The following is a 70,880-nucleotide window of genomic DNA, read 5'->3' on the forward strand; positions in this document are numbered from 1 at the left end:
TTCAGGAAATGTTCCTGGACTTCTTTTGATTTTGACATGGTTGCAAGGAATGTGTTGTGTTCTTCTATAGTTGGCATGTCCTGTAGATCAGCGGTCGCCAACCGGTGGTCCTCGGACCACTGGTGAACTGTGAGCTCTGAAAGGTTGGTGATCGCTGTTGTAGATTACAAACATTAAATTCCTCAGATGACAGGAAGGTAGAATTCATCACCAGGTGGCAGTGTTGGCCAGCTTTAAAATTTCTCAAATTCAGTGATGTAAGAAATTTGATTACTAATATTAGATTTGTTTTGCTATCACTCATCTTTCCAGTCACTACTTATTGAGCTCCTGCTCAATCAATATACAGCCTCTTGGATCCCCACACGGTATTTTTTGGAAGCCCTGTTTAATCTCTCCTGGCCTCAGAGAAAGCAATGTCCCTCCAGGCACTCAGCACATGTCTGTGCTCTGACCCCTTTCCTGTCATAGACCGCAAGGTCCCAAAGGTTGGAGATGGCTCTGTAGATTACAAACATTAAATTCCTCAGATGATAGGAAGGCAGAATTCACCACCAGGTGGCAGTGTGCCCATGGTTCCTGTCTCAAAGCCATGCCCATATCATAAACTCTCCCTCATGAGTTGACTGAGCTGAGAGGCTGGGAAGCCCATGGTTCCTGAGGCCACAGGCAGCAATGGTGACAGTGGGGTCAGGAAAAAGGGGCCCAACAGCTCAGACCTGCCCAACAGCTGCTCCCAAGTTCCCTTCCTTCCCCTCATAGCCTCTTATGGAGGAACCAAGCAACCGGGTGATCACTGCCAAGCAAGCATCTGAGCAAGGATATTCATTGGACTGAGACCTCGAAGAGGTGGGGGCAGACTGCTGGTGGGCACTGGGACATTGGCTCAGAGTGTGTGGACTGTATAGGCTTCTACCAGATGATGAACCCATTGGATGGACCATGAGGGCAAGTGGCCTTTTTGGCACGTATTGGAAATCCACATGCTTTTCAAGATGATTCTGTCGACTTGCTTCTCTGAGTAGGGCTGAACTTGGCCATCCCATTCCATTTGCCCTTTGGTGTATAGGCGTCCTCCTCTCACCTCCCCACTGTGACTCCTCATTCAAACTCAAGTTAAAGGACACTCCAGGTCCTAGCTCATCTTTCCTAGAGAGCACCTTTCCTAGCTGCCCACCCCTTGATTTTTCTCATTTTATGCAAGTCAAAATACAAAGCTTTCAAGCCAGAACTGTGACAGTCTTGGGAGCATGGGACCAGAATTCCGCCAAACCATTGATTCTTAGTTGCATTGAAGTGAAGGATGAAGTCAGTTCTAGTTGGTCCAGCTTTAAAAGAAAATTACAGAGAGTATTCCTGACTGCATCACTTGGGTGTGAGCTTGGGCCCAAAAGTCTTGTTGATCTGCGGGACTGCACCCATCCAGGTGGGGTGGGGCAGTCTACTGAATTGGAAACAAAGAAAGGCAAGGAATGGGGGAGGGGGTCGGGCTTGAGCTCTCCAAAGCTGAAGTGAAACATTCCTCAAACACACCCATGGAGCCCCCACACTGGCATTAGCTGTGACCTAGGGAAACAGAAGGAACTTGGGTATTTAGTTTGACATACCCTTATTGGTATGAATGCACCACTTGGAGTTTTAGAGCTAAAGGATTCAGAATTTGGCTCGCATTTGTTCATGTTGTTCATTATACAGATGAGAAAACCGAGGCTTGGAGATATTGAGGGACTTACTCTGTGGTGGGCTGGGTCAGAATCGAGAGTCTAGTCCAGGTCACCTGGCTCACTGTTCAGCACTCTGTCCACTCAGCTTTCTCAGGTTATAAAGTCAGGGTTTGATCCACGTGTGATAGTGGCCAGTTACATCAGGCTTAGGATAACTTGTGTCTGTGTGATCATCACTAATAATGTCAGCTCTGGCCTCAAGTAGAGCAGGAATAGGAGGTGCTGTCTCCCCAGAAGGGTGTCTACTTAGGAGACCAGGAAGAGGGGATGTGGGCTGGGAGTCCTGGTTCCCCTTGGCCTGTGCACCTGGCAGTTAGGAGACTGGGTTCTTCCAGGTGTCAGTGATTAGCAGTCACAGGAGACGCTGCTGTCTCTCTGACCATTCTCTTGACCACTATTGGCTAAGGGCATTTCATGGAGGCCACAAGCGAATTCAAAAGTGGAAGCAATTTAAGAGTTTACAGGATTTGGTTTGATGGAATTTAATTAGCGTGTTGCTAGAGCTAACAGGGAATGGACCCTGCCATGAGGTCTGGCTGCTCCACAGTCTCACTGCCCTCAGATGGGGGTCCCCCAGCTCCAGGGACCCTCTGAGAAAACCCAGCTGGCAGTCTGGCACCACCTGCTGTTGGTCCTGCTTTTCACCTCCTGTGTCCTGTGCTTGCTCTTTGGTGGTGAACCTGCTCATCCTGGAGTTGCTATGCATTGTGGGGTAAGCCCCACAAAGATGGAGTGTGCAACTTACAAGACAGAGACAAAGGTTTTGCTGCAGCTCACCCCCCCCCCACCCCCCCCTATTCCAATGAAGCAGATTACATAGCCTCCCACATGTCATTGCTACCACTGAGATCATGGAACATCAGGAAATGGGAACTGGAAGGGAAGGTGAGCCCTTCACTCTCAAGGAACCACTCCCATACTCCCAGCCAATTGGGTTCTCTTCTTCCTCCAAATCCTTTCAAGGTTCTACCTGTGGATTTTTTGTTTTGGATTTGCTTTGAATCTCTCTTATTTGAGCTGGTATGTGTCTCTCTGTTCCTCCCCACACTCCTCCCCCAATCATCGTCTTGAGTTCAAGGGCAGTGTTGGGTTCATTCTTGTTGAGCTGACAGCCCCCTGCGGGCTGCACACACAGAATGGGCTCCACAGGTACTATTTGTGTGTCCTTGAAAAGAAGAGATGGAGGAATGAGGAAAAGTAAAAATACAGGGAAGAAGAAGCAGAGTGCTTTATAGGTGCATTGAAGGCACCAGACTACAGTGAACAGATTTGGAGACTTGATGTTAGGTCTTGCTGACTGGGGGCAGGTGGGTCTCCCAGGGGATCTGTTAAAGCAGACTGGCATCCAAGTGCTGCAACTCTCTAAGTAATATTGGTTGTAGGTCCTATGAAGACAAATGGCAAAAGCTGTTACAACCAAAAGTTTTGGCCCTGGCTGGCCTGGCTCCACGGTTAAAGCATCAGCCCATGCACCAAAGGTTTGTGGACTCGATTAGTGGTCAAGGGCTTGTACCTGGGTCTCAGGTTTGATCCCAGCCCCAGTCAGGATTGGTCCAGGAGACAGCCAATTGATGTGTCTCTCTCACATTGATGTTTCTCCCTCCCCTCCTCCCACTCTCTCTAAAAATCAATGGCAAAGATATCCTCAGTGAGGAGTAACAAAAAACAAATGAACAAAATAAACCAGAAGCTGTGGAGGCAGAAAGCTAAGGCCCTACCACTTGCTAGCTGTGTGGCCTTGAGCATCTATCCTCTCTGTGCTTTTTTTCTTATATGTAAAGTGATGATCAAAGCATCTATCTTTAAGGATTGTAAGGGTCAGCAATTGTGGCTGTACCACCCTCTCCAGTTTAAATCTCAGGTCTGAGACATAAGGTTCCTTCAGGTCTGAGATATAAGGTTCCTACAGAAACCCTCCCCAGTCCTTCCTGACTCTACAGCTTTCAGGACTGGAGGGCCCTGCTCACATTAAGATTGAGGGGGGCTTCCTGGGGAGGAAATGTGATCAGTGTGGCTTGGGTAACCTCTGTTCTCCCAGAACTATCCAGACCCCACAGGACACAGCTGTGTGGACATGGCTAGGGCAGAGGTGGGTGGCTCCAGCTTGTTCTAGCTCAGGGAGATCTGCTTTCAGGACACAGCAGGGACAGCCTTGGCCTCAGAGGCTGTGATGCTCATGAGGAAATCGGGTAACTCAGGCCGTGGGAAGTGAAATTCTGTGCCACCTGATGGGTTCTGAGGTGTTTTATGTACATATAGTGGCTTCTTTTTTTTCCTTTTTTTTCTTTTTTAAGTTCATCAATTTTTATTTTTATATATATTTTATTGATTTTTTTTTTTACAGAGAAGAAGGCAGGATAGAGAGTTAGAAACATCAATGAGAGAGAAACATTGATCAATTGCCTCCTACACAGTCCCCACTGGGAATGTGCCTGCAACCAAGGTACGTGCCCTTGGCCGGAATCAAACCTGGGACCCTTGAGTCCACAGGCGATGCTCTAGCCACTGAGCCAAACCGGTTTCGGCTATAGTGGCTTCTTTATCCAACCTGAAGGAAATGGGAACTGTGCACTTCTTTACTTAAAGAAGAGTCAATTCTATGTACACTCTTCATTGTTTTCTCTCTAAGGTCTCTTCCTCTGGAAGGCTAGACCCCCCTCCCTTACAGCATGGCAGCTGGGCCCCAAGACAGCAGGGGTGCAGCCGTGGCCTCACAGGGCCAAACCTGGGGCTGTCAGAGCAGCATTCCCACCTCGTTCTGTCAGAACAATCCAACAGGCCAGGCTCAAGGCAGGGAGGGAACAAGTGCACTCCTCCTCTTGATGGAGTGCACTTCTCACACACTTACCCCAGGGGATGCAGCATTGGTGGCTATCTTTGGGACCCCCTGCACAGTCTTGGCCTTTCTTTCATTAAAAATGAGGGTTCAGGCCAAGTGGTGATTTGATATCGAATGGGGGAATAGAGGGTGCTGGGTGTTGATGCTGCTACTCCATCAGTCCATGCGTTCTTTAGTAAGTCAATTGATTCATTTGGTCTCAGTCTCCTCATTCGTTCCAGTAGAGGTTTATGATGGGCAGGAGTTGACAGCACTAAATGCCTTGAAACATGCAAAAAAAAAAAAAAATGCAGATCAAGTGTGCACAGATCAGGGCACATGTCTAGTGCTAGCTATTATCACTGGTTTTCCAGCCTTAAAATCCTGTCTTCTGCGGCAGGAAGCAGGTATTCGACGTGGCCGGGGGCTAAAGGACAGAAGAATCGCAGGGGCATTCCCTCTGCAAATCTCACAGCTAAGAGTGCAGAATCTTGCCCAAACCCAAAAAACTCAACCAACCAGTTTTCAAAACCCCCCTTTCTCATGTGCTTGTCTTCTTTATTATGTTTACTTCTTGGGTGTTGAAACATTTAGGAAGCCGGTTGAGACAAGTTTCTATGAGTTCCCTTCTATCCTTTCTGGGTTGACAAGAAAAACACCACCTCTACTATTAAGCCCCCAGGTGCTGATTCCAGGTGTGACCTGAGAGAGAAGATACCCAATTAGATGGGCTCCTGGTGGCGAACTGATTCAAACAAACAAAAACAGAGCCTAGCAGCCATTCCCACCAAGGGGCCTCTCATGCAAATGGCACTTCAGAGAAAAGCCTGAAATAAGCTACTGCCTCCTGCCTTCAACTGAACTGTGTTCCTGCCATCTGGTCCAGCCCTTTATAAAGGAATTAGAGGCCCGGTGCATGAAATTTGGCACGGGGTGGGGATGTGTGTTCCTCAGCCCAGCCTACACCCTCTCCAACCTGGGACCCCTAAAGGGATGTTTGACTACCGGGATTGGGCCTAAACGGACAGTCGGACATCCCTCTCACAATCCAGGACTGCTGGCTCCCAACTGCTCACCTGCCTGCCTTCCTGATTGCCCCCAACCATTTCTGCCTGCCAGCCTGATCACCCCTTAACCATACCCCTGCCAGTCTGATTGATGCCTAACTGCTCCCCTGCCAGGCTGTTTGCCCCTAACTGCCCTCTTCTGTAGGTGTGGTCACCCCTAACTGCCCTCCCCTGCAAGCTTGATCGCCCTTAATTACCCTCCCTTGCAGGCCTGGTTCCTCCCAACTGCCCTTCCCTGCTGGCCTGATTGCCCCCAACTGCCCTTCCCTGCTGGCAATCTTGTGGTGGCCATCTTGTGTCCACAAGGGGGCAGCCATCTTGTGTGTTGGAGTGACGGTCAATTTGCATATTACTCTTTTATTAGATAGGATTCCTGGAATCCTATTTCAACCAATAGGACTGAGACTTTCCCTTTCCAATGGGATCTGCAGGGGTATAACTCCCTCCACATCTTCACTGACCAATCAGAGAGGCACCATTCTGACCAATCAGGACAGTGCCTCTGGAACCAATCAAACTGAGAGGATTTGGAGTCCTCATTTGCATCAGGGTCCAGAGGCAGGGCCTTCTGTTTATATGTCAGCTCTCCTCTAGCTCTGGGAGTGCACTGCCCCTTTCCACCTTAAGACGTCCTTTCCAGGAGCTGAAACACCAAAGATGTCTCTTGGAGAGGGAGCAGAGCTGTCTAGCTGGAGAGGTGCTGCTGGTTGCATAGCTATGCTGTATCACAATGGAGCTGTTTGCATTGAATAGTTTCCCTCAACCTCACCCTGGGCATTCCTACTGGCCTTCTATGCTTCCAACACAATCTTCGTTTATTCTTCACGGTAGCATTTATTCTTCACTGGAGATATTACTCCCGTTTTCCACAGAAGTAAAACGAAGCACAGAGAAGTTCAGGAACTTGCCCATGACCACAGAGCTAGGAAATCCAGGGTTTGAACCCAGGCCACGGAGACTGAGGCAACTGGAGAAAACCCCCAAAGTCACACTCTTCCAAACCAGGCAGCTGGGTGATAAAAACAATGGACCACCCCGGATCCCCACAGCCTCCTGGGCAGGGGGCGCCTGATCGGCCCATTTAGCCCACGGGGGCTCCTTGAGTTTGTGTGTGCGGACGGACGGACTGACGGACGGACGGACCGGCCTGGCACGAGGGGCGTGGGGAGGCGGCTCTCTCTGAATGGCACAGACACTGACAGGTAGACTTCAGCCTGAGATACGAAGCGACCTGCCTCCGCTCCTCTCGCCCACCAGTGCGCTCCTCTGCGCTGGCCGATGGTTCTACGAGGTTCCTTTCCTGGGGCCCGGAAGTCCGGGGCGCGGGCCCGGACGGGGCGCACGTGTCCCCGGGGTTCGGTCCGAACCTGACCCTCAAACTGAAACTAAAACGGCCACAGCCCGCCGCCGCCGGGCCGGAGCGCAGGCAGCGCAGGCAGCAGGTCCGCCCTCAGCCTCGCCGGGGCGGGGACTCCCCAGCGCCCCTCCCCGGGCCGCTATCCCTCCTCCTTCGGGGTCCCCTCTCCAGGCGGGGAGGGGGGTGCGGACGGCGGCTTCTGGCCCGGAGGGGTCCGAGGAGTGAGTGGCGGCGGGAGGGCGGAGACGGGGCGGGCCCTCGGAGAGAGCGACACCCCCCTCCTCCTCCTCCTCCCCTCCGGCTGGGAGCCTGGCCGGGGGTGCAGAGGCCTCGGGGCGCTGGGGCGATGGCGGCGCGCAGTGTGGGCTGCGGCGTCCGGCGGCTCCGGAGCGTTCTGCGGGGGCGCGCGGGGCCCCGGGGGTGGCCGCCCGGCGGAGGGAGCGCACCGCGCAGGGCGGCCTCCGGGCTCCCGGGCAGCTGCGCCCCCTGCACCGGGGCGCTGGAGCTGCCCACCTCGTACCCCGAGCTGAAAGCGCTGGCGGAGCGGCAGCCCGACGCCTTCTGGGGGCCGCTGGCGCGCGAAATGCTGGTGTGGGACAACCCCTTCCACACCGTCTGGGACTGTGACCTGAACAGCGGCAAGATCGGCTGGTTCCTGGGAGGCCAGCTGAACGTGTCTGGTGAGTGGGCGGCGGGGAGCAGGGCGCCCCCAGCTCAGACGTCCAGGGGCCACTCCGAGCGCAGCCGTCCGGGCCGGGCCGCTGGCCCGAGGGCCGGCACCTCCCTCTGCGCTGTCACCCCGCGTCCCCCCTCCACTTCCCCGGCTCCAGCCCGCGCCCGCCCGGGTGTCAGCTCGTGCGGCCCAGCTGCTGGCCCTGCCCTGCCGCCTCCTCCCGTGGTGGGCTCTCAAGTGTCACCACGGGGAGCAGCAGTGGACACCCGGGGCAGGCCGGGGTGGGGAGTGCCGGGTGCACAGGAGTAGTGGGGACTTCCCCGCACTCGGTGTTACCACCAGCTAGCTGCCTGCCTGGCGGCGACTGGCCTGGGGAGATAGGTTGCCCAAGTAAACAAACCGAGCGGTGGTGGCGTGGCGCGTAGCCTGGGAGGAGAAAGCCCAGGGCCCGCAGCTGGAATCACTTATCTCCTCGCTCCCTGGCGGTGCCTGTGGGAGGGAGGAAAAGAACGGGCGGGGCCTCCCAGCTCTCAGTTTCAGATGACCTTGCCCCTCCCAAGTCCCCCCCCACCCCCCAAATCCCCCAAAACACCTACCCATGGCTTGCTTTAGATCTGGTTCTCTTTGAGGTCCCAGAAACTAGCACCACCAGCCCCTGGGCCCTTTGGTATCTGCTGAGATGGAGTCTGACTACCGTTAGGATTTGGGCGGTGGGATGAGTACACTGTGCCTGGAGGCAGCAAGGAGAGAAGGCCCAGGAACTGGAGGGAGTGGCCATGCCGGCAGGGTAGACTGGGGTGTGTGGGTAGCCTGGGGAGCAGGGGATTTATCTCTAGGTGGAGTGCTCAGGGGGGTTGCATGGCTAGGGAGGATGAGGTACCCCTTTAGGCGGAAGTGGGGTCTAGGGGATGTTTCTGGCGGGGGAGGGAGGGTGAGGGGGGGGAGGGGGAGACGGACATGTAGATCTTAATGGCAGGGTCAGGTCCCTGGCCAAGACCTGCACTTCATGGTAGGGTCTGGTGTGTGCACAACTCCACCATTTATTGGGCCTGTGACTTCTCCTCTGAGCCTGTCGCCTCATTTGTGAACCTGGGACAGTAAGCCCACCTGAAGGTTGATTGTGAGGACGGAGTGCTGGAGGTGTGGGACAGGCCCAGCACTTACTGGTGATCAGTAAGTAGTAGCAATTTTATCATATTTAGAAATAGCCATACAATTATAGGTGGTGTTTTGCAGCTCTTTCTTTTTTTTTTAAAGTATATTTTTTGTTAATCCTCACTTGAGGATATTTTCCCATTGATCTTTTAGAGAGAGAGGGAAAGACAGAGAGAAACACCGATGTGAGAGAAACACATCGATTGATTGCCTCCTGTACTCACCGGGCCAAGGAGGAGCCTGCAACCAAGGTATGTGCCCTTTGACCGGGATTGAACCCGGGACCCTTTGTTCTGCAGGCCAGCGCTCTGTCCACTGAGCCAAACCAGCTAGGGCTCTTGCAGTTATTTTTCAAACAAAGAAATTTAGGGAAGAACTTTGGGCTAGATTTCTCCCTCCACCCCCACCCCCCATTTTGCATACTATTTTGATGGTTTACTTAAAATGAATCACTTAGGAGATAAGTGTTTTCTTTAAAATTGAGTCAGCAGCAAGTGTCCTTGAACTAGTGGGTAAAAGAGGCACAAAACAAACCCTTAGGCTTGCAGTTACCCTTGAAGGGAGGAGAGCGCTTACAGGAGAGAGCTGGACATGCAATGTGCAGCTCTTGTGCAAGCGACCGGGACTGTGGAGGCCCGAGGCCACCGGAGATGGTCAGGGTTGGCTCAGGCACACTTGTCTCCTCTCACTCCCAGATCACTCACTGGGGATAGACCTCACGGGACAGGCAGGAAGGGCCTCTTGAGCCTCACTCAGTCAGGCTCAACAAGTGGTTGGCCAGCAGAAGTGCCTCTTTTTTCCTTCACTTATTTAATTAATTAGTTAATTAATTAATTAATTATTTTATTTATTTATTTATTTATTTTTAACCAGAGACTGAGCTTTAGAAACTGCCTTGTGGAAAAACAGGTTTCCAGCAGCATTCTTACCTTGAATGTGTATGTTCACCCTTTGATCTGTCAGGAATATCTCTGCCTTTTGATAGTGTCTGCAAACCACAGAGGTGATGGTGTGAAAAAGGCCGGGCCAGGAGCCCCCTAGATAGTTGTGGGATGGTGGGTATGTTTTGGGCTGATCTGTCTGTCTGATAGTCACTGTAATGATGGCTTATTCCAAAGGAGTATCACTTTTTTTTTTTTTAAAAAAATGTATTTTATTGATTTTTTACAGAGAGGAAGGGAGAGGGACAGAGAGTTAGAAACATCGATCAGCTGCCTTCTGCACACCCCCTACTGGAGATATGCCTGCAACCGAGGTACATGCCAGCCCTTGATCGGAATCGAACCTGGGACCCTTCAGTCTGCAGGCCGGTGCTCTATCCACTGAGCCAAACTGGTTAGGGCAGGAAATATCACTTTTGAAACTCCCATTACACCTTTAGGAAAATCTGTACCACTAGTTCTCAAACTGTGGTCCCCAGACCAGCAGCACCTGGGAATTTTATTAGACATGCAAGTTCTTGGGCCTCATCCTAGACCCCGGAATCTGAAGCCCTGAGGGTGGCGCTCGGCCATCTGTGTTTATAAGCTCTCCGGGTGCTTCTGAGGGACACACAAGGTTGAGAACCACTGACCTATAGGCTTTAAACTAGGGCAGACAAGACACTTCTAAATGGGCAGAATTGGGATTCGTGTCCCGGAGATGACTCTAGTAAGCAAACAGAAATGGCAGATGGGTGGTGCAGTACAGATTAGTGGTTCTGGGTATGTCCTGAGAATTCCACCTGGGTCTGCATCCTTGCTTTCCCCTTACTGTTCTCTACGTGGATTTCCTTGTCTGCACAACAAGACCATCTGAATTGTGTTCTAGTTACTATTGCTGCATATCAAACTGCCCCCAAGAGTCATAGTACTTTCACCGTTCTGTGGGTCAGGACTTTGGACAGGGCCCGTGGGCATGGCTTGCTTTTGCTCCCCATGGATCAGAGTCTGAGGCTGTCGTCACCAGTCTGGGGCCTTGACTGGGAGGACTTAGACTGGCTCGGCTGGAACTGTGTCCTAAACCACTTACACAGGCCCCGGGAACATCGACCAGAAGCCACAGACACTACAGCAGAAGCTGCTAGGTTTCTTCTGACCCGAAGTGGATGGCCTGGGGACACCCAGGGCTGTTGTTAACATTAAATTAAGTCAAATCTCTGCACAGTTTTGACTCACACCCAGTCACTGGCCTTTGTTATTAATGAATGAATCCTGTGGGAGTAGGGAGCTGGGGGTCGCTGGGGGCTGTGACATTGAGCCTCACCTTCAGCAGTGCTGCTGAGAGTGCTGTTTCCTCTGAACAGGACCACATGCGCTTGCGTCTGATCAGTCTGGAATAGGCTGGAAATGGGTCAGGAGGACACGCAAGTGGTCAACAGGGCTCCTAAGATCTAAAAAGGATTCCTCCCAGACTTTGAGATCTGGCTCTGTCCTCTATATGGCTCAACCGATGTTCTGCTCTGTGGTGTATAAACGCAAGATGATAGAAAGGTGCAAATGCAGAACTGAAGGGTAATAATGTATGTTGCTTTTAAAACACACAACCAAACATCTTTTTAAAAAATATATATATTTTTATTGATTTTTTACAGAGAAGAAGGGAGAGGAATAGAGAGTTAGAAACATCGATGAGAGAGAAACATCGATCAGCTGCCTCCTTCCCGCACACCTTCCACTGGGGATGGGCCCGCAACCAAGGTACATGCCCTTGACTGGAATCAAGCCTGGGACCCCTCAGTTCGCAGGGACTCTCTATCCACTGAGCCAAACCGGTTTCGGCCAAACATCTTTTATAAATATCAAATTCTGAGTCTGATTTTTTTTTTTTTAAAATATGTGTATTCTTTCTTTCAAGCAAGGGTATAGAGAAACTATTTTTAACCAAGCATTGAACACAGAGATTTCTGGATGCTTTTGGGGATATTCATTGAGGCAATGGGAACCATTTTGCTATATCTTTCTTTTATGACCCGCCTTCAATAATTCAGAAGGCAGATTCACTGATAATCGCAAGACACTATGGTCCTGTGCTTTGCTTATTTCTCAGCAATTGAAGTAACTTGTCCAAGGTCCTTCCAGGAACTTGAAATGAAAATGTAACCCCAGGTCTTGGGAGAAAGGTCCTCCGGAAGGGACCGAATTGTCCATAGTTTTCAGAGGCCTCACTTACTTTAAAGGGCAGATGCTTCTGGAGAGTTGGCAGATACAATTTTTGTGACTGATGTCATATCTTACCTCGTGCCAGGGAGATTTTCTATTTTAGGAAAACCCATTGTGAGTCCTTTTGTGAATATTAACTCCCTTGTTTCTTTTGATTAAAATAGAATTTCTTATATGTGGGTTCGCTTCAAGTTGGGGAGGGGAAGGATGTATTAAGACAACCGAAAGGAGTTCTTGAAAATTCCTGCATATGTGTGTGTGCCATCTTTATAATGGATATTATAACCTCTTTTAAAGAAACAAAACAAAAAAACCCCCAAAATCCCAAACCTATGAACCATCAGCAGTCATTTGCTGAACTATTTGCAGAGCTGTGCTAGGCTCAATGGTAGACCTGCCTTGAGGTGAACATGATGGAGCCTCTTCTCATCTCATTGTCATGACACCAGTGTGAAGTGGTTGGTGGTCCCCCCGTACAGATGTGGAAATAAAGGTTCCAACTCATGAAGAGTGAGGAGCAGTGCAGAAAATGCCCCAGTGCCACTGAGTGCATTCTAATGAGGAGATGAATCACAAATCAGTAAATGAGCAAATCCACTCTCAGGTTACTTCCTCAAGGCATTTACAGTTGCTAAGGGAAGAATTATGATGGCGCCCCCAATCCACACCCCCATGATTGTGTGAGTCATAGGGACAAGGTCCCTGCTCTCAGGGATCTTATGAATTAGACGGAGGAGAGTCTAGCAGAGGCAGCATTGTGTCCCAGAATGGGAACACGGGGCAGAATAACTAAGTGTTAAATGGTGTGGGCCCCTGGGTGCTGGAGACAGAGAGAGATCATTGCTGGGAAATTTGAGTTAGGAGGTGGGGTTTGAGCTGAGCCTTGCATTGCATTAGGGTCTTGCCCAACTCTTCCTGGCAATGCTTGTAAGCGGAATTTTCTTGTCCCACTTCTCAGTTCTATGGGTGGAGACGCTTTTTAAAATGTGGAGGAGCAAGAATTTCTTCCTTTTATCCTTGCTCTCTCCCTCCCTTTATTCTTTGCTTTTCTCCCGGAAGTTGGAGCAACAGCAGGAACCATATGTATGTGTTAAATGCCAGCAAATCACATGCTGTGTTAGGGCCACTGTCACTCAGTCCCTGCACTGTGCTTTCTCTAGGTCACATGAGTGTAAACCATGGCAGCTGAGACACTGCCTGTCCCTGGGAACACTGCACACAACCAGACCCTGTGACGGGAAACTCTCCAGTGGCATCTAATTCCTATTGTCACGCCCAGCGTTAGGAACTGTTACCCCATTTTGGATTAAGAAAGTGACATTTAGATTAAATGACAAGTGTGTCCTCTCTGCTTGATGAGTGTTTGGACAGGGTTGGACTCTGCAGGGTGGGTTTGACCTGTGATGTAGGTGAGGGCACGGTCAGATATCTTATAGAGCTCACAAGTGTGTTTTTAAAAAAATATATTTTATTGATTTTTTACAGAGAGGAAGGGAGAGAGATAGAGAGTTAGAAACGTCGATGAGAGAGAAACATTGACCAGCTGCCTCTTGCACACCCTCTACCGGGGATGCGCCCGCAACCAATGTACATGCCCCTGACCGGAATCGAACCTGGGACCTATCAGTCTGCAGACCGATGCTCTACCACTGAGCCAAACCGGTTTCGGCTCACAATTGTTTTTAAAAATTTATTATTTTTATTGCTGATAGTATTACAGATGTCTGCCATTTTCCCTGCCTTTACCCTTCTCAACCCAGCCCCTGCCCCATTCGAGGCCTCCACCACACTATTGTCTATGTCCAGGGGCTGTGCATATATGCATAGATGTACTTTGATTAATCTTTTCCCATCCCCTTCCCCACCCTCCCTTCTGAGATCTGTCAATCTGTTTCATGTAGCCATGCCTCCCCTAAACCTATTTTGTTCATCGGTTTATTTTGTTCTTTAGATTCCACATATAAGTGAGATCATGTGATATTTGTCTTTCTCTGACTGGCTTATTTTGCTTAGCATAATCATCTCCAGGTCCATCCATGCTGTTTCAAAGGATAATAGAAAGATCATTTTTACAACTGTATAGTATTTCATTGTATAAATGTGCCACAGCTTTTTTATCCACTCATCTATTGATGGCACAAATATGAACATCTCGAGGTGTCTTGATGGGCACAGTGGCACAGTCATTAACCTTTCGGGCTGGGTGTCTGCCTTTGGATGTGCCATTTGTGTGGCTAATTGGAATGGCATCTTGTGTGGTTTGAGCTCTGTTTCTGATAAATTCAAAGCCAAACTCCTCGGTCTCTGCCAGAGACTCCAACTCTAGTTCCCCCTCTGGGGTCTCAGGGGAGAGTGTGTCCTCAGCTGCTAATTGTTCAAGAGAAGCCAGAGTTCTCTAGCTTTAGTGGGAAACTTTGATTTATCAACTTCAGACCACTCCCCCCTCCTCTCTCTCTCTCTCTCTCTCTCTCTCTCTCTCTCTCTCACTCACACACACACACACTTTATTGTATAAATCTAGGTTCTACCACCAAGCCCCTTCTTTTCAATTTCTCATATTGTTTTTTCTCTGTTCTGTTTTTTTTTGTTGCATTTCTTCTCTTTTGTTTTTCTAATAATTCAAATAATGTTTCTGCATCAGTAATAGTATTAATAACTTTTTCCCCATGACATTTATCTCTTACTTAAAATTTTTTTGACATATAATTTATATACATGTTAGAAGCCAGGAAATTGAAACAAAATTTTTTATTATAATAATAAAATAGCCCAAGAGGGGAAAATATAATTCACACACACACACACACACACACACACAGACACACACATAAAAACTAAATTATGTAATATTTTCACGTGAGTTCACCCTCTCAAGCGTTATAGAAATCATATGATCTTTTGGTACCGCCCATCACTTTTGTCAGAACGGTTATCCCAAGTAAAAGCCTCTCACTCACAGTATGGTATCTATCAGTTGGCAATGTAGTTCCCTATATTTATATAACGGTACTTGAACATTCGGTATTTCATTTGTTTCCGGTTATGGCCTCTTGAGTTAGAGATAATAGCTCCCAGGTACTAGGAGGAGATTGATTTGGAGAAGATAAGTCACTGCTCCAAAGAGAACAAATACACACATTTACATGTCTGACATTGGGGTGACCTGAAGAGCAGGTGGACAGATGGCTGCTACCCCCCAACAGCTGTTTGTGATGTTTGTTCCTCCTGCTGTGGGGGAGGTGAGCAGCGAAAGGCCGGCTTCTGAGGCTGGCATTACCAGCCACAGCTAAGCTCACCTTGAACAGGATGTCAGCAAATGAACATGATTTTACTAATCTTCAGGTTTACAGTAAACCAGAACAACTGACCTCTTCTTTTTATGGGAAATCATGTGACCTGAGCTTGAGTAAGAGGCGGGGGGGGTGGGGGGGGGGGTGGGGAGGCAGGAGGGGAGCAGAGCCTTCCGGCAAACCAGCTTTGCATTTCCCCATCATTGCAACACTCCTTGGAGCAGAGGCTGGTTTTAGGGTGCTGGCTGGACACCTGAGAAGGACTGTGGCTCCTTGGCCTGGACTGTGTGTATCTCTACCACATGTGGGAGCTCCTTGCATGAACCTTGTACTGCGTCAGGAGCATCCTATTTGCATGAAATATTCTTTCCCAACAGCTCAGGCTGTGGTGCTCAGTCCCAGCTTCACATTAGCACCACCCAGGGAGCCTTGAAACCACAAGATCAATTGGATCAGGGCCCCTGGGGGAGGCCCAGGTAACACCAATGTGTGGCTGGGCTAGAGGCTCTTGGTCTGAAGTACCTGCCTCAGATTGTCCACAGGGGATCACCCCAAACCTGTGAGATCAACTGTGCGTAGTTATTGTCTTGTTTTCCCAGGCTCTGACAAACAATCATCCTTCTCCTTGCAAGGAAGTAGACACCTCACCTTTGATGAGGGAAGGGTCCACCTCATCGGAGAGCAGTGCAGGTCACAGCAAACCAGGCCCTCCCCTGATTCAGACTCTGAGAACACCCTGTCTAATGCTTGTTAACCTGTTTTTGTGCAGTCAACTGCTTGGATCATCATGTTCGGAAGGCCCCGGAGAGGGTTGCTTTGATCTGGGAGCGAGACGAACCCGGAACAGAAGTGAGGATCACCTACAGGTACCGTGTGCTCCCTGACGGCAGACATCTTGGTGCCCCCCGCCCCCCACGGGTCTCCTGGGTCTCTGTGTCCACTGTAGACGCTGGCACCTGGTGCCTCTGCTGAACTGTTTTCCAGAATTGCCCAGTTTGGAGGAGGCCTGGCTTTCCTGTGTACTTGGCAATGCTCATTGTCTTCAGATTCCCATAGAAGGAACTGGTTCCTTGGGAAGAGCGATGATGAATGTTGAGGGCATCGGGGAGGCCGTTGGCACAGTCCTGTGAGTGTGTGTCTGGTCCTGGGCAGGTGTCCTGGTTGTCTGAATGTGAAGGAACACTGGGCATGTTCTCGCATCCCAGGAGAAGTGAGCGTGAACGCGAGCTGAAGGAAATACACGCTGACATCATTATTATAATCACTCTCAGTGCGCTCATAAGAGTGGGACCAAAAATAAAAGCAAGTCTTTTGAAGAGGGGATACGCCTGACATCTGTATTCTTTGACTCCTTAAATTCTTCACATATTCTAAGGGCCAAGCACCCTTCTGGATATTGTGTGTGTGTTGAGGAGTTTGGACAAAACCTGCTGTCCGGGAAGAGTACTGGCCTCCTGACAGAGCTGCCTCCTGTGGGGACTGCCTTGCCTGGGGTCTTTGTCCATCACCGCAGGGCGTTGGGTCTCCTTTTCCCAGGGGTGCATCTCCTTTGGCTAAAGCCTGGCGGTCCCCCGGGTTCCCTGTACAGCTCTATCTCAGACCCATGACGAATACAGTTTGTGTCCTTTACAGCCACCCCCACTCCCCATCAAGGGGTCACAAGCACGGTGATGCTCCTGGTGGGTGTCTTACAGCTTTTTATGTGCGATCATTCAGCATGTTTCACCATGTGCCACTGTACCACACAGCCCCAAGCATAGAGTGAGGTGGCTGGGCGTGTCTGAGGAGGTGACATTTAAGCTGAGGTCTATTGATGAGAAGAAGCAGCCATGCCCGACAGGCATGGCTCAGTGGTCACAGCTTGAACCAGGAGGTCACGGTTTGATTCCTGGTCAGGGCACATGCTCAGGTTGTGGGCTCGATCCCCAGTTGGGGGCATGCAGGAGGCAGCCCATGGATGATTCTCTCTCTTCATTGATGTTTCTCTCTTTCCCCCTCCCTTCCTCTCTGAAATCAATAAACATATTTTTTTTTAAAAGAAGTAGCAGCCGCCGAAACCAGTTTGGCTCAGTGGATAGAGCGTCAGCCTACGGACTGAAAGGTCCCAGGTTTGATTCCAGTCAAGGGCATATACCTTGGTTGCGGGCACATCACAAGTAGGGAGTGTGCAAGAGGCAGCTGATTGATGTTTCTCTCTCATTGATGTTTCTAATTCTCTATCCCTCTCTCTTCCACTTTGTAAAAAATCAAATATATATATATATATATATATATATATATATATATATATATATGAAGAAGAATGGGGTAAGCACTTCCCAGGCCAATTCAGAACCCTGGGGGTCCTTATTCAGCGTTGGTCCCCGGGAGCAGAAAGAAGGTGGCTGGGGTGATGGGGTGAGGGAATGTGGTGGGAGGAAGGTCCAGAGAAGCAGGTCCAGACCCAGGGGCCCGAGAACAGCAGTTCCTCTCCTGCCACTCAGATGCTGATGGGGGAGGAGGGAGCACTAGGCACCTCTAGTTTCCCATTTGTTTCTTGAACTTGGGATTTGTCACCAAAGGTGGTAAAATTTGCCCAAAATGATAAAAACTACTCAGCTTGACCTTTGGGCGCAGCAAACTGACATTGGTTTATCTGCTGCAGCTTCCGGTGGGCACTGTCCAACGGGTCCTCTCCTGTTTTTGCCAAGACCCTCAGCAGCCACAGCCCCTCATGGCCTTCCCACCTCTGCATTCACCTGTCTCCCGCGGGCCGAGCGAGAGCCTGAACAGATAAACCTCAGGCCCCATCGGACCTCGGGCAGGACCCAGGACACGTGTGCACAGTGGACGTTAGGGAGCGCTGCTCCAATAGACAGACTGGCTCCACCGCTCTGCACCATTATCGGCCATCTTGAGTGATGTGCGATCCGTTAGTGAAAAGAGCAAGGCTCTGGGGTGGGGGCGGAGGAGCTTACCATCTGGATTGGGGAGATAACATGGTTCAGACATGGACGGGATTCCTTCCCTCGCTGCCTCGGGCGTGCCTGGGCCCTGGGCGGGGGTGGGTGGGCGATGGGTCCCATCTCCCTGCTGGGCCTCGCCTGTGCATACACCGCGTGGGTGTTCAGCAGCGTTTGACAGTCTAAGAGCTGGGCTCAGCCTGGCCTTTGGAGGTGTGTGGTTTGTGTCCTTTACAGTAAACCTCCGGGATTGTTCAGGGCTGCAGCCAGCGTGTTGAAGCTGAGGATAGCTTTAGTTCCACTTCACCAAAAACCCTTGGGCAAGCGGCAAACTTATAAGTGCAGGCCAACTATTCTCTCTCTAAAAATATGGAGATTTAGCCCAGAAGAGCTGTATAGACTTTAGCTATCTTAGCACTAGATGGCTATTTACTGTTTGAGTAAAAAGTGTACATACAGGTTGTCTAAAAGTGCAGCTAGTTTCTGAAAGACTTGGGTTATTGTTTTCCTGGTCATTTTTGACAGAAGGTTTATGTCCCCTCGGAGTAAAGCCACCTAGACCCTGGTGCTGGCTGTGCTGCCCGAGTAAAAACTGCCACTGAAATGAGTGCTCTCCCCTTCGGTGTTCCCCGTGGTGGCAGCCAGATGCCCCAGGACGGCCACAAGCCCACAGATCCAGTTCTGGATTCATGGCCTGGGCCCTTAAAGAAACACGTGGGGGTTGCGGGTGGCAGTGCGGTTTCTTGGGGACCACGCCCACTTGTCGCTCTCAAGCTTGGGCGAAGGTCTCATTCCTCAGGGGCCCAAAGCCTCTCACTCCCGGGTCTGCTGGATTTTCTGGACGGGGCACATTTCTGAAGAATCATTGTAGAGTTTGTTAATAAACAGACAGCTCCTCCCCAATCACTATTGGCAACACCTTTATCCCACTCACGAGAATGGCCACTGTTTTCCATATGTGTAGGTAGACATACATGTCCATGTCCACGGGTGTGTGTGTGGATATGGATATGTGCGAGTACACCACGTATACTCGCACATAACCATTTTAATCATGCTCATTTTCCATTCTCCAAGTATGTTGTTGTTGTTGTTGTTAATTCTCACCCAAGGATATTTTTCCCATTTTTTTTTAGAGAGAGTGGAAGGGGGAAAAAAAGAGAGAGAGAGAGAGAGAGAGACAGAGACAGAGAGAGAGAGAGAGAGAGAGAGAGAGAGAGAGAGAGAGAGAAAAGTGAGAAAGAGATGTCGATTGGTTGCCTCCTGCACACACCCAGACTGGGGCCGGGGATTGAACCTGCAACCCAGGTTCAGGCCCTTGACTGGGAATAGAACCATGACCCTTGGTGCGTGGGCCGAGGCTCTAACCACTGAGCAACATCGGCCAGGACTCCAGGTGTTTTTTATAAGCTGCTCTTCGTGTGGAATGATCTGTCCTGGAAACGTTCTCCAGGTTCCAGGCACAGCCTCCTGCTCTGTTAGCATTGCCTGTGATTACTTAGCTGTTGCCTTCAACTGTCTACTAATTCTGAAGACTGGTTGTATTTGTAACCTTATCTCCCTCGGGTGGGAGAGGCCTGGCAGGTCAGCTCTGGGAACCGACCTGCCAGGAGGCCCTTGTCCTAATCCTTCCCCACCCCTCCTGCCCATCGGGCCCTGCTTTCTGGGACACCGGCTGGCACCAGTTCCGAGGCACAGCCTGCCGATGGGCCAGGGCTGGGAGGCCTGTGCTGCCATCTGCCTCTGGTCAGAGAGCCTCTCTGGCTGTGGTTTTCTGTGCTCCCTCCTGGAGAAGTGTAGTGCTCGCTTCATTTCTGAAGTGAAGGGGCAGGAAGGCATTGCTTGGAGGGACCAGTCTGGGGTAGTCTGCACACACCTCTCCCAGGAAAGAGGGCAGCGTGTGACCCGAGGCGGGAGCCAGGGCCAGAGGGCCATCCAGCCCCGTTTCAGACGTTGCTCAGAAATGGTCCGAGGATGCTGTTCTCGCCTGTGAACCAGCAGGACTGCAAACCCCTCTGGCACTGCCCGGGGCTGGCCGCAGCTCTCCAGCCTGTGCCTATTTTACACGATTGCCCTTCACCTGTAGCTCTGGTTGGCAGATTTCGGAGGCCCTGGGGGATGGGGCTGTGGAGAAACACAGATCCGTTTTCTTCTGGGCAGTGGTGGTGGGGTCTCAGGTAGATTCAGACCCGTGGTGTATGTGGGTGCCCAGAAACAGGAGATAGCAGGCTGTGGGTGCTATCCTGAGAGTATTTACCGAAGCTTTTAACCAGCTCATCTTTTGCGTGCGGTTCTTTATTTTTATTTTTTTAACCTATTTTTATTGATTTCAGAAAGGCAGGGAGAGGGAGAGGGAGAGGGAGAGGGAGAGGGAGAGGGGAGAGGGAGAAGGAGAGGGAGAGGGAGAGGGAGAGGGAGAGGGAGAGGGAGAGGGAGAGGGAGAGGGAGAGGGAGAGAGAGAGAGAGAGAGAGAGAGAGAGACCATTGATTGGCTGCCTCCTGCATGCCCCCCACTGGGGATGGAGCCTGCAACCCAGGCATGTGACCAGAATCGAACCTGGGACTCTTCAGTCTGCAGGCCAATGCTCTATCCACTGAGCCAAACCGGCTAGGGCAGCCTGAGGTTCTTTAAAGGGGGCTCTGAACTTGAACCCAAGTCCAGATGTGACCCTTGTAATTAAGCTGTAACGGGTTTTAACACTGTGCACAGCATCCTCATCTGTCACACACGGGCTAGAGACCAGTCCTGTTCCAATGCTAGTGGGTGTGGGGCAGCGCAGGGCATGCCCAGTGTTGTAAAACACAGAGTAGCAGAGCTGGGTATCGGTGCTGCTCCAGGCAGGGCAGGCGTCCTCGTGTGTGTGTGTGTGTGTGTGTGTGTGTGTGTGTGTGTATCTGTCCCTACTCCCACAGTGCCCCCTCCCCTCACCATAGAGCTGAGTGTAGTTTTCACTGTGAGTCAAGCCCCCGGAGAGGAGGATTTCTGTGGGGCCTTTTTATTGGGGAGGGTCTCTCCACAGTGAGGAGCTGGGGGGCATTGAGGCCCCCCCCCCCTCGCCTGCCTCAGAACTCAGGTGCCCGGGGCTGGCTTCTCCCTGCTGTGCTGGGCCAGGCATTGGGCACCATGGAGACTTGATGCAGCCCAGTGCCTAGTGCGGGAGGGCCCAGGAATATAAGACGGAGCCTGGCCCCGTGGAGCGCCCCTCTGTCCGAGGCAGCTGGACCAGCCACATGGGCAGAGGGAGCGGGCGGGCTTGCAGCCTAGAGGCACCTCCCCCAGAGGCTGGTGTGTGACCTTCCTGGGCATCTTCAAACTTGGCCCCTTCTGAAGGCCACAGAAGTGGCCGGTCCTTGTGGGCGCCGGGGAGGGAAACAGGGAGTCTCACCATGATTGAGAAGGCCCGGGGAAGTCCTGGGGAGGGTTGGGTTTGGGAGGCAGAGGAAGGGGAGGCGAGATGGTGGAGGCAGAGTGGGTAGTGATAGGCGAGCACACTGTTGGCCGAGGCAGCCAGCGTGGGTGGAGATGGGAGGCCTGTGTCCGCGCTCCGTCCCCTGGCTGTGTGTGTGACCTTCAGCAAATCACTCCAGCTTTTTGCCCCTCAGTTTTCTCATCTGGAAAATGGAAATACACTTCTCCACTAGGTGCCTGAGTGTTAGCAGGACATGGTGTGTGTATGTGTGTGTGTGTGTGTGTGTGTGTGTGTGTGTGTGTGTGTGAAAGCCCAGAACAGTATCTGGGAGGTCGAGGGTCCGTTTTAGCGGCAGGTTGGGGCCAGTTGAGGGGAGGTCAGCAGAGGATTTCAGATCTGACAATGGGGAGGGGACAGGGTGGCCCTATGGCTGCCGGAGCTGGGAGGATAGGGCTGCATTTCCAGGGTGAGGACTTCAGCTCAGGAGAACAACCAGGTCCGCGGACAGGCTTCCCCTCCACCTTCTCCAGTGCCTGACCCTTGCACCTTGCTCTTTTTCCCACCCCCAAATAATTACCTCGGTAAGCAGATCCTTTATTAAAATATGGGTGCAATTGAGGGGAGGATGATAAACTGGCAGAGTGAGGCTGAAGGGTGTGGAGACTGGTCACTGCCGCACAGGTCAAAGCTGGTGTGTTCCCTGGGCCCCCTGGGTAGGGCGGAGAGGCCGGTGGCTTCTGTCCGTATGGTGTCCCAGCTTCCAGCCCGGGAGGAAGCTGTCTACCAGAATCCCACAGGACCCGGTCTTCCTTGGGTCCTGCTGGCTTTAAAGGCTTTCCCTAAGACTTTGGCTCCTGGTGTTGATGTGGCAGTGTTTGAACCTTTCTGAACATGACCTCTTATTTTTCTTTGTCCCTCTTTTGGGCAAGCCAAGGCCCCTGGAGTTTCATGTTTTAGAATGACCCACACCGAGGGAGTCTGTCTGTCCGTTCTGGGAAACCTCCTTGAGGGACTTTCTGAGCGCAGTGGGAGAGGCTCACTTGGGGGGAGCACACAACCCTTGGAACCGGATCCTTGCTTCTGTGAACCCCTTTCTTCCATCCGGAGGTGTTGGGGGTTGGCTGGGCTGTGGGAGGTGAAGGTGCACAGCCTGGTGAGGGGAGAAGGCAGACTCTGGGGGTGCAGATGGGGGCTGGTACCAGCCTTTGGGGGAGTGGGTGGGGGTAGGGTTGCCTGTGCTCTGGGGAGGGTGGGGAAGGGCACAGGCTGTACTGCAGCTGGCTGGGAGCTAAGGCCTCCAGGACAGTGCTCTGTTGTTCCTGTCTGTGTGTCCCCTCTGCTTCTGGAGGCTCAAGACAGTGGGGTGAGCTGTGCTGTAAGCCTCACTGTGGGTCACACCGCCACGCCCTGTGCCTGCTTCCCATCAGGACCTGCCCGGGACCAGGGCCACGGGGAACGAGTTTGGGGAAGGCTGCAGTGAAAACCTCGCAGCCCAGCCCTGGGTCCTCCTGTAGTCATGGCTGCCCATTGCCCTGGGGACAGCCCCTGGTCAGCTGGAAGGAGCTCACGTGGATGATCTTGGTTCATGTTGATGGTGGCCCTTGTTTTTAAAGCCCAGGACCTGACACCCAGTGAGCTTCAGGAAATCTCAAGCTCACCCAGCTGGAAGGATCAGAAGTGGGGTTTGAAGTCAGCCTTGCCTGGCTCGCTGGCTGTGCTGAGTAACCCGAGTCTCCCAAGGAGCACTAGCGTGGTGACAGGCTCCGAGGCCGAGGCCCGTGTGCAGAGCCTGAACTCTGCTGTGTGCAGACAAAATGCCCTTTCACTGATCAGGGCCATGTGTTCCAGATGTCTCCCTGCCCCCAGGAGGATGGGTCAGTTAATACCAGCTCAGGGGGAGGGGACTCACCAGTACGAGGGGCTCCACGTCGCTGGGAGGAGGCACAAGGCACAGTGTAAGGAGGAGGCTGGGCTGTGGAGTCCTGGTGTTACAGTGGGACAGGAGAAAGCACACATGCTCGCGTGGCATTGCACTTCGGGGTGCTTTGGAGGCAAGGGGGCATCGTGTGGGCACCAGAGGAAGGGACAGTGGTGGTTGCTGTATGCTCCTCAGACAGGTGCTGTCCCTCTCTCGCTCCTCGCCATTCTTTCTCCTGGCCCTCTCTGTGGCTGTCTTGGGTCCCATCTGCTGTGGTAACCGCAGGGGTGGGTGAGAGGCTTGACCATTTCCTGTCAACAAACCCAGTTAAACTTCCCCTTAGAAATTTGGAGCGCGGTTTCTGGACCACTGGCAGGTGAGAGGATCCGCACGCTCCCTGTCCGGGCTGCCCCTGCCCCTGCCCCTTTCCCCTGCTGGCTCTTCTTGGAAGGCGGCTTGCGGGAAGCCTTGCCTGTGTATGCAGCGTGGGCAGGGAACTTAGAAAAGGGTGGAAGGGTCTTGCTGATGCAAACGTTTTCAGGAGTTCCCTGTGGTCTCCAAACATGCCAGAGCCTGAGTGACCTGTCCGTTTGGCAGGATCGGAAGCAGTGTGATCCAGCCCAGGTGTGCCTGAGTCTCCTGGGAGGTTTCTAACCACACACATCCAGACCCTGCCTGGGCCCTGAGCCAGGATCTCCTGGGGGTGGGGGGGTTTGGGGAGGGAGGGCCTGGGGATTCGCATGTGCAAATGCATCTCGGGTCACATGGCAAGAAAGTATTTGTCAGGATTTAGTTGCAGAAAAGGGAAGTCACTGCCACTCTTTTATTTTATTTATTTTTTATTGTTTAAAGCATTACATATAGTAGTACATGTATCTCCTTTTTTTCCCCATTGATCTTCCCCCAGCCTCCCTTACCCCTGTCGCATGCCCTCATCTCCCCCCCTCCCCCCCAGTGTCTTGTGTCTATTGGTTGTGCTTATATGCATGCATACAGGTCCTTTGGTTGATCTCTTTCCCTGTCTCTCTAATACTGCCCTGCTTTCCCACTGTAATTTGACAGTCTGTTCGGTGCTTTACTGCCTCTGTATCTATCTTTTTGTTCATCAGGTTATAATGTTCCTTATTAATGAGTGAGATCATGTGGTATTTTTCTTTCATTGCCTGGCTTATTTCACTTTACATAATGCTCTCCAGGTCCATCCATGCTGCTGCAAATGTTAAGAGTTCCTTCCTTTTTATAGCAGCGTAGTATTTCATTGTGTAGATGTACCATAGTTTTCTAATCCACTCATCTGCTGATGAGCACTTAGGCTGTTTCCAAATCTTGGCAGTGTTGAATTGTGCTGTTATGAACATAGGGGTGCATATATCCTTTCTGATTGGTGTTTCTAGTTTCTTGGGATATATTCCTAAAAGTGGGATTACTGGGTCAAATGGGAGTTCCATTTTTAGTTTTTTTGAGGAAACTCCATACTGTTCTCCACAGTGGCTACCCCAGTTTGCATTCCCACCAGCAGGGCACGAGGGTTCCTTTTTCTCTGCATCCTCGCCAGCACTTGTCATTTGTTGATGATAGCCATTCTGACAGGTGGGAGATGCTACCGCATTGCCATTTTGACTTGCATCTCTCGGATAATTAGTGACTTTGAGCATGTTTTCATATGTCTTTTGGCCTTCCTTCTGTCTTCTTTGGAAAAGTTTCTATTTAGGTCCGTTGCCCTTTTTTTTTTTTTTTATTGGATCATTTATCTTCCTTTTATTAAGTTGTATAAATTCCCTGTAGGTGTTGGAGATTAAACCTTTATCAGTGATAACATTTGCGAATATGTTCTCCCACACGGTGGGCTTTCTTGGTGTTTTGTTGATGGTTTCTTTTGCTGTGCAAAAGCTTTTCATTTTGATGTAGTCCCATTTGTTTATTTTCTCCTTGGCTTCCATTCACTGCCACTCCTTTAAGCAGAAGCAGAATTTGTCCCAGGTGCTTACAAACCCACCAAGGAGCAGCCTCTGGCAGACTCCAGCCCTTCCCTCGGGGGCAATCAGAATGGACTCACGGGACCCACAGACACTGCTGAGTTTTCAAACACATTGTTACGGCTTTGGTCTAAGGGTCAGGAAACCACAAGTATTGCTGGCTCAGTTGCCTCTTGCAGCCAGTGGAGCCTCTCCGGGCAGAGCCCAGCATCTCCTGATCACACTGGGTGGCAGCAAGACAGCAGCCCACCATGCAGCTCCTCCCGCATGCAGCTACCTGGTGCAGCCCGAGGCACCTGCACACCTGGATGTGAGGCATCTGAGGTGGCGGATGCACCCCTGGGAGGCTGGCCTGGATGTGGAGAGAATGCCATGGCAATTGCTGGCAGGGTGGGTTTGTGCACCCAATTCCAGCTGATGCGTGCGTGGTTGATGGTTGCAGTGTGGGGACTGGGCCTGTACCTGCTCCTTCCTAGGCTGCTTGGGTGGGGCCTGGTCGTCTCAACTCCCAGTGCAAGTAACGAGAACCTCTGAATCCTTCCTTTGTGCACCATGGCTGTTCAAGTTCTGTTCTAACTACTGGGCTCCAGGCTTTACCTGTAACTAAGTGCTTCCACCAGGGTGGGCCAGTCACGGTTTATACTTGTTGTAGGTGCATTGGCTATTTTCCAAAAGGATTGTTTTTCCACCCCCTCACATTACAACACCTATTATTTTTCTAACCCTTATGATTGAATTATGGGTAGTTTTCCAGTCTAATGTTTCACATGAGGAAGTCTTGGTCATGTTAGCAGCTGGTGCAAATGAGGGCAGTTTTGTGGAACTGCAAAAGGGTGTTGCAAGGCCTGGGAGTGCTCTGGAGTGCGGGGAGCTAGTGCCCTGGAACCAGGCTGACCGAGCTGCACAGCCAGCTACAGTGGCCCAGGTGACAGCCTGTCAGGGGTGTACCTGAGAGTATACTCTCTGACCCGGAAGATGGGAGTGGAGCCTGTGGAAGCCCAATTTCAGTGCCTTAAGCCCAGGGACAGGGGTCTATGGCCTGGAACAGAAAGTGACTTGTTATATAAATGTCTAATCATGGTTTTGTACATCTAAAAATAATATATTGTATGTGAACTATAATCAAAAGTAAATTAAAAAAAAAGGGTGGTGACCGGGAGTGGAATAAAAGAGGCATACATTATGTTCCTCTCATTCCTTCCAAGTGAACAGTTTTCTTTTTTTAATATATTTTTATTGATTTTAGAGAGGAAGAGAGAGAGAGAGAGAGAGAGAGAGAGAGAGAGAGAGAGAGAGATCAATAATGAGAGAGGATCTTCAATTGGCTGCCTGCTGCACGCCTCGTACTAGGGATCGAGCCCGCAACCAGGCATATTCCTGACCGAGAACCCAACTTTGACTTCCTGTTCATAGGTCAACACTCAACTACTGAGTCACACCAGCGAGCCAGTTTTCTTTTCTTTTTCTTTTAAAAAAAATATATATATTGATTTTTTTACAGAGAGGAAAGGAGAGGGATAGAGAGCTAGAAATATCGATGAGAGAGAAACATCGATTAGCTGCTTCCCGCACACCCCCTACTGGAGATGTACCCACAACTAAGGTACATGCCCTTGACCAGAATCGAACCTGGGACCTTTCAGTCCGCAGGCCGACACTCTATCCACTGAGCCAAACCAGCCCTGGCTTTTTTCTTTTTTTAACTAATTTTTTTTTTAACCTTTGAGTTACAGTTGACATACAATATTATATTAATTTCAGTTATACAACATAGTGATTAGACATGTATATTACTTATGAGTGATCACTCTGGTAAATCTGGTATCCATCTGACATCATACATAGTCATTGCATATTGACTATATTCTTTATGCTGTACTGTACATCCCAATGACTATTTTGTAACTACCAATTTGTACTTCTCAATGCCTTCACCTTTTTAGTCTTCTCTCTACCCTTTCCTTTCCAGCAGCCATCAAAATGTTCTCTGTATCGCCCTAGCTGGTTTTTGCTCAGTAGTCAGAGCATCGGCCTGAGGACCGGAGGGTTGTGGGTTTGATTCTTGGTCAAGGGCACGTATCTCAGTTGCAGGCTCAATCCCTGGCCCTAGTTGGAGCGTGTGCAGGGGCGCAGACAATCGATGTGTCTCTCTCACATAGATGTTTCCCTCTCTTCCCCCCTTTCTCCCTCCCCTCCACACTCTGTGTCAAAAAAAAAAAAAAAAAAAAAAAAAAAAAATCAATGGAAAAAAATATCCTGGGTTGAGGATTAAAAAAAAGAAGCCCCTTGTCTCAGTCAACCACAGTCTCTGCTGGTTTTACAGCCAGAAGCCCTGGGCTGGGGAGCCTGGGTGGGGCTGGGATGCTTCTATTTTCAGGGGGGACCTCCACAGCTGAGATACCCCTGATTAATTTTTAACTGCCCATTCCACATCTCTGCCCCTCCTACCAGTCTCTATGTGGCTGCTTCCATGTGTTTTTAGTTATAGGGCTTCTGTTCAGCTAGACTTCCAGCAGTTCTCAATGGTAGTTGTTCTGTAGTTTAGTTGTAATTTTGATGTGGTCGTGGGAGGAGGTAAGTATAGCATTTACCTACTTCACCATTTTGACTGGAAGGCCCCCTCCCCCCCCCCAAAAAAAAGAAGCCCTCTGTCTCACTCAACCACAGTCTTTGCTGGTTTTACAGCCAGAACCACTGGACTGATGCCCACTCCACCCCGCCCATGCTTTCCCTTTGGCAGCTGCTTTGCTTTCTGCTTTCCCTCCCTCTTCCTTTTCTGCTGTCTTCAGTCATCACTCCTCCCTTCCTTAGAGTATGCAAATTAACCGCCATCTTTGTTGGGTTAATTTGCATATGGCTCTGATCAACTGTGGGCATAGCGAAGGTATGTTCAATTAGCATTTTCCTCTTTTATTAGTGTAGATTATTAAATGAGTAATTATTAAATAAAGTGAATTAAGTAATTAACAATGATTGTTTCTGTGAAGGAAGACATTGGTTGTAATGGCCTGCAGGGCCAGCCTCAGTGGGGAGTCACAGGCTGTGTTGGGGGTGCTGAGGGCCCACAGGATTGGATCTGTATTATAGGGGCTTCTCTTCCCAAGTCCTGGCTCAGTCTTTCAGGAAGTCATGCTGGTAGCTGGAAATGGAATGTGGTGGGACTATTTGCACTACGATGATTGGCAAATGCTATAAATCGGGGCTTTCTTCCCCGAGAGTGTTGGCTGTTAAACATTTGCTGGCACAGCAGTGGACCGCATGAGTCATTCTTGTCAGCAGTGCTGTGTTTCTCCAGGCTGCGACCCAGAGGCCAGGAAAACAACCTGGGCCAGAGGCAGTCACACTGAGTGTGCCCTCTGGACCCCCACCCACGTGGCTGTGTCAGCCAGAGCAAACCGGCCCTGCTTACTTTCCTTTGGGGGTTCACTTCGAAGGCTCTGTGGATTCCCCTTAAAGCCCGAGAAATAGAGCCACCCCCATCTGTGTCTGGTCTGAAACTTTCTGTGTGAGCCTGGTATCAGACAAAGTGGGGGATCCTCTTCCCCACTGTGTGTTGGCTGGGGGTCGGGGGGGGTGGGTGGGTGGGTAGGTGGGGAGGAGGGACTAGCACTTCTTACAACATTCTGAGAAAAGAATTTTCTGGGACTCGCATGGGAGAACGAGTGATCTTTATTTGTGTGGAATTAAATCCCTGCATTTCCAAAGACCAATATCCCTTAGGTCATCATAGAAGAAGTGTAGCTGGGGTTTCAACAAAGCTAGAAGCAAAGCCATTGTCCAGAGTGTCCTTTGCGTGTGGGAGCCAGGTCCAGCTCAGCATCAGGTTAGCTGCTGTCCATCAGCCCATTGTGTGTGGGCGAATGCAGGCGAACAGGAGCAAGGGAGCCCACAAACATGGAGTCACATGACTTCTAAGAGAGCCAAGAGCACAAGAGAGCAAACTCCTTTGTTGATGGGGTTATATATCCTGAATCTTCACCCCCCTCCCCTCCCCCGGTGTGATCGACAGCAAACACCGTTAGTCCCTCCCAACTTTACTGGGCATACGTCTGTCTTCCTTTTGTCCGGTCTCCTTCCCCCAGGGTTTTGCAGGGAACTTGTCTATGTCTGGCCTTCCCTTTGCTTCTTTCCTGTTGCTAATAACTAGTCGATTATGATGGTATCGAGGCCACTTGCTCTGGTTTGTCGTTGCTGGTTGACCAGTGGACTTGTGTGGAGCAGTAGAGACCCACCAGATGGCATATGGGCGTGCAAACCTGGAGAGGGTCCTGGACAGCATTCTGTGGCATGTTTTCCTGTAACCACAGGGAAAAGTGCATGTCTTTATAAAGTGAAAACCAACATCCTCTCTCATTTTCTGCCCGGGAAAGAGCATCACTTCTGAGGCTTTCCTGGAAGGTAAACAAGCCTGCCGGGCAGGGGTGAATGTCCTGCCAGGACACCAGCTGTTTTCCGGGCCGGGTTCCAGGCCAAGGTCCACAGTGTCTCTTGTCCAGGCTGCCAGCCTGCAGGCGCCCCTGGAGCATGGGAACCTGGCTCCTCCTTCAAGTGATATGAGCGGGCTTTGCTCTAGAAAGGAAAGAACGTCTTTTCAGGGGACAAGACTCTGGTTGAAGGCCAGTTGCTGAGGTCAGAGGGGACATGGGTCCAGCCGGAAATTAGGCATTAATTAGGGAGGAGGACCGAGCTTTTCTGAAGTCTTATGGTTACTTCCATTCCTCAGGCTTGTCCAGAGGCCAGTGCCATGCTAGGCTGTGTCAGAGTAGGAGAGAAAGATGTGCGATGTGGCATTTGACCTGGACACTCCCAGGGAGACAACCCTGGGACACGTGGTCCTGAGTGTGGAACCGAGCACTGAGTTATGAAAGAAAAGGCTGCCCCCACCCCAGTTCTCCTTCCTCCTGATTACAAGAGAAGCTGGATGTAACTGCAGTTAGCAGACTTTTAACACTTCCTGATTTCCGTTTTGAATGGGTCAGCCTCAGGTTCAGAGCCTTTAGTTTATTTTTAAAATAAATTTACATATCCTGGCCAGTGTGGCTAGTGGTTGAGCATCGACCCATGAACCAGGAGGTCACAGTTTGATTCCCGATCAGGGCACATGCCCGGGTTCTGGGCTTGATCCAGGGTAGGGGGCATGCCGGAGGCAGCCGATTAATGATTCTCTCTCATTATTCATGTTTCTATCTTTCTCTCCCTCTCCCTTCCTCTCTGAAATCAATAAAAGCATATTAAAATATAAATTTACATAAAAATACCCCCCTCCCAAGAGATAAACCAAAGAACTTATATACTTATGTGCATAGCCCATGGACCCAGACAATAGGGTAGGGAAGACCTGGGGGTGGGGGGTAGGGACTGGAAGGAGGATATCAAAGGGAGCGGGTATTGGAGATATCTGTAATACTATCTACAATAAAAAATATATTTAAAAAATGCCTCTCCCCCCCCCCTCCCCCCCCACACACAATGTTACATCTATAACAGGGATGACAGATGGCAAAAATCCTGAAGTCAGGCACTTGCCATAGAAAGTGAGCAGTTCTGATGCTGAGGGCTGTACCATAGAGGAACTGGTTGAGACAAGATCCTTGGAGCCAGACCTAACCCTTTCAGTTGAAGAGCTGTGAGAATGCCTCTGTGCCTCATCTGGAAACTGAGGGTGGGGTGATGACAGGCTGTTGTGAGGGTTAAATGGATGTGCAAAGGATTCAGAGCAGCTGGGCACAGGACATGCACTTAATAGCAGTTACTGTTGTCATTCCATGAGCAGGAATTATGATGGGGGTAGGCAGATTGGAGGAAGGTGCTCTGGATAGGAACACGTGGAGGCCAGGGAAGGAGCCAGCCCCCTTGATGCTGAGGAGGCCTGGAGAGGAGGTTTCTTGTGCTTTAGTGGGCGGCAGGTGTGGCTGGAGGAGGTGGGGTTGCTGATGGAGACTTCGGGGTGATGTGGTGGGTGATGGATGGGTGGGGTGCACAGAGCAGGGAGGGGTGGGTCTGCCTTCCCTCCAGCCTCTCAGAATCACAGGCCACAGGCTGAGTGAGTGCTGGGAACCTGCAGACCTGACTGTGGTTGATGGACCCTTTTCAGACCCACCCCCTCTCCAAGGTGAGGACTTCCCAGTAGCCCCTGCCACAGGGACACAGCAGGTGGGCCATGCAGGTGAGGGCTTCACGCATGGCATTCACAAGCTTTCGAGGCTCATTCACTCTGAGTCAGTGAATAACACAGATACAGCACTTGCTCATACACAGAACCAAACGGGCATTTTCATCCCCCCTCCTGAGGACAGGCACTGGAGGTGCCCACCTTCTATGAAGGAGGCACTGATTTTCACTGCAGGTCTTTTTCTGCCACTCTCTGCGATAATTGTGCCTGGGACCTCATATTTGATCCCTGTCTTCAGTCGGTTCCAGCTGCTATAACAAAGCACCACAGCCTGGGGCCCTGTAAGTAGGAGAAACAGTAGTGGAGCCTGGAAGTCCACATTCAGGTGCCAGCCCGGTGACATTCTGAGGTTCTCCTGAATCACAGCCAGCATCTTCTCACTGCGTCCTTGCATGGTGGAAGGGGCAGGGGAGCTCTGGGGGACCTCTTTTATGGGGGCACTAATCCCACTCCTGAGGGTTCCACCTTCATGCCTAATCGCCTCCCAAAGGCTCCTCCTCCTGGTACCATCATCTTTGGGGGCTAAGGTTTCCACATGTAAATTTGGGGGGACACAGCAGTTCAGAAACACAGCCATCCTCACAATCCCTCTGGAAGTGGGCCTTATCCTGAGGCCATTCGGTAGATAAGACAGCCAAGGCTCTAGGGGTATGGGGAGCTGGAGTGGGGACCCCATCTCTGGTCAGATGTTGTTTGGCCTGAGAGATAAACTCTGAGTCTAGTACTTTCTACAGAGCACGGCCAAGCCTCAAGGAAAATACATTTATTTCTTGTAAGAAATTTAGAAAACAGGTTGCTCTCATGATCCCCAATTCACTGGCTGACCCGGCATCACCAGTGGCTGTTTAGATCTTGGCTCCTGTGAAGCCTAAGTGTGTCTGGGGCCTTCCTTGGAAAATAGCAGCTTTGGGAGCTTTTCGTATTTAAGTGTGGCGACTGCTTTATATTTCACTGCAACTGTTGTGTGAGGAATTTGGTACTGGGTTTATGAGCCCATCAGGCTGAATTTCCCAAGCCTCTTCCAGTCTCTCACGGAGCAAACAGCAGAGGGAGCAGATCCCATCACCATTACACCAGGTTTAGTGGCCACAGCAATGTTGGATCTGAGGAGTCTGCAGCAGGCAGGGAGTTCTGAGGGGCCATACATGAGCCACCTCCATGCCCTGCCTGGCCTTCATGTCCTCCCTGTGTGCATTAGGTCCTTCCTCTGTGTTCTGCTTCCCCAAGCCAGTCCCTTCTTCTCTCACCACTGCTGTCTTTCAGAAATGGTTTGCTGACGAGAATAGCAAATTCTAGAGAAGTGTCCCAGGGGAAGATGAGCGTTCTTTCAATTGTTTGCCTCTAGACCACGGAGTTAACCCTGCCCCTGTAAGCAGTCGGCTTAGAGAAGAGAAGTAACTGCCCATGAAGTGTTTTGTGTCTGCCACAGGCCTTCTACTCCCATATCAACACAATGACCTGGGTTTAAGTCTCTCATTGGCAGGAGGAAATGAAAAGTAGGTGTGAGCTGGTTTATTGGTGGTGGTGGTCCTTTCTATTTGCTCTCTGAAAGGGGCAGGATATTTACCGGCCAGTGTGACACTGAGGTGATGGCAAACCTCACCCGCCTGTTCTCGGTTCAGAAGGTGGAAGGCACCTGCAGGTGGACAGTGGTCATGGCTAGAGAACAAACTCAAGTGACCCTGGGCCTGCCAGGCTCTTGTCGTTTCAGGCTTACCTGCTGTTCCCATTAATTCAACAAATATCTATAGAGTATCCTGAGTGAGCTAGGCTCAGTTCCAGACACTGGGAAGGAGGCGATAAATCCCCAGTCTCTGCCTGAGTCGATTGTACTCAGTGGGTACACATCAGAGGTAAGTCAGATAGCAGGTGTTTATTTAATGACCACTAAGAGCCAGAGTAATTTTAGAAAGTGAGCGAATCACGCATTCCCCTTAAATACACGATCACACACATGGCTTATCCTACTTCCCTGGGGTGTCATCAGGAAAGAACTAGGAAGGAAAGATACTTCCAAATAGTAACCATGAAAAAAAAAAAAAAGCTTTATTTAAAAACAGATAAATGGATGCCGGTGTATTTCTTTCTCTTTCTTCTGAACTCCACTTCAGTGTGTCTTGCTTTGGCCTGAGCTGGACCCGAGGTGCCGTTATAACACCTGAGCTGGGGTGGGTATCATACTGGTTACAAATACTTGAGTCAAACAATGTCTTTAGGATAGGATGTTATTCCCAGTTGATGCTTAAGAGTTAGCTACTAGTGTACAAGGTCTTCTTCCTTCCCCACAAGGCCAGTCAGCATTTTACTGGTTTTAAGCACCGTGCACACAAGGCCACATTTGGGTATTTGGTGACATTATTTGTATATGCCCAGGTTGAGTGCTTAGCCCCGAGAAGTCTACATGGCAGACAAGTTTAGATATCTTGCTCAGTACCTGGATAATGTGTCATATTTCTCTTTGCACTTGAAAACATAACTTTAAATCATTTTAGTGAGATCATTTCTCGGAAAGTGTGCATAACCATCCTTGGAAAGAGACCATGGAGGCAGCCAGTGGTTCCTGGAGCAGCCCAAAGCTCTGGTCACTGAGGCGGTTACCCTTCTGCTACAGAAGCAGTAGCATTTCAGTTTGTGGAAGTTTTTGAGAAGGCATGAGTATCCAAAAACATGCGTTTGAACAATCTTTGAGCACTTGGAACAACAAGATCATTTTAATAACATTTATTTTTTAATGTTTTGAAGACTTAGGTTCGCTCACCATATTTTCCAATGGCCCATCCCAATGCTTCATGTGGGAAGCAACCAGTGGATGTGTCTTTCTCATATTGATGTTTCTCTCTTCTCTCCCCCCTTCCACTCTCTCTGAAGATCAATGAAAAAAATATTCTCAGTGAGGATTAACAAAACAAAACAAAACAAGCCCTAACTGATTTGGCTCAGTGGATAGAGCAGTCAGCCTGTGGACTGAAAGGTCCCAGGTTTGATTCTGGTCAAGGGCATGTACCTTGATTGTGGGCACAGCCCCAGTGGGAGGTGTGCAGGAGGCAGCTCATCGATGTTTCTCTCTCATCGATGTTTCTAACTCTCTATCCCTCTCCCTTACTCTCTGTTAAAAAAAAAAAATCAATAAAATATATTTAAAAACAAAATAAAAAAAGAATGCTACAACGAGATTTCAAAACCTGGGGAGGCTGCACCTTCTGACCTTGAGTTTATGGCTTTGGCAGAGTGGATAGGAAGGGGAGTGAGCTTAGAGATATACCCGGATCAAATCCTTGATCAGAAATTTCTCCTCTGGATGCAGCAGGACTGTGCCTCTCCCTCAGGCCCGGCTCCAGCTCCAGCCCCTGGGCACAGGTTGAGTCCCCTTGATTCTCCATGGGACACAAGAGTTGCCTGTGGGTGGTCTCCAGGCCCTCCCCCAGGACTATGGGTCAGCTGCCCAGCTGTGACAGCCAGGCGCCACGTGCCCCTCTAGGGAGCGTTCACTCCTTCCTTTCCCCTTTGCTGCCTTGCTCCTCCTCCCTACAGCCAGGCTTTCCATAGGCTCTCCCTGCTGCCTCAGCGGTGTGTCACCACACTGAGATGGTACTGCGCGTCACACGCTCGTGCATGTACCTTCATTTCCCCAGTCAGACTCTGCTCTTGGAGGAAACATCGCTTCTCATTTTCTTGTCTGATGCCCCACCAGCCCCATGATTCCTAGAAAGGAGTTATTAGCATCTTGGCAGTTCACTAAACTGAGTTGGCTGATCTTAGTCATTCTAGAACACGAGTTCACACAAAGATATCTGATGGGAAAGATAATACCTACTGAAGGTTTGGCAGGGTCCCAGGTGGGTGATCCTCGTCATTAATGCTTGTGACAGGTACACAAGGCGGATGGCGCCTGCTGCGTCTCAGTTGAGAAAGGTAAGCTCCCGTGCTTGTGCAGTTGCTATAGAAACTAACGCAGGCTTCTCTGTTGGAACAGTTCACATTTGTTTCTTTCTTTTTTCTTTTTTCTTTTTTTTTTTTTAAAATATATTTTATTGATTTTTCACAGATAGGAAGAGAGAGGGATAGAGAGTTAGAAACATCGATGAGAGAGAATCATCGATCATCTGCCTCTTGCACACCCCTTACTGGGGATGTGCCCGCAACCAAGGTACATGGCCTCAACCGGAATCGAACCCGGGACCTTTCAGTCTGCAGACCGACGCTCTATCCACTGAGCCAAACCGGTCCCGGCCACATTTGTTTCTTGACTGCAAACTGCTGCCTCTGGTCTGCAGGATGACTGGATCTCAGCACCATTGATCTGCCACTCACACTCGGGCTCCATCTCCCTCGAGCACTGCCCAGAGCTATGGCCATGGCCCCTGCCCTGAACCTGAGGTTACTCTCCGTGTCATTGGCCATAGTTGTCACTTCAGCACTGTTGCAGGCCATCCCAGCCTCCTCCCCTAGATGTAGTCGGCGTGTCTCTGGCCCCTGGATTCTGGCGACTTCAGGGTTGGGAGATGTTGGGGTTCTCTTTCTTACATCATAACATTTGGCAAGTGGTGGGTGGGGTGCTAGTGAAAGGTAGCTTGGTCCTCCTTCCGCAAGCTTTAAGGAGAAAAGATGAAATCTCACAGAGGCGTGCTGGAGCCGCCTGGGCAGGAGTAGCTGGCGGTGGTGGCAGGAGGGCGCTTGGGATCTGGTTCTCATCTGGTTTCCTGTATGATGGCTGTGGGAAGAAGCAGAAGCCCCTGGAGGTCCCTGCCCGTGGTGGGGACCTTTCCTTTTCCTTCTGCTGTAGTTTCCTGCGCAGCCTCTTGTTTAGTTTTACCCTTCTCTGTAGCCCTTTCCTCGATGGCCCTTTGAGCGGAGGGGAGCTATGACAATGTTTGTAGGGCCCTTGCAGAAAGAACTTGGAGGAGAGTCTGACCTCTGGCCCACTGCTGCCGTGGAGGCTGCCGCTGCCCCCCTCGAGGCCTCTCAGAGCACCACAGAGGGCAAAGGTGTGGTCCTGCCCCAACCAGAGAGAGTGTCACCAAACCCTTGTCAGTGAGAGACCCCACAGTAGGGCCCTTCTGCCCAATGTTGCTCACAGAGGAAGAATCAGACTGTGTTCAGTAAAGCAGAGCAGAGGCTTTATTCTTCGATCGAGGCACAGAGAAGGGCAAGCTTATGCTCTGACACCTTCTCTCCGACTTGAAGAGATTAGGAGAGTCTGGAAGGGTTGGTGGTAGGTAGGTGGGTTTAGGCCGGGGTGAGGATTTCTGAGAAAAGGGCGGAGAGAGCTAGGAATTGCAGGGGAGTAGGCACAACTTCTAAACAGGCTGGGAACATGCCTGGCCATATGTCACCTCTCATTCCTGTTAAGTCTCCACACTTGGCATGAGTTTTAGCATGCTAATGAAGGGGAGATTGTCAAAAGGTCACACAGGGCGGGGGTGCCAGTGCCATCTTGGATCTTTCCCGTGCACACCAGTTTCTTCTCTGTGGTCTTGGGCCTTTTATCTGGTTCTTTCCTGTAGGCTTAGTTTCTCCTGGAATTTCTACCCTTTCCTGACTTGGTCAGTCAGCTCTTACTAGGGATTATGTTGGAGAATCAGAGAAAATAAGAAAGGCAGCAGCCCACAGCCTCAGCAAGGAGTCCCAGCCACAACCTCAACACCATCACAGCCACTACCATCTGCCCAATAGCAGCAGCAGTGGCTGTACCACCACCAGCATGGTTATTATTTCTGCAGCCACAGCCACAACCACCATCACCTCCACCTTCACCTGCAGCCTCACTAATGCCTGCAGCATGGAGCTGAGCTGCCCCAATGCCCAGCTGAAGCAGCTGGAACATGAGCAGGAACACGCCCTGTAGCTGCACCAGGAAACACCAAAGAGGAATACAGGCTGTGGTGAACCAAATGGTAATGCTGGAGAAAGAGAGATATCTTTAAAGAAGCTGGGTTCTGATGAACCCAGCAACCCTAGTGTCAGGGTCCTTAGTGGTGACCAGCAAGTTGTAGAAACTAATCTGAAGCAGACAGCAAAAACCAGCACCTTCTTGAAAGCAGGAATTAAAACCAGGAATTTTATTCAGAAAAACAATATAGACAAAAAAGAATGGAAAGACTTGTGAAAAGAAATCTGAAGAGAACCGCTCTGTAGATAAGAGTAATCTTGTAGTAATTCCAAATGGTGTTGTAACAAATAATTCCAACTGTATTACTAATGATTATATGATAATGGTGGTAGTGGATCTGAGAGTGGATATACCGTTCCTAACAAAAGGAAAGCTAGGCACAATAGTGCCAAGGATTGTGAAAAACTTAATTTACTAGAGACCCAGTGCACAAAATTATTCATGGGTAGTGTCCCTAGGTCTGGCGGGCCATCAGGGCCGATAGGGGCCTTCCTTCATTTGGCACCACCCCCTGATGGTCAGCACATGCCATAGTGAGTGAGCGATCGATCCCCTGAGGGGACACTTTGCATATTAGGCATCCTATCTAATGAAAGAGTAATATGCAAATTGAAAGGGGAGATTGTCAAAAGGTCACACAGGGCGGGGGTGCCAGTGCCATCTTGGATCTTTCCCGTGCACACCAGTTTCTTCTCTGTGGTCTTGGGCCTTTTATCTGGTTCTTTCCTGTAGGCTTAGTTTCTCCTGGAATTTCTACCCTTTCCTGACTTGGTCAGTCAGCTCTTACTAGGGATTATGTTGGAGAATCAGAGAAAATAAGAAAGGCAGCAGCCCACAGCCTAGTACTCCAACACACAAGATGGCCGCACCCATGTGGTAAAAAAATGGCTGCCCCCATGTGGACATAAGATGGCCAGCAGGGGAGGGCAGTTGTGGGGGGACTGGACCTGTAGGGGAGGGCAGTTGGGGGGAACCAGGCCAGCAGGGGAGAGCAGTTAGGGGAGACTAGGCCTGCAGGGGAGGACAGTTAGGAGGAACCAGGCCAGCAGGGGAGAGCAGTTAGGGGAGACTAGGCCTGCAGGGGAGGACAGTTAGGAGGAACAAGCCTGCAGGGGAGGGCAGTTGGAGGAAACCATGCCTGCAGGGGAGGGAAGTTGGGGGTGACCAGGCCTGCAGGAGAGGACCATTAGAGGCAGCCAGGCCTGTAGGGGAGGGCAGTTAGGAGGGACCAGACTAGCAAGGGAGGGCAGTTTGGGGTGACCAGGCCTGCAGGGAAGGACAGTTAGGGGTAACAAAATAATGCAACAGAGACCAGTGTCTCAACCTTAAAACAGGGACTTGAAACTCTCAATCCTGACTACAGTGAGCAAGAGGGAAATCGAATAGATGGTTTGAAGCCCATCTTGAAATATGAAACTGGGCCTGGAGGAACAAGTCGAGGAAAACCTGCTGTGGATGATATGCTGCAGAAAAACGGATATTAAACCTGGTGTGAGCAGAAAAAGTTTGCTGATTGGCTCAGAGGAAAGCATGCTTCTGCTGTTGCCTCCAAAGAGGACTCCTGGGCCCTATTTAAACCTCCCCAGTTTTTCCAGTGGACAACAGCCATGCTAAAATAGTGCCTAAAATAAGTTATGCAAGTAAAATGAAGGAAAACCTCAACAAAAATGTACAGAACTCTTCTGTGTCACCATCTTCATCTTCATCCTCTTCATCCTCTACTAGGAAAACTCAGATTCTGTCTTCAAGTCAGTTATCCCAGCTCCCTGTTATCCCAGCGCTGAAATCTGTTACTTTGGCCAATTTTTCTAATAGCTCTGTTTTAGCAGGGACTGATGAAGTGTGTATTCTCCAGGGCTTCAGCCACTGCTAACTACTGTTGCTAATATGCTAACACCCATCTCTTCTGGGACTGATTCAGTTCTTCAAGACACAAGTCTAATTTCAGCAGCTGTTGAATAAATTAAGTCTAGCCTTTTTTATCTACCCTTCAGATATGCAAACTGTGCTGTGGATCTACCCTCTCAGACAGACCAGCATGACCTGAGGGCTATATTCCAGGATCAATGGGGTTTATCACTTACACATGAGCCCAGTGCCGGCCCTGAGACTGTTACTGGAAAGTCATTAGATCATCAGTGATAGAGCTGAGGTGGCAAGAGGAATGTCCTCCACTTTGGTTTCACGGGGTGCTGAAGGAACCCCCTCAGGAACTGAGCATCCTGTTTCCCAAGGCTTCCGAGCTGGAAAGGTGGACTAGTTCTCAGGTGTGGGTAGCATTCTAAAATCCGGGACCACTAGTGAGTGTGGAGCTTAATCCTTGGAACCCAGTCATATAGATGAGTATGGGAAACAGTGTTTTTTCTTATATTATCATTTGTTGAAATATTTTCCATGCCGACAACTATAAACTTACTTTTGCCTCATCCTGTATGTATGTATGTATGTATGCATGTGTATGTGTATGTGTATGTATATACACACTGCTGCTTTTCTCCCATTTCCTGCTCTACTCCAGAAAAGTGGGAAGTCTATGATTGCCATAGACTCTGATTGGGCTGGTTTAGGTCATGTGCTAACCCCTAAACCAATCAGTTTGGTCAAGGAGGTACAGGGTTCTGATTGGCAGGCTGAGCCTCACAATAAGCATGGGAATGGAGGGTGGGGTCACATGTGGGAGGGGAGAGGTGTGGGCTAGTGGGCTCCTAGCATAGTCCCCATCCTGCTGCACCCACTTAGCACTTAGCATGAGGAGAAATGGGGTGCTCTTACTACCCACCAACACTCCTTCGAGGCTGTGTGGAGGGTTACTGTCCTACCTTCCCTTCTGACTCACTGTGGGTTTACAGAGTTGGGGTCTGCTGTATGAGTTTGGGTTGGGACCTTGCCTGGCAAGAGCCTTCCTTGATGCCATGAACTGTGTTGATTAAAAAGATGGGGTCTTGCATTTTCCCACTGCCTCACTTATGAAGTCTAAATTTTGGAGGTGAATGTTTTAAGAAGACTCAGCAATATGATGATCTAGGCTTTGGATCCTTACAGTCTTTGAGAATCTATGCCCTACATGGACCCAAGGACAGTCATTTTACCTCAGTAGTGTGAAAATAAATCTTTGTCAATACTAGTTTACAAAGTTAAAAACATTCTTTTCTAAAAAAAAAAAAAACGACCTCACCATGCAATAAGTATTTGATTGTTTGCTATCCTCTCCAATGTTTCCCAAACGTTTGACATATATGTACCCATTCTATAATTTTCATAATGCTGAGTACCCCTCGTACTCATGAGAATGTAGAATTAGGCGCAGCTAAGCACGGTGCTGTGCATATCCCCACCAAACTCCGGTGCAACACGTACCCCCACCAAACTCTTCCCATAACCCTAAGGGTATGCATACCACACTTTGGGAAACACTGTGCTAAGCCAGTGATTCTCAACTTTCCTAATGTCGTGACCCTTTAATACAATTCCTCATGTTGTGGTGGCCCCCAACCATAAAATTATTTTCGTTGCTACTTCATAACTGTAATTTTGCTACTGTTGTGAATCATAATGTAAATATCTGTGTTTTCCGATGGTCTTAGGTGACCCCTGTGAAAGGGTCGTTCCACCCCCAAAGGGGTCATGACCCACAGGTTGAGAATCGCTGCTCTAGGCACTGGCTGTATGTGTATAAAGTACTTGCAGAATGATTCCACTCCAAATCTTCTGAGTTTTGGGCCTCTTCCTTCTCTGATGGCCTTCTCTTCTCTGTGCCACAGGGAACTGTTGGAGACCACATGCCGCATAGCCAACACATTGAAGAGGCATGGGGTCCGTCGAGGGGACCGTGTGGCCATCTACATGCCTGTGTCCCCACAAGTTGTGGCTGCAATGCTTGCCTGTGCCAGGATTGGCGCCGTCCACAATGTCGTCTTTGCTGGCTTCAGCGCAGAGTCCTTGGCTGGGAGGATCAATGATGGTAAGCATGTGGGCAGGGGGAGGGAGCGAGGGAGGAGCCCAGAGCCCCCTGGCCCTTGTTCCTTGGACTTAGAGACAGGCATTCATAAAAGTCACACAAGACAATTGACAGACACTACCGCTCCATGAGCATTTGTTCTAGGAGCTGAGATCCAGGTGTGGTGGGTTTAGCCAGGGGAGGAAGGGAGGGAAGGTTCCAGGTGGAGGGAACAGCGTAGGTACCAGCTGAATGGTGAGAGGAGCAGTGTGCCTGAGGACCTGGAGTGAGCTGGTGTCACTCCAGAAGAGCAGTGATGAGGCTGGGGATTTACAGGTGAGGTCTCACAGGTCAATAGCTGGAAGCCTTCCAATGGGAAGTATGATGAAGGACCATCTCTGGAGGCCTAGAGTCAGGTATGAGAGCGTGTGATGAATCTTTAAGGCTTTTGTCCGCAGGTGGCTCAGAATTTCCTGGACAGTGTGCAGAGCAATAGCATCTCCTTCCTTTTTTTGGTGTCAGAGTCCAGTGTTTGCCTGGTGCCCCATGTCCATGCAGTCTGTACCCTGCTCCAGTGAGATTTTAGAGAGAGAGAGTCCTTGAGCTGGCTCCCCAAGGACGGTGCCAAGTTCAGGGGGCCATTGGAGTTCTTACATTTTCATAACCATTTTAGGATTAACATTTTCGTTTCTGCATTCCCTACGCCACCCAGACTTCACTGCACATGCGCCCACCTTCCCCTTTGTTGGGCCCCTTCCCCCAGTGATCTGCAGGGGATGGACTGGTGAGCAGCTGGACCGGGGAGTGTAAAGTTGCAGCTCCCTAGTGAAGCTGCCCAGGTGACCATGCTTCCGGTGTCTGGCCTCCATGTTGCTTTCTTTCTACTTTAACTTTAGCCAGCTGATTATGACAGTAACACCCTGACACCTTGATTTTGACCTTCAGACTCTTAGGACAGAACCCTGTGCAGCTCACCTGGACTATAGAACTGGGAGCTAAAAAATCAGTGCTTGTGCCACTAAGTTTATAGTAATTGGATATGGGAACTATAGAAAACTAATACAGATGCTGATACCTGCTCATAACACAAAAAGGTAAATTGAATCCTCTCAAAGTGTCAGGCTGATCCTGCCCGGGCCCCTGTGCTGTGCACTCACCCAGGACCTGTTGCCCAGCTACGGGAAACCTCAAGGCGACATGTGCTCCCCACACACCTCCTAGGGACCAAACCTGTGCACACAGGCTCCCGCCCTGCACCCAAGTAGAGGCTTTGGACAAATGAGCTCCAGGACTGGGGCATGGGCCATGGGAGGCTGGGGAGGAGCTAAAACCCACATCACAGGATTGTAGCATGTTGGATGGGACAGGCCCATGTTTTCTCTTGGGGTGGTGGTGGTGCAGGGGAGAGCGCTTATTTGAGAAGAATCCGTCTGAACCTTCTGGGTCTTCTCCCTTCTTTTCCTGAAGGGAGCTCACCTGGACCAGTCCCAGCTTTGGGGGACGTGGGCTTGGAGAGTCCCTGACAGGTTCTATCCAACAGAATTTGTTTACACAAGGTGACTGATTGTGAAGTTCCAAAGAAGAGCGATGAGTCAGGATTTCTGATCCCTGTATAGAACCTGCTGAGTCATCCAGCTGCAAAGGCCTGTGTAGAGATTTCTCAGGCAGCCCTCAAGGCTCTGTCATGTCTAGGGCTCTTGGGAGGAAGAAAGAATGTGGGTATATTGCTTGAAATTGCTTTTCAGACTGAAAAGCCGAGGGAGATTGGTGCCTTAGTTAGGGCTCTCTTGGAAGCAGACCCTGAGGTGTGAGTACAAGTTCACTTGGGAAGGGGTCCTGTAAGGTGCTATAGGGCAGTGGGAGTGAGGCTTGGAAGAGGAATCAAATAAGAGCAACTTTCACAGTGCGTGCCCAGCGCTCAGTCCCACAGGGAAACCTTGTAATTTGGTGCAACCACGTGTGTCAGGATAACCCCCCTACTCAGGGATGAGGGAGTGGGGCATTTATATTCTGGTTTTTGAGAGTCACTTGTTGAGGGCTGCTGGAGTCAGGGTTCTGCTTGTGGCTCCCCAAGAAGCCCTTGGTGCAGAGTGACTCCAGGGGCCCCACTAGCCAGTCCTACACTGGATGGTTGTTCCAGGTTCTTCCTTAGGGAAGTAAAACCCCACTGTAACCTGATTCCTCCGGGTCATCCAAGTTAAGGGCGCAGTGCAAGGTTCATTTGTGGTCCTGAGGCCTGGTTGTGTTTGTACACGATTCCCTGCTCTACCTCCCCTTCCCCCGCCCCAGGTTAACCATGGAAGCTCTGGTCAGTCCAGCATTGCCACCGACCTGGCTGAGCCTGGCTAGGTCATTGAAGAGCACTTGTAAGCCTGGAGGGCCCTCCCTGAAGGTGAGGGTAGGGGCCAGCAGCTCCTGGCATTCACCTGGGGTGTGGTCTCTGTTCTCTGGCACTTTAGCCCTAGTTAGTACACAGGGCATGTTGGGGCTCTCTCTCTGGCTGCCCAGCTTTCTTGGTCTCTGCCTCATGGTTGGCTGTGGCTGGGGGTGATGTGACGGCCTCTCACCTAGGAAAGCTGCCGGGCAGGTGGAAGGCTGGGAGAGTTCAGCTTCCAAGTTACTTGTCTCCACTGACTTCCTGCTCCTCCTCAGAGCTGGGGAAAGGCCTGGGAGCTTCTATAGTCTGCACAAAGGTTGCAAAGCAGGCACACCCTCTACTGTGTTGTACTCAACATTGGACTTTATCACCCTCCTGTGCCTGGAATGTGTGTCTGCCAGTCTGGGCTGTGAGGGTCAAAGTGGAGAGGAAGCTGATGAGAAATGTCTGTTGTCTCTGTCAGCAAAGTGCAAGGTGGTTATCACCATCAACCAAGGACTGAGGGGAGGACGCGTGGTGGAGCTGAAGAAGATAGTGGATGAAGCCGTGAAGCAATGCCCAACGGTCCAGCATGTCCTGGTGGCTCACAGGACGGACAACAAGGTCCCCATGGGGAAGCTGGATGTCCACCTGGAGGAGGTGGGTCCGCCTCCCTTTGTACAGTTTGATGAGGAGAGGTTATTGTTGGGTTATCTGGGTCTGAGTCTTGTGAGATTGCAGTGTTGAATCTGGGTCCCCCCGAGATGTTCCGGGTGGTATTGGATGGGCTCACATGTGGTTGGGAAGATGGAACTCAGACACCACCAGCAGTGAAACAGTTGATGTAACAGAAATGATTGGATTCATCCTTTTATTTTGTGTCTTCTCTGTATCTGGAATGGAACTAGGTTAGAGAAGATGAGCTCGGATCCAGTCCGAGGAGTCTCACAGCAGCAGGGAGAGGTCTTCTCAGGGGCGCTGAGTGGAGGGGAGACTAACTGCTCTGGGTGGGGCTGTTTTTGTCTCCCCCTTCAGGCCATGGCCCAGGAGGAACCCGTGTGTACCCCAGAGAGCATGGGCAGTGAGGACATGCTCTTCCTGCTGTACACCTCTGGGAGCACCGGGAAGCCCAAGGGGCTCGTGCACACCCAGGCGGGCTACCTGCTGTTTGCCGCCATGACACACAAGGTACGGCCTTGGTGGTGGGCACAGCGTGGGCAGGTGGGATAGGGAAGGGGCCTGTGGGGCTGGGTGTAAGGCTGGAGCGCCTCCTGTTCTAAAGCAGTGCCCGTGGGCGTGAGGGGCTCCTGTGTCCCCTCATGAGCAGGGCTGCTACCAGTCGTGGCACTGGCTCAGTGGAGTGGGTTGGAAGGGGGGCCACGGTCTTGTTTTTGCTGAAACAGTCCAGGCCCCAAACCTGGACTCACTACTGGTGTTTAGCCCTTTGTACCTGTGTCCGAGTCTCCTATTGGCTCAAAGGCCTGCAGGAATCGGGCCCTCGCCAGCTCTGACGTACTCGCTGGTGGGGCCACATTCTGATGCTCAGACCCAAGACACTGTGGCCTTCCTGCGCCCTTTCCTCTATTAAATAAATGTCTAAATATATAATATATACTATTATATTTTAAAACTTCTTTTCAACTTAAAAGATCATATTTTTCTCCTGATTTTAAGAGAAAGTAGATTTTCATGGGCCCCTAAAACTATTGTGACCTCTAGACCCTGCCCATTAGGACCATATTTTAAAAGTAAAAAATTTACTTTAATAAAGCAACTTAAATTTAGTATGTGGAAATTATAATATTATAGTGAGCCATCTTTAGGAGTCATGAAGCAAACTCTAGGACATGTTTTGTTATTCCAATAAGTCTGTTTAGAAATCAGTACTCATTGAAATGTTGGCGGAGGACTGCAGTTTCACACGGCATCCCTGGTTGCCTTGGGAGGTGGGTGACATTTCCAGGTGGGATTGGGTTTCGATATACCATCTGTGGACCAGACTCTCTCTGTTGCAGAACCCAAACTCAGCTCCAACAGGTGCCAGCAGCAAAGGGGAGCGTCTGGCCAAGTGACTAGAAAGCCCAGGCCCTTCCAGTCAGGGCTTGGAGACTGTCCTGGGTCGTGGTATCTTCCCTGACTCAGCCCTCTTCTAAGTCCATAGGTTCCCAAACAGGCTATCAATTTGGCTTCCCCAGGGGCCAGAGGGATTCTCCACAATCCCAGTCACTGTGGGTCAGGGTGGGGGTGGGGGTGAGGGTGAAATATGCTGATTGGCCAGGCTGGGTCATGGAGGAGGCAAACTTCCTGGAATGAGAGTGGATGAGGAGCAGGTGCTGAATAGCGTGCACACAGCCTTCACGTGGCAATGTCCACTGGTGGCCACTCACACCACCCGTAAGGATATGAAAGTGAGGCAGAAAGACAGATGTGGTACAGAGCCAGGCTGAGCATTCAGTGTGTTACACTTAATACACTGTACTTATTAAAATAGTGGCCTCTGGCTGCTGCTGGGTGACCTTGAGAATGTCACAGAACCTCTTAAGAACTTAATGTTCTTATCTGAAAAACCTCACCCTTTCTCAGTTCTTGGTAGGGAAGTTATATAATGTAAGTAAAAATACTTTGGAAAATATGAACACAGAGACAACATACCAAGAAAGTCACAGAATGAATCAAATTGTTTCCACCAATTTATAAAAAAAACTAGAGGCCCAGCTTGCAAAATTGTGTGAGACCCAGACCTGCTGAGCTGCTGCAGGACCCCAGACCCACACCTCAAGACCCATCAATGCACCTCCTGGTGACCAGTTGTTTGGTTGTTACAGTGTTACAGTGTTATGGCCACTAGCCTTTATAATATAGATTAATACTAGGGAAGCTCAGGTGAGAGTTTCATCTTTTTATTTTTATTTTTTGCATTTTTAAGGTGTTTTGCATTTCTAGGAAACTACATGAACAAAAGAAGTGTGGGGACATAGGGACAAGCACCATCTTTTGAATTTTTTTTCAATACAATGAGATTTTTGGGGGAAGTATTAGTAATAGAACCTTTCAATCGTCTATACATACTGTGTGTGTGTGTGTGTGTGTGTGTACATGTGTCTTATGTATGTGTACACCTGTGTTTGCATGCACATGCAGAGGATATTAAGGCAGTTTGTTTCTTCAGGGAAAAGGACAGTTGACTCTGAAGGGATGATGGGAATGTGAACTGATTTGGGGAGTATAAAGTCTCATACTTTAATTTTTTGCAATTTTTAAGGGTTTAAAAAAATTGTGGCATAACTTTCCCTGGCTGGGTAGCTCAATTGGTTATACTGTCATCCTGATATGCCAAGGTTGTGGGTTCTATCCCAAGGTTATAGGTTCAATTTCTAGTCAAGGCATATATAAGAATCTCATCTAATAAAAGCTTAATATGCAAATTGATTGTCACTCCAACACACAAGATGGCTGCCCCCATGTGGTCAAAGATGGCTGCCCCCATGTGGACACAAGATGGTTAGCAATGGAGGGCAGTTGGGAAGGACCAGGCCTGTAAGGGAGGGCAGTGAGGAGTGACCGGGCCTGTAGGGGAGGGCAGTGGGGGTGATCAGGCCTGTAGGGGAGGGCAGTGGGGGTGATCAGGCCTGTAGGGGAGGGCAGTTAGGGGCAATAGGCTGGCAGGGCAGTACTTAGGCATCAATTCAGCTGGCAGGGGAGTGGTTAGGGGGTGATCAAGTTGACAGGTAGAAGCGATTAGGGGCAATCAGCAAGGCAGGCAGGCAGGCAAGCAGTTGGGAGCCAGAACTCTTAGATTGTGAGAGGGATTTGCTTTATGACCCCATCCTTTGAGGGGTCCCATATTGGAGAGAGTGCAGGCTGGCCTGAGGGACACACACCCCCGTGCATGAATTTCCTGTACTGGGCCTCTAGTCTATCAATAAATGCAGAAATAAGTGGAACAACAAATCAATGTTTCTCTTCCCCCTAAAATAAACAAATTATATATATATAAAAATCCTACATGTATTAAAAAAAACTAATTTTTAAAATTGTGGTGTATAACAAATGCAGAAAAATGTCCTTATACATATCACTCGGTAAAGTGTTCCCTGTGAGTACACACAAGCATGGGGCACCTTCAGCCCCTGGAAGGCCCCTCCCATGCAGTCCCCCAGCAAGACCAGCTCTAGTGTGACCTCTGCATGCAGGTTGGCTTAGTCAAGCTGGGGCTCACACGGTGTGCACGCCGAGGGCTGGCCTCTTTCCCTGTCCTCTGCCAGAGTCGGCATGCTGTTGCTTGTACTGTAACAGTAACTCTGTCTTCTCACACACCCCTCTGCTCTCTGCGGCCGATGGAGTGGCCACACTGTAGTCCCAGAACAGTCTTAGTGACGCGTGGAGCGTGGGTCACGGGCTCTGACAGCCTCTCCTGTTTCTGCAGCACGTGTTTGACTACCGGCCGGGAGACATCTTCGGCTGCGTGGCCGACATTGGCTGGATCACTGGGCACAGCTACGTGTTATACGGGCCCCTGTGCAATGGAGCGACCACTGTCCTTTTTGAGAGCACTCCAGTTTACCCTGATCCTGGTGAGGCCTGGGAACCAAATGGGGTCCCTGGGAGGGAGCGCCCTGGGAGACACAAGCATCGGTGGCCTGTCCGCAGCACTCCAGGGGGAGCACCAGTAGAGACCATTTAAATGCAACTGAACACGAGTTCTATATTCACTTTGCCTGGCTGTTTTTTTTAAATTCACAGAAACATGTTTTTAACTGATTCCTCACTATAGTGTACGGTGTACCCTATGGGGGGTGAAGCTGTCCAGAGACAGGTGGAGGGGCCAGCCTGCGGATGGGGGAGTGCCGGGGGTTGACTGCCACAGGGAACCCCTTCCCAGAGGTCTCCCTTCCCATCCCGGTGATGGGTGTTGAATGCAGGCTTGCATGTATCCAGCACCCAGTATTGTTGACTGACCTCCGAATTGGGTGAAAGTAGATACTGTCTGGTGGGCTCTCAGATGGACTGAACGGGGGCTCTTTTGTAGGTCGGTACTGGGAGGTGGTGGAGAGGTTGGGGATCAATCAGTTCTACGGTGCCCCGACGGCTATCCGGCTGCTGATAAAACATGGCGACTCCTGGGTGAAGAAGTACGACCGCTCGTCCCTGCGGACTCTGGGGTCAGGTGAGCACTGCTCTGTCGCGGGGGAGGGTGTGGGTGTTGTCTGTCAGAGCCACTGCAGGCTTCCAAATGGTTTTAATCACAGAAGCTACGTGTCTGTGTCCGAGGTGAAATCAATGTCAGACCCCACCCAGTAGGACGCAGAGGCCTGTCAGCCACTCCCCAGAGCCCACAGCTGTTAACAGTCTGGGCACAGCACTCCACACACTTTCTGTGTCCTTTCTTATTATGGGCTTTATTATTATTATAATTATTATTATTATTATCATCATCATCACTGAACCTTTGAGATCTGTTTCAGTGCTGAAATACGTTTTAAAAAGTATATTTTTATTGATGTTTAAAGAGAGAGGAAGAGAGAGAGAGATAGAAATCCATGAGAGAGAAACATGGGTTGGCTGCCTCATGCACACCCACTACCAGGAATGGAGCCTGCAACCTGGGAACGTGCCCTGACAGGGAATTGAACCAGTGACCTCTTGGTGTTTGGGTCGATGCTCAATCATTGAGCTACCCCAGCCAGGCGGGCTTCATCCTTACTATGAATCCTTACCAACTCTGTAAGGTAAGGGCTGAGCTCTTTGTTCAGTGGCTGCATGGGACTGCCCTGTGGAAGCCAGCTGCTGTTTCCTGAGCATCCCATGATGCTGGCCAAGCCCTGTACTAAATGTCATTCTGTGCTGTGCACGGCTCTCATTCTAGATATTTCCATGCAAATGTTGCAGAGTATAGGTTATCTCCGTTTTTAGTTTTAGCTGAAGTTGCCAAGGCACGTGAAAGCTTTTGGGAAAAGATACGGGTTAATTCAGAGGGCAGCTCGGAGGCCCTGCCTGTTCTCTCTGCTTTTCCCTGATGCCCCTATACGTGCTACCAGGTGCAGTCAGGAAGGAAACCCCCCATGCTCCTTGGTGAGGAAAAAGGAGACTTATGTAAAACTTATTTTAAAAAATAAAGAGAAGTACCCAAATTGCTCCCCAGAATTGCCGCACCAAATTACACCCCTACCGTGCATGGGGTATCCCTGTCCCTACATTCTTGTTGTTATTTTTTAATTTTTGACCCTCCAGTGGTAAAAACACCTTATTTAACTTTTATTCCTTTGATAAATCGGCCATCATGTGACCGATCCCAGTGCTTTTCTAACCCTTCTTTTTATGCCCTTGAGGAAAATTTCAGAGCTGTTTCCCCCTGAGCAATCTATTCCTTTTGGGTTCGGGTTTACTGGGGCCTGTTAATGTCCTTTTTTCTTGTGTGTGTGATTCCAGTGGGAGAACCAATCAACCACGAGGCCTGGGAATGGCTCCACAGAGTGGTGGGGGACAGCAAATGCACCCTGGTGGACACCTGGTGGCAGACAGGTGAGAGGGTCTCCCAGGAGGGCGTCAGGGCCCCCGGGAACCCGTGCAGGGCTCGCCCCGGGGGCCTTTCCTGCAGCCGCTGTGCTCTCCTGTTGCTGCGCGGAGAGCATGGGGCTGAGCACCGAGGGCGGGGGCTCAGGCGTGAGGCGTGAGAATGTGGGATCAACACTACGAACGCCTCAGCCCTCTCAGGGGTCCTCAAACTTTTTACAGTGGGGGCCAGATCACGGTCCCTCAGAGAGCTGGAGGGCCGGACTATATGAACTACTAATTCCTACTGTAACACCTCGGCTGCGCTCACTGCCCAAAAAACCTGGCGGGCCGGATCAGACTCCTCTGCGGGCTGCATGTGGCCTTCGGGCTGTAGTTTGAAGACCCCTGCTCCACATGGTGGTTGCTGAAAGCCTGGTGGCTGAAGCTCAGAGGTGGAGCCTGGCTTTGCAGCTGTAAGGCCTGGGATGTGTGATGACTTCTCTGAGACTCAGTTTCCTCGTCTGTAAAATGGGGCGCTCCCTCCAGGCTCTGAGTGAGGAGGATACCGTTCACTCCTGTGGCCCAGGCCTGACATGCAGCAGGCGCTCAGCTGAAGGTGCGCGCTCCTCAGGAGGGCCCCTTTCTGCACGCGAGCGATGAGCCGAGCCCTGCTGCCTACGGGACTCTACGTCTAAACCTAAGTGTTAGTGGGAAAAGGCGATCCTGTGGCATTTGGTTTAGATTTGCCCCCTCGTCTCTAGAGTGTCTGACTTATCAGGATGTCTGGGGCAGGAGACCACCCCTGATGCAGTGGAGGGCTCGTCTTTCCGGAAGCCAGAAAACTGGGGCGCTCCGAGTGGCTTAATTCTCATCCATTCGGGAGGGCACAGGACAGAGGTTACCGTGAGGTATTGCCATGCAGGCCGATAGAGGGAAGAGCAATAATGCGACACAGAATTGTGGGCTTCTGGCTTTGTTGTTTGGGGCACTGGTCCAGAAGCGATTCTTCAGCTTTCTGTGCCAGTAGGTGGGCTCCACCCCTTCCACTGACACGCTGGCGGGACCAGCGGGGCCGGGGAGGAGAGGCAGCACCCATGGGCTGTGGAGCCACCGCACCTGGGCCGGAGCCCCCTGCCGGGCCCCACTCCCAGGATCCAAGTCTAGTTTCGTCTCAGAGAAGAGTCCTTGGGACAGTGGGGGCTGTTACCTTGCCCCAAATCGTCAGTCCCACCCACTCTGTCCCAGCCAGTCTGTCCCAGATTCTTGACGGCTTGGCCTGGAAAAGTGTGGCCTGGAAAAATGTGGTGCTAACCTCTTGGCCCATCGGCATTTCTCCCCGGTCATCCCCATAGAAACGGGCGGCATCTGCATCGCACCGCGGCCCTCGGAAGAAGGGGCAGAAATCCTCCCCGCCATGGCCATGAGGCCCTTCTATGGCATTATCCCGGCTCTCATGGATGAGAAGGTGGGTAGGGGCCTCCCCTCCTCCACGCACACTCTACTGCGCTCCCCGGTGTTTCTGCCTGCCTTCCTGGACTCTTTTGCCTTATCGCCCACGTCACACATGCCCAGGGCCCGGCAGAGGGTGGAAGGAGCCGGTGTCCTCAGCAGCGTGCACTGCAGGCTCCTCGTGGACACGGCGGGTGCAGTCACCACGTGGGGCGAGCCCAGGTCCCCGCAGAGCCCTCTCCAGGGGGGTTCCTCGCGGAGCAAGAGGCTCTGGACAGTTCCTTTGGGGCACATTTACTCTCTCTCTCTCTCTCTCTCTCTCTCTCTCTCTCTCTCTCTCAATTGCTTTATTGATTAAGGTATTACATATGTGTCCTTATCTCCCCATTACCTCCCCACTCATGCCGTCACCCCCCTGTTGTCTGTGTCCATGACACTTGCTATCTTTCTGTCTCAGGCCAAGCAGCTAGGACAGTGGCCGACAAACTCATTAGTCAACAGAGCCAAATATCAATAGTACACCAATTGAAATTTCTTTTGAGAGCCAGTTTTTTAAAACTTAAACTATATAGGTAGGTATGTTGTTATTAGCTTAATTAGGTACGTGGTATTTTGTGGAAGAGCCACACTCAAGGGGCCAAAGTGGCTCTCAGCCGAGGTTTGCCGACCACTGAGCTAGGAGAAGGATACTGATTGTCAGTTCTTTGCTTCTCAACCAGAATCTGTCCTTATTTTCAAATGCCTGTCTTCCCTGGTCTGCAGGGGAACCTTTTGAAGGGCAACAATGTTTCCGGCGCTCTGTGCATCGCGCAGGCCTGGCCGGGCATGGCCAGGACCATCTACGGAAACCACCAGAGGTTCCTGGAGGCCTACTTCAAGGTTTACCCAGGTGAGCGGTGCCTTTCCACCCGCTGCCGGAGCCCTGTCCTCGGAACATGTTTCCAAGGGGACGGTGCGTGTGAGCGTCCCTAGTGCAGGCTCAGAGCAGGGGCTCTGAGGCCTGAATTTAAGTCCTGCTCCCTCCCCTGCTGCCCCCCTGACTTTATGTCTGAAATGGGAGAGCCTCACCTCGGAACGTCCCTGGGTGCAGGGGGAGAGCGTGCAGACCCCTGAGCCTATGGCCCATGGTGCGGACTCGGCAGGCTGTCAGGGAAACTGTCAGGACGGCTGGACGCTTTCTGCTGGCCTGCTTTCCCCACGGGTGGCTTTGTGTCGTCGGTTGGACATTTGCGTGTATAGTATAGCTGTTGGAACCCATGGCCTTTAGTCTCGAGTCTGTTATCGAGACTCACCTTTGGGGAAAGGTGAGGGCGCTCCTCGTATGACTCCTGCTCCCCAGGCGTTTGCAGTCTTGATTGCATTCAGCTGTGTCGGGGCCATCTGCCCTCTCCCTAGCACCCAGCCACACGGCCCAGCGAGGCAGTGTCTCCCGCAGGGAGGGAGGGCCAGCAGGCAGCAGGCTGGCGGAGCGCGGGGCTTCAGAGCTTCCTGCCGTAGAGCACGGCTGGGACACGGCCCCCTTGTGCCCGCGAAGGAAGGACACAACTGGTTAGGCTTATATGCATGACACTTGCTGTCTTTGGTTAGGAGGTCCTGGTTGGGAGGTGCTGGCTCTGAATTCCCTACTGGGTTGCAGGCTACTACTTCACCGGAGACGGAGCCTGCCGAACCGAGGGAGGCCATTACCAGATCACGGGGCGGATGGACGACGTCATCAACATCAGCGGCCACCGGCTGGGCACGGCGGAGATCGAGGATGCCATCGTGAGCACAGGCCCCGTTCGCCCGGCTGGGAGCTGTAGTTGGAGGTGTCGGGTGTTCACCCTCCCACATACGTCGCCTTTTGCTTCTGTTCTGTGCAGGCGAGCCACCCCGAAGTGCCGGAGACCGCCGTCATTGGCTACCCGCATGACATCAAAGGAGAAGGTGAGGCCCGGGAGGAACTCTGGTCTGGCTCCCATCACAGCCCCTCTGTGAAGAGAACAGCCTCTGGAGGATGGTGGCAGGGCGTTGATGGGTGAAGCTGCTGGTTTTCTTCTCTTTCAAGTGCAGATTCGGGGTGAGGAGGCTGAGCAGTATGCCTGTTAGACTGAGGCCAGGTTTCTGAGACACTCTGGCCCTGCTGTCCTTTATTTTTTTATTTTTAAAATATATTTTATTGAGTTTTTACAGAGAGGAAGGGAGAGGGATAGATAGAAACATCGATGAGAGAGAAACATCGATCAGCTGCCTCTTGCACACCCCCTACTGGGGATGTGTCCACAACCAAGGTACATGCCCTTGACCGGAATTGAACCTGGGACCCTTCAGTCTGCAGGCCGACGCTCTACCACTGAGCCAAGTCTGTTTCAACTGTGCTGTCCTTTAAGGACACGCATCCGCAAGCAGCCCTGAGCTCTTGGGCTCCAGCTGAGCCGGGAGTTCGCTGCTCTGTGCGCGTTGACTGACAGCACGATCACAGAGGACTTAGGTTGAAAACGCCCGGCCTTGCTCACTGCGTCGCCCTGCACAGGCTGGTGCACAGACCCAGTGCCAGCCCTGCAGCTACACTGCTGACCAGGCTGTGCCTGGCGGGCTCCTCTGCTGCTCTGGGACTTCTTTTAGAGGAAGTTGACCTGTGGCCCCACTGCACAGCGTCACACAGATGGGAATGCAGAACAAGTGATCAGAAACGTCTTCTTTTTGTTGTTATTAATCCTCATCTGGGGATATTTTTCTATTGATTTTTAGAGAGAGGGGAGGAGTGACAGAACTATCCATGTGGGAGACACAATGATTGGTTGCCTCCCACATGTGCCCTGACCGGGGATTGAGCCTGCAACCGAGGTATACGCCCTTGACCAGGAGTCGAACCCACAACCCTTCAGTGTACAGCCTGATGCTCTATTCACTGAGCCAAACGGGCTAGGGCCAAAATTGTCTTCTTTACCGCAGACATACTTTTTCCCAAAGTCTGCTGGTTTCTAAGCAGGTGGGAAGGTGCAGGGTCACCTGAGTGTTGTGATGCCGGGGCCCAGTGACCTGGAGATCCACTGACCCCGTGCTGCACTGCTGGGCGGACTGGCCTCAGCTGCCTGCCAAGTGGTCTGGCCTGGGCGCTCTTCATCTTGCTGTCAGAGAGAGTCTGTGTCGCGTGTCCCAGAGGTCACCTTCTCCCTTCCATGTGTGCCACTGCTCCGTTATTTGCTGGGCACTTGCTCTAAACCGGCCCTTTGTAAACATTGATATTTGTTTCAGTTGCCCTGAGAAGGCTGTGCCCATGAGGCGGCCTGCCCTTTGTTAACAGGAGGTTGGGCTGAGGGGAGCTCTCGGGGACCAGAGGGCGTGGAGATGAAAGCAGGTCTTCCTGTGTGACTGTCAAGGCCTCAGGCACTTCACGCTCCCATAAGCAGCTCTCAGCACTGCTCCCTGGCACCCTCAGCGACTGATGTTGCCAAGTCTTTTCATGTCTGCCAGGCTAGTGGGGGAGAATTGTACATAAGGAGTATGGTGATATAAATTTCCCCTATTTCTTACAAAATCGAGCATCTGTCCATTTGTAGTACATAACCCATCAGCTGCTCTTGCGAAAGCTTTTGTGCATTTATTGGTGCCCACGCTCTCTGTCTGTGCTTCTTCTCACCCCCGTGCCGTGCCTCTGCCAGCGGCCTGGCTCACTGGTCCCTGAGGTCAGCTGTGCACGCCTCCTCTGGGCTGGCAGCTGACTCCTCCTCCTCCCACGTCCAGGCTTTCCTGACGCTTCTCTGCCCGGAATTCACCAATCCAGGCTCAGTTTATTGCCATCTCGTTACAGAATCAAGTGACTGGCAGGGAAGGGTGCCGATTAGAGACAAGGGGGCACCTGGCAGCATGTCCAGTGTGATCCCACCAGGGTCTAAAAGATGGCGCCATATACCCAAGGGGTTAGCTTTAAAATTTGTGTCTGGGGACAGCAGCCAGAGCCCCTGAGAACCTCCTCCTCGTGGGTTCTGTCACCATTTAATCCTGACGCAGCCACGAGGCCGGTATTGTTAGCTCACAGGTCCCAGGTAGAAACCTGTGCCATAGCGTGGCTACGTGACTTCCTCACAGGAAGCAAGTAGCAGAGCCAGAATAGGGAGCAAGAACAGTCTCCCCTAATCATAATTCTGCTCTGCCTTTCAGGGGTGGAGTGAAGGGAGAGAGCCAGGAGGGGAGGTATAGTTTTATTTTACAAACTTCTACTTTGTTTTAATTTTGGCAATCAGTGTGTGTTGCTTTGGTAGTTTTAAAATTTTAATTAAATCCACAATAAACATCTCTCAGTGGGCCTACACAGACAGCTCAGGTGTTAGCTTTGTGCCTTTCCTCTGAGCTCCAGTGGTTTGGGCCTAGACTGTTCGGAATTTCAAATACCAAAAGGAGAGAAAAGTGCAGCTGTTCCCCTCAAAGATCTCACAGCCTTAGTGAGGTGGGCATGGGGGACCAACAGCTGTTCACACATAGCAAGTGCCACAGCTGCATTCACGGACAGAGTCAGGAACGGCTTCCCAGAGTCCAAGGCAGCTGAACTGGGTCTTGAGGGATGAACAGGAGTTTGCCAGGTGGAAATGGGAGGAGGCTTTCAGGGAAAGGCTGTAAGTGTCTACCGATTGTGGCTTATTCAGGAAAGTCATTCATTGATGCATTTGACAAACATTTGTTGAGCACCTACTATATCCCAGGCACAGTTGTAGATGCTGAGACACAGCAGAAAGTGAGAGATAGAAGTTTCTGTCATGCTGTAGTGGTTAGAGATTAGAGGGGGGAGAAAGACATAAACAATAAATAGGATCAATGAGGAAACTACATAGTATATTAGGTGATATGTGCCGGAAGGAGAATTCGTTAGGATAGGGTGAAATTGATATAGGAATAAAATACAAATAAACAAGGAAGGCTACACACACACACACACACACACACACACACACACACACACATATATATGTGTGTGTGTGTGTGTGTGTAGCCTTCCTTGTTTATTTGTATTTTATTCCTATATCAATTTCACCCTATCCTAACTAAAGAAACCAGCTGCAACAAGATCATCAACATAGGATTTGAAATCCTTTGAATTTATATATATTGATATATATATATATATATATATATATATATATATATCAATATATATAGTGTATGAGAGAAGAGGACATTGCTGGTCAGTGAGGCAAAGGACAGACTGTCCAAGATGGTGCTGGGACAAGTGACTAATCAAATTGACAAAATATTGAATTAGATCCTGATGTCATACCAAATACAAGATTATCCCAGATAAATTAAAAAGGAATGCATTATTTGCAGTAGCCGTGGGAGCTCTGGTAAAGCTTTTCTGGAATGTGGTAGGATATTGGCAAAGTGTCTGTGCTCTGGTGTGGGATGGCCGCTGCCGCCCAGCAGACTCTGCCATGACAGATCTGTCCGTCATGGGGCTCATGTAACCAAATTACTGCATTTTTAACTTGTATTTTTATTGAGCTATCCACTGTGGCAAGTGCTTGCCATGTTGCACACATACCCACAAAGATGGTGCCATGTGCAGTACTACCTCACGGGAGCTGAGAGCAAACTTCCTATGAGCCCATGTCATAGGCTATTTCACAGGTGCAAGGACAGTGAGAGAGGATAAGTCCTGTGTTCAAGGTCACACACACAGCCAGTCAACACCAGAGCCATGGTGCCAAGCTCTCGCCCACCCATGCCCACCCAACGTGGGACATTCAGAGGAACTGACAGAATCACTTCCTTTTTGAATGAAGATGATAATGCATCTTTAGGGATGCAACTAAAGAAACCAGCTGCAACAAGATCATCAACCTAGGATTTGAAATCCTTTGAATTTATGGTGATTTGTGTACAGCACTCTGGCTAACACATCCTAAAATCTTGCTCTCCTTCCAGCTGCATTTGCCTTCATTGTGTTGAAAGATACAGCAGACTCGGATGCTGTGTTGAAAGAGCTCAGGTCCTCAGTGGCCACCAAGATTGCCAAGTACGCTGTGCCCGATGAGATTCTGGTAAGTGGACTTACGGCCTCAGGTTAGACTGCACTGTTCATCTACACCTTCTTCTCCTCTTCACACAACGAACATCACAACAACACTGACGCCAGCTGATTGGCTCCCTTGGTGGTAGGTGAGGGTGGCAGATGGCTGTATTGTCGGAGAGAGGGGGAGAGGGGCAGGGAGATGTAGCGGCATCAGTTTGCACAGCTTGCCTGTTCAGGGGGTAGTGCCGAGCAAGATTAGATGCTCTCTTACTTTGGCATTTGGGGGCTGGTTACAAGGGGAAGAAAATTAGGGAGAAATGGAGAAACAGGTGGAGAGCACCAGTTTTTCAGCCCCTGGGTGTGGTTCCCGAACACTTTTCCCAGTGCTGGCAAAGGAGATGCCGCAGAGCCTACCTGGGGGAGCCTGTGTTGGAGTAGGTTAGTGGAAGAACTGGGTGACCCCTCAGCCCTTTAGCGTTTCACTCCTCCCTTTGTGACATTCCCCCCATGGTGTTCCTTCGCATGGAAGCGGCCCTCTGAAGCACCACTTGGTGTGGCACAAGGTCAAGCTGTTGGCCTGGGAACCAGAGTTTCAGCAAGACCTGAACTCTCCTTGCAGGAACTGAACTCTTTCTTAAAAAATAGGTCATTAACAACGAGCCCAAATACAGCTCCCAAGGTACTGCCATTGACCGTGAATGGGTCGCGGCTTTTGGAAAGTGTGAAATGCTAAACTCCTACACACTAGCAAGACAACATTTTTTCTCTTAAGTAGCTCTCACCTCATACATAAGACAAAACCAACCCAGACCCAGGCCAGTGGGTAGAGACAAGCTGCTGTGGCGCGGGTTTGCTCCTGTTGCTGCCCGGGGGCCCTCGCTCATGTAGCTTATGGGAGAAACAGGTGTCAGCAGTGCGGCGAACGCAGGTACAGGGGAACCCGGGCCTGCTGGAGGCTTGGGCAGGACTCGCAGTTGAGTGTGCCCTTTGGGTTGATACAGCGTCAGGTCCAGATTGTAGGTGGGTGAAGCCAGAGACCGTGGGCCTCACCATCCCCTGGGAAGAGCCCTTCTTTCCTCAATGCGGTCGGATGCTGGCTGGGGATGCAGGCACCACGTGAGATTCTAACATTGCACCCCTTCCTTGCCAGGTAGTGAAACGTCTTCCAAAAACTCGGTCTGGAAAAGTCATGCGGAGGCTCCTGAGGAAGGTCATCATGGACAAGACTCAGAACCTGGGGGACACTACCACCCTGGAGGACCCCAACACCATCACGGAATTAATAAATGCCTACAAGGAGCACAAAGACAAGAAGGCCGCTGGCCGGTGATGCCCAAGCCCCTAACTTGTCCTTCTAGGGCACAGCCCTCCGTTGGCTTGTTTTTAGATGTCCCAGAGTAGTGTCCTCCCAGCGCGTAACCCACACCGCCCCTCATGTAAAGTCCGTGCCAAAACCCCTTCCCCTTTGTGTTGGAGAACCCATGCGAGGATTCTGTAAAATTAGTTGAGGTCCGATGTACTTGTCCTGAATTTGGTTTCCTTGAATGAAAAGTCTCTGTTGACTCTGTGTCTGTGCCCGCGCCAGACTGCACAGGAAGGTGAAAAACTTGGTGAAGTGTGCCTGCTCTGATGACTGAGAAGTAGAAGCAGGCAGGTTTCCCCCCCCCCCCCCCCCCAGATGTTTCTAGATATAAAAGGTGGATGTGTTATTTTTTATACTTTTATATTTTGGAAGAATAACATGCAAACATGTGGAATGTGTGGGTTTGCTTGTACATGCTCTTTGTAACACCTAGAGTTGTGAAAATCTTGTCTGCCTTCGCTCATGGGGAAACATGGAGAGAGTCGGGGGTGCACTTGTGATGATGGTTTGGCATAGTTGGAAATGTGAATCGGAAGTGCTGGCACCCCAGTCTAAACACAGCTCTCTTGAGAATGCTCGAGCCTGCAGCATGCCTTTTTCTGGTATACATTTCTACTTCTCTTGGTTTGTGTACAGTGAAACTCAACTTGTAAAGTGGTGGCACGGATGTGCTCACCTTTTAGTCCTAAAGCTGCTCCAGTCACACATTCTTGTTTCTCCAAGTTGTGATCTGGGAAGATTCTCCCCTCCCCACCTTGGATACCTCTTGGTAGGAGATTAGCATGCTCCCAATTTGTGGGGTGGTTCAGGGAAGCCAGCGAAAACTCAGGACTTGGTTAGAGTCCTAGCATGGACTCAGCTAGAACTCTGCCTGTCTTCATTCTGTCGTTGGGGCACAAGAACCACAGAGGCCCAGAGATGAGGGCTGGAGCCCTGAATCAAGTTTCTCCCTTTCAATGTGCCTTAAGTCCCCTAAGGTTAGCATGATGATGTAATCATCAAGTCAGAAAGTGTTTGTTTATTAGCCAAGCATGCCAGGGACGATGGTGTGGAGCACTGGGGAAGGTAGCCTGGAAGACAGGAAAGGTCATCCTTGTCTTTACCTCACAGTCCACAGTACTTTGCACCTGTGTCAGTGTTCAAGGAGTGTCTGGGGTATTGGATACTTACTGTGGGCGGTAGCTGTACTGGCCTCTGGGGTGATTAGGCAAGTATACCTGTGGCACCAACGGAGTGGCCATAGGCTGTAGCACACAGATATACGGTCTGTTGTCACAGTGCTTAGCCACAGAGGACCATACACCTGGACCTGTCACATGTGTGGTACACTAAGAAGACCGTAGTTATGGTGCTATTTATGAGATGGCTTAGATGGAAGCTTGCACAGTGACCAGGGCCTCAGAGTGATCTGCAGGGCAGCTCTAATAAAGCTTTATTTTGTTCATTCTCTTCTGTTTGTGGTGATGTTCTTGATCAACTAATGTTGTTGAATATAATCCCAAGAACAAAACTAGAAGGGGCCTAGTCACTCAAAAGAACACACACACACACACACACACACACACACAATCTATTGTCTGTTAGGGAGGAACTATACAATAACAGGTCACCCACCTTAGACTTAAGTTTACCTGTCTTTAGATGATTGTGCTGTCCAATACACTAGCCACATGTGGCTAGTTCAATGTAAATATAAACAACAGAATAGAATAGAAAACAGAACAGAATAGGATATTCAGTTCCTCCATGGCAGTAGCCACACGTGGTCAGTAGCTGCCAGATCGGACATGTGGATGAACATTCCAGTCATCACACAGTGTCTGGTAGTGAGTGGTGATCTAGAACATAGATGAGAATTAGGACACAAAAAGACCGCTAGGCAGCTGAGTCAACAGCACAGACTGCACACAGGAGAAGCCCAGGCTTGCCAGTGAGACTTCCCATATAACCCAGATGTCTTTACATTAGATGTAGGTGGATGAGGTTTTCCGTGTAAAAAAATCAATAAAATATATTAAAAAAAATAACTCTCCTGCCCGGCAGGTGTGGCTCAGTGGTTGAGCACTGACCTATAAGCCAGGAGGCCATGGTTTGATTTCCCGTTAGGGCACATGCCTGGATTGTGGGCTCCATCCCCAGTGGGGGGCATGCAGGAGGCAGCCCATCAATGATTCTCATCATTGATCTTTCTCTCTCTTTCCTTCTCCTTTCCTCTTTGAAATCAATAAAATATATTTAAAAGAATAATTCTCTTTTAAAGTGGCTAAAAAACCCCCACAAATGTCATCTCAAAGGGAAAATTCAACTTTCAACATGATTAATTCCCAAGGGGAAATATGTTCCTATTAAATAGAAAAAAATAAATCATGGCTAAAGTTCATGGTTTGCACAACAATTATCTAAAAGTAAATCACAAGGTGATTCAGGCACTCACTTGTACCAGGTTCACACACAGCAGCTGAATTTGGGGGAAGAAAATAGAATTCTCAGCCTAGCCTGGGAAAAGGATCAGATTGGATAGGGACACAGAACCCTGGAAGATCTAGGAAATGAATTGGTTAGGGAAGGACCCGATGCAAGCCTGTAAAAGACTGAGAAACTGATTGGTTAGTTTGAAAAAATGCCTAGTCCTTCCCAAACTTAACAAAGCTCTCTCTCACCGGGTAACACCAGTTTGCTGGGTTGGTTCATGTACTCTCTCTCCATAGCAACCATGGGGGCCTAGCAGCCACACAGATTAGAAGTGTGGGCTCCAAGCATGAACCTGGGCACTGCACCAGCCAAAGCACCTCTGGAAACAGACTAAGCTAGCCAGATGGGGACAGAGACTAATCTGGACTAAGTCTTCACGTGGCACAGAATTTCTAGACACTGGCCCTATGTCTGGGTCTGATTAAGGAAAGGCTGGATTTTTCCCACAGTGGGACAGAGCTGAGCCCAGGATAGTCCTTTGTGTTTGCTATGAATCTTCTGCTCTGGTGGGAGATTGAGCCTAAGGGGTCGGGAAAGAGGAAATTATAACGTGCACAGCTTCAATATGCCTTACTGCAACACCCTAATTTCCCACGTGTGGGTCCCTGGAAATGCTTTTTTTATGATCCCATGAAAAGACTCCCTTTCCACCGGCAACAGAATCACTGTAAGCTGTGCTAGTCCTTGCAGAGCTGACTTTGATCACTATCCTCAAGACACCCAATATTGTGAATGAGGAAAGAAGTGCTTATATTACTGAGTGCTATATGCAAGGAGGTTTTGAGCAGGTTTTGAGCATTATCTATCCTTAACACCTTCCAGGGCAGTGTGGATGAAAAAGGGGCAACATATTACATCTGCATGGTGGGCCTGACGAACTCAGAGACCTAGCCCTGACTGGGTAGCTCAGTTGGTTAGAGCATCATCCTGATACACAGCAAAGTTGTGAGTTCTATCCCGGATCAGGGCACAAACAAGAATTAACTAATGAATGCATAAATAAGTGAAACAAATCAACGTTTCTCTCCCTCTCATTCTCTACCCCTTCCTCTCTCTCTCTAAAAGCAATAATTAAAAAAAAATTAAAAACAACAACTCAGAGACCTAATGTAACCTAAAATTAAAACTTTCTAATTGAAAGCCCGTCATGGCTGATAGCCATGTCCTAGACTGGTATCTTTCCAGACAAAGGTCAGTCTTTAACTGAGCCTGTCTAGTGTTATTGTTGCTTTGCATCTACAATAACATATCTTTCCAATGTCAGGATAATTTCCTCTTTCCAGACCCCTTAGGCTCAATCTCCCACCAGAGCAGAAGAACTCAGAGCCCCTCATTGCTCTTGTTACTGTGCTAATGTTAGCTGTTAACTATCCTATACCCACCTATGTAAGAGAAGTATGTGTCTATTTCTTTTATTTTTTATCCAATCCCAGAGATTTCTCCACTTTGCTTTCTTCCATCTCCCTAAAGTACTGCCAATGGATTTCATGTAACCCCTTATGCCTTATCCTTTGTAATAAAATAAGGTGCACAAGCTGAAACTGGTTTGGCTCAGTGGATGGAGCATCAGTCTGCAGACTGAAGGGTCCCAGGTTTGATTCCTGTCAAGGGCATGTACATTGGTTGTGGGCACATCCCCTGTAGGGGGTGTGCAGGAGGCAGCTGATTGATGTTTCTCTATCATCGATGTTTCTAGCTCTCTATCCCTCTCCCTTCCTCTCTGTAAGAAAATCAATAAAATATATTTTTAAAAAAACGTAAAAAAAAAAAAAAAAAAAAAAAAAAAAAGGTGCACAACAGCCATTCTCTGAGTATTTTCTCAATCTGTTGAGATTTTGCTTCTGGCAATTGTCCTCAGTTTGGCTCAAATAAATTCATATAAATTCTCTACAGGTTTAAACATTTCTTACATTGACATTTACTTGGCATAGTGCAACAGCTGGAATCCTGTTGGACCAGCTTGAAGACCTCGACTTATGCTAGTTATCAGCAGGGCCCCACTGGCTTCTTGCTTTGCATCAGGTGAACTTGGATGAGTTTTTCTCAAAATTCCAGGCTTCCCTGTTTTGAGCTAAGAGGCCTGACTTTATTTGAGCTATTTAAAAAGATTTCTTCAGGTGGAGCTAAAGGGTAAGGGTTGAGAGAAGCTAAGCTAAAGGTAAGAGTTGAAAACTCAGGTTGGAGTTGGGGTGGGTGGCTCATTTCAATTTTGGCTTTTCAATTGGAATTACTGAGAGTTTGAACAAAACCTTTTGCTGGATAAATAAGAGACTGAACTCTTTCAGCTCTGAAAATAATGGGCACTTCCCTTCAGCTTGAATCTTGGGTGGTCTTAGGTGCCTAAGAATCTCTGTGGAGGTATCAGAGGGCATCCCTCATGATGTGCAGGAGCCCCATAGAAAATTTTAACTCAATTATTCAATAAAATAATGATTCATCTGGAAATATGCACAAAAATGCTGGTTAGCTAGTGCTCCAAGTCCTCCAGCTGTATTCGACAGCCGGAAGAGAAACCGAGACCTAGAAGAGGGGTTGGTGCAACTTAGGAGGTTCCAGCCTCTTGGATCTCAACTCATAAGCAGCACACTTCAACCTACCACACAATATCCCTAGAAATGTGTCCAGATTATGCAAACTAAAATTAACATGGGAAATTGTGCCTCCAAGGCTGAAAAATTCCAGCCCCAGCCCTATTAATACTTCCACAGATATACAATAAATAGGAAGCGTTTACTTGTAAGTACTCACAGAAATGGGACTTTTTAACTAGAATTGATAGCAACTTAAGATGGCCAAAATGGGACTCTTTTGATGCCTATATTAAGTTTTCTTTTTGCATACAAAATTAGAAAAAGCTGGCCCTAAAGTGAAACTGAGTAAATGGGAAGCATATCTTGACTGGGAATTCGAAGAATCTAGGAGAATCACAGATAAAATCTCTTCTCTACAAGAAGTTGATAAGACATTTTAGTGATAGCCTCTGAACTAAGGAAGGCTTCTGAAGCTAATAAATGCCAACAACCCATTCTCCCCCCTACTGCAGCTCCTCCATCATGTCCTTTGCATTCTGAGCTTTCTTGTTCGGTCTTGCCCTCACCTCACTTCTTTCCCTTCTATCTTCTCTATATCTCCTCCACTTTTACTCCCTACTAACCTAAGGAAAAATGAGAGTAGAAATGCTGACAAGGGTAATCCAGACATTCTATCAGCTCCTTTGAGGGAAAAGCCAGCCTCAGGCAGGGGGAACCAATGATTGTATATACTAATATTCCTTGGACTAGAACAGATTTAAGGAATCTACCTAAAGATTTCCCCGATTTTCTTTGGGATCCTGATGGGTTCACAAAATGATTTAATTTACCTGTTAGACCATGTGGTTCTGGCTGTTCTGACCTATTCTAATTAATATACCTACTGGTTTCTGGGAGCAAAGCAACAGAATTACTAAATAAGTTTTTCTGGAAAACTCCTGTTGAGGAATGTGTTCACCTTCAGAAGGGTTACAGAAAACTAAAATGGTATTTAGAAAGAGAAAAAGAGACAAAAGCAAGCATACTGATATGGGAATTTTGGACTGGAAACGTGGTGTTTTCCTGGGCAGGATGGTCTCTCGGGCTCTTGTCGAAGAATGAAACCAAGGACAAAAGGTGGTGCTATAGCAAAGTTGGAAATTTATTGAAGAATAAGTACAGACTCCCACATGGGGAAGGGGGAAAAGTCCCACAGCACAGACTCCCATGTGGGGAGGGATAAAGAATCCCACTGAGTCCCTGCATCCCCTTTATAAAGGCTACAGTTTTTGTGCCTCAATGTCCCCTCTGATTGGCCACTATTCCCTTTGATTTGGTCACTACAGCAACTCCCAAGCTCAAAGATCAAACCTCACATAGGACATGTGAGACCCTCTTTTTTTTTTTTTTTTTTTTTTTTTTTTTTTTTTTTTTTTTTTTAATATAGACCTTTTGCTACTTCCAGTTCCCTTGTTTTATTGGAAATGTAATTGCTGCCTCTCCCAACTCCCTTGTCTTATAGAAATGTAACTGCTGCCTCTCCCTCCCACCTCCCTTGTCTTATGGAAATGTACCCTTTTGCAGCTTTGTAGCTTGTGCTTTTTCCATGGACTCCCTTAATTAAAAAAAAAAAAAATTCCCTAAACCTGCCTATTTCACATCTAAAAATTCCTATTTCAATATGGTTGCTCTGAGGACTATGAGGTGGCATTTTCCCTCCTGTTTACAATAGTTTAAAATAAATTGAAATTACCACTAAGGGAAATTACTAAGGCCCTAGTAGATACTTAGGATACTTTATCTGTTCTGAACCATACCCAGTTATGGTTCAGAACAGATAAAGTAGCCTTCTCCCCCAGAGTTAAGCTTCTGTGAAAATAGTAGGAATATGTGATCAACCAATGAGTGTTCTAAAATCAGAACCAGTCTCCTTCCAACTAAGAAATGTTAAGGGCAACGTATTTTTACTGGTCAAATTGGCCTTAATTTAGCGGCCAGGCCCGGAGCAGCCGGGTCTGGTGCGGCCAGGCCCGGAGCAGCGGCTGACAGGCTGGGAGCGGCCAGGCCCGGAGCGGCCGGGACCGGAGCAACCGGGCCCAGAGCAGACGGGTCGGGTGCGGCCAAGCCTGTAGCAGCAACAGCCAAGTCCAGAGCAACTAGGTCGGGAGCGGCAGTGACCAGACCCGGAGCAGCTGGTTGTGGAACGAACCAGAGCAACAGAGGCCAGGCCCGGAGCAGCCAGGCCCGAAACAGCTCGCTCCTCGCCTGTACCTGCCCACGGCTGCCTCTCAGACATGGCTGGAAACTTTTGCGGGAACTTGAGGGTCTGCTGAATCAAGTGATGAAGGCTTAGATCTGGATGTGTTGAGTTAGTATAGCGCTGGGGTGTTGATCTGTGAGTGCCTTGGGTGGGGCCTGGATGAGGCTGGTTGACCTATTTGAAAATGTCTTTTGTGTGAAGTGTATCATTGGGCATGTGGAGGTATTATTGATATGAGAAAATGCTAAGTAACAGATTTACTATCTGAAAAGGGATTTACTATCGGGGAAAGGGAGGGAGGAAGAGACTGAACATAAACTGTGCAGCTATGGATGAGGACAATGGGGGATGGGGAGGGGGCAGAGGGTGGGGTGGGAACCTGGTGGAGGGGGGAAGAAATGCGGAACCTTTGTAATAATATGAACAATAAAGATTGATTTAAAAAAAAAAAAAAAAAAAGAATAAGCAAAAATGTTATTTTCATTTGTCAGATGAGGAATCTACATGATGCTTGAGCCCCAGAACTCAATATGAGTAAAGAAATTTGCTGCCCAAGGAAGTGGGCAGCACCCAGACCTGGCTACACTACTCCCAGCTCCTGCACAGAGAACAGCCTGGATCCTGGCAACCAGCAGCCTCACCCGTGAGATCCCAAACCTGGCCCAAGAGGAGACTTGATGTCTGCAGGAGGAGAACTGAACTTCAGTGAAGACTGGGGACTAATGGGAACTATGGAAACTGTGGTACTGAAAGTTTTGGTAACTACAAGAACATTTTTGCTAGCCAGTGTCTATAAGCCCCAAGATTGAGCCTTAGTTACAAAAAAAGGGGGGATTGTAAGATTTAAGAAAATACTGCCTGCCTTGTTGTTTGAAAATACTGCCTGCCTTGTTGTTTGCTACTGCCTGCATTGTTATTTGTTTCCCGCCACAGCTGAGTTTGAGTTTCCCGCTCAGCTGAGCTTCCCTCTCAGCTGAGTACTGCTGATAGAGCTACCCCCGCCCTGGGCTTGACCCTGAGAGCCACTACTGTCCCAAGCCCAGAGGTCCTAATCAGAGAAAGACAGCTGTTTCCCTCCAAAACCAACTGACCCTGAAGCTGCTTGTGGTTTTTGCCTTTATAAGCCCGCTGTAAACCCTCAACGGGGCCCTTCCATCAGCCTCTGAGCTGGAGGTTGGGTCCCGGCGCCGGTCAATAAACCTTTTGCGTGTTGCATCGGAAAAAAAAAAAAAAAAATTGGCCTTAATTCACCTGATAAGGAGAGATTTCCTTGAAAACCCATGACACTTGCATATCCTTTTCCAAGAAGGGTGAAATGCATTTAGAACTAAGTAAATTAGATACTGAACCAATTGGGAAAATAATGATTTTAAAAGAACTTCTACAAGGGAAAACTAATCTTGAGATTGATTGAATATTCGTTACAGGATATTCCAGTCACTGATATTCTTTATGCTCAAGTTGGAATTGAGCCCAATATACAAGATCATTTTTTAAAAGGGTCTTCTAATTCCAAGGATAGCCCCTGTATTTCTTCTATTCTTCCAGTAAGGAAAATCAAAGGGATTTTCCTTACTGGAAGAATGGAGATTTGAACAGAAGCTCAGAGCTAGAAATAAGATTGCTATCCCCAGACATCCTGTGGTTCCAAATCCATGTGCCTTATTATCAGCTGTTCAGAAGGGAAATAAGCTATAAAATCTCTAAAGAATTATCTAAAGTTCCTGCTCTGGGACACCTAATTATAAACTTTCTAAATTTTTTATGAATAAAAGTAAAGAAAATGCTTTGGAAATTTTAACTCAGAAACATGGAGATCATTATAGACCTACTAGAGGCCTGGTGCATGAAATTTGTGCATGGGGGTGGTGTCCTCAGCCCAGCCTACATTCCTCTCACAATCTGGGACTTCTGGCTCCTAACCACTCGCCTGCATGCCTGCCTGATTGCCTCTAACCACTCTGCATGCCAGCCTGATAGCCACCTAACCACTTCCCTGCCAGTCTGATTGATGCCTAACGCTCTCCTACCAGTGTGATCATCCCCAACTGCCTTCCCCTGCAGGGCTGAGGGGATTAGGGGACTACAGCTGGATGAGGCGGGGCTGAGGGGACTGGATGCCACCATCTTGTGACTGTGGGTGCCACCATCTTGTGAGGGCATGATGTTCAATTAGCATATCCCCTCTTTTTTAGATAGGATAGGATATTAGTCAGCAACTAGATTCAGTAGCAAAAGGCTCCCTCCTTATATGAGGGCCGTCTCTGCTATAGCCATGCTGTATAAACAAACAGAAGAGATAGTTATGGGCTCTCCTTTGGTTATGTTCCTCCTTCTGTTGAATCTCCACTGAATTCTCATCACATTAAACACTACTGTCAACTGACTGGGTCTTGCTTTCTGCACCTAATCTTACTTTGACTCGATGTAATCATCTTAACCCTGCAATTTTGTTACCCTTTTAATAGGATGAAGACACCCACAAGTGTGTTTTGCTTATTGACCACCTAAGAATGATTTATAAGAAACTCCTATGCTGATTTAATTTGGCTTATAGATGAATCTTATCTGAAAGATGAACAGGGACATTACCGAACTGGATATGCAATAACTTTTGTGGTGTGCATAATTGAAAGTTCTTATCTACCTGAAATAAGACCTGCCCAGCAAGCTGAACTAATTGCTCTAATTCCAAAGATCAAGTAGCCAATATTTACATTGATAGTTACTACTCATTTGGTGTAGCTCATGACTTTGGAATGTTATTAAGCAGTGAGGCTTTTTAACTTCCTTAAAAAGTCCTTAAAAATGGAAAATAGGTTGCAGAATTATTAGATGTCATACAGAAGTGAAAATAATTGGCAGTTATAAATATTTTAAGACATTCCAAAACTACAACCACAGAAGCAAAGGGAAATAAGTTAGCCAATGCTGCAGCTAGGCAGGTAGCATTAAACAGTCAAATTATCCAGACCCAAGAATGCTCCTTGTTTTCTAGTAAATCAATAAAAGATTATCTTTTGCAGTTCCAATACATAACTGCAGAAGAAGGAAAGAGGATATGGCAACAAAAAGAAGGAAACTTTGATCCAGAAATGGCACAAATCAGAAGCCAATCTATAGGGAATTAATGAGCTATACGTTAATATGTACATGTGCTAACACATTGGGGTCCTAAAAATACGATTTCATGAAATACACAATATTACTGTAAACCTTCTGCTATAGCTCATACAGTGTACAGCAGATGTTCTAAGGCCCTGGAAATATAACCCTGAAAAATCACTGCATGTGTCCCAAGGCCATTTCCCACATCCTTTGGATTCATTTGAAGTGTGGTAATTAGATTTTATCCAACGCCACCATCTAAAGAATACAAATATGTGTTAGTTATGATTTGTATATATTTTTTTTCACTGAGATGAGGCATTTGCTTGTAGGACAGCAATAGCCTTAAAAGTAGGTAAGTTACTATTTGCAAAAATTATTCCCAGTTGGGGAATTTCCTCTGGGTTAGTGACTGAGGAATTCATTTCACTGGGAAAATAATTCAATCCATTTGCAATACTTGGCCTACTCTACAGTACTTTCCTTGTGCCTGTCACCCCAGTTGTCTGGATCATGAAAATGGTACAATTAAAACTAAATTTTAAGAAGCTTTTAATGGCCCTAGGCCAAAAGCTTTTCTTATGGTGCTCCTCAGCCTGAAATTTACTTCTTTTAGTAAACAAATATCTTAACTCCTCATTAAATAGTCACGGGTCATCCTATGCATCTGGATGAAGGGACATATAAAATCAGCCTTACTAGAAGAAGACATTTTGCATTATTATCAAGAATTTATTAACCAGATTATAGGAACTGATAAATTAGCGACATTCATTTCACAAGTGTGCTTTGGGGAGATGAAGTCTTCAAAGACCATGACTTACAACCAGAAGATTTTGTCCATTGGAAAGGACATCGATTAGACTCTTTCCCTTTACTGGATGGACCTTATCAGGTCCCAAACTTCAAATGGACATCTACCCCATCTCTGATTCTTGCCTCCATCTATAGTGAAGATCAAAGACTTCTTGAGAATGAGAAGTTGCTGATATCAGAGAAAAGCATCTTTCTAAAAACAATGACAAGGCCTGTATACCTACAAATTGATGTTGAACTTTATTAACTTGATGATCTATACCTGTCTGTTAATATGTCATAATAATAATTATACTTGTTCTTTGGGCTTTTCTCAAACCTTGTGTACATAATCCAACTGTTAATAATTGCTAAAGGTGTATAAAATTACATTTCTATGGTCAATAATGCTCTTTTTATGGTTTCCCTTTTTTATTTATTTATTTATTTTATTTTATTTTAAAAAAATATATATTTTATTAATTTTTTACAGAGAGAAAGGGAGAGGGATAGAGAGCTAGAAATGTCGATGAGAGAGAGATAACGACCAGCTGCCTCTTGCACACCCCATACCGGGGATGTGCCTGCAACCAATGTACATGCCCTTGACCAGA

General features: G+C 49.3%; 1 protein-coding gene and 2 pseudogenes across 3 annotated transcripts; all 3 read left to right on the top strand.

Moving 5' to 3' along the window:
• The first annotated feature begins 7,065 nt into the window (after positions 1 to 7,065).
• On the top strand, positions 7,066 to 60,568 carry ACSS1 (acyl-CoA synthetase short chain family member 1). Its single transcript, XM_084887092.1, has 14 exons — positions 7,066 to 7,646; positions 15,994 to 16,090; positions 41,294 to 41,493; positions 44,310 to 44,485; positions 44,861 to 45,013; positions 48,252 to 48,399; positions 48,855 to 48,992; positions 50,255 to 50,347; positions 51,673 to 51,785; positions 52,532 to 52,658; positions 53,406 to 53,533; positions 53,632 to 53,695; positions 57,671 to 57,786; positions 58,909 to 60,568. Exons 1-14 carry the CDS (start codon positions 7,313 to 7,315, stop codon positions 59,086 to 59,088), a joined length of 2,067 nt encoding a protein of 688 aa, XP_084743218.1. The 5' UTR covers positions 7,066 to 7,312; the 3' UTR covers positions 59,089 to 60,568.
• On the top strand, positions 35,525 to 38,066 carry LOC311624688 (FMR1-interacting protein NUFIP2-like; annotated as a pseudogene). The gene is made up of 2 exons: positions 35,525 to 35,554; positions 37,191 to 38,066. The product of its transcript is annotated as an FMR1-interacting protein NUFIP2-like (transcript).
• LOC311624689 (FMR1-interacting protein NUFIP2-like) lies at positions 38,831 to 41,120 on the top strand (annotated as a pseudogene). The gene is made up of 2 exons: positions 38,831 to 39,875; positions 41,117 to 41,120. The product of its transcript is annotated as an FMR1-interacting protein NUFIP2-like (transcript).
• Positions 60,569 to 70,880: the final 10,312 nt, after the last annotated feature.

This window comes from Pipistrellus hanaki, assembly GCF_964339955.1.
Source record: "Pipistrellus hanaki genome assembly, chromosome: 6".
In the NCBI taxonomy this organism is placed as follows: domain Eukaryota; kingdom Metazoa; phylum Chordata; class Mammalia; order Chiroptera; family Vespertilionidae; genus Pipistrellus; species Pipistrellus hanaki.

Coding starts and splice junctions, on each gene's coding strand:
- ACSS1 (XM_084887092.1), top strand. CDS start 7,313: ATGGCGGCGCGCAGTGTGGGCTGCGGCGTCCGGCGGCTCCGGAGCGTT. Junction 45,014..48,251: donor TTGCCGCCATGACACACAAG/GTACGGCCTTGG, acceptor CTGTTTCTGCAG/CACGTGTTTGACTACCGGCC. Junction 53,696..57,670: donor GCATGACATCAAAGGAGAAG/GTGAGGCCCGGG, acceptor CTCTCCTTCCAG/CTGCATTTGCCTTCATTGTG.